Raw genomic sequence first — 63,447 nt, 5'->3', positions numbered from 1 at the left:
AATGATCTCACCGTTTTCTACTCTGTGCTGAAAGCGGATAGCAAAGATTATATAAACTGATCAGACTCGGAGTTTTAGTAAACCAAGGCTGTTGCAGCAAGCTCATTTCAACCTTTCCTGCTGCTTATAGAGTGGATGATTTCAATTACCAGCGGAGAAGGCTGAAATTGAATAAACCTCTGTATGCTGTGGCAGCAAAGGCTTGACCGGCTTGCATAGTCTTAAGGGCCAGGCTGTATGACAGGTCACTCTTCTTGAGGGGCTGTAACTATAATTTATTTATTTAGGGGGGAAAAACAGTTATGTTGCCTCTTTAAGAACCAGCCCAACCTGACTTACAAAATAAAAGCAATAAAAAACTAAAACATTAAAAGGGCATTAATTTAAAAAGCCCCAGCTCAGCATACCATCATAGACCACAGAAAGCTTAAAATACCAGTTTCCAGGCTAGAATAGTGCTTTACAAATCAACAGTGTGGTGTTAAGAGTGTCAGGCTAGTACCTGGGAGACCTGGGTTTGAATCCCCACTTGTGCCATGGAAGATTTCTGGGTGACCTTGGGCCAGACCCATTCTCTCAGCCTAACCTACCTCACAGGGTTGTTGTGAGGATAAAATGGAGGAGAACAATGTAAGCCACTTTAGGTCCCCATGAAGAGAAAGGTGGGGTACAAATGAATTAAACAAACAAACAATACTCTGAATGAACAGGAAAATTTTCCCCTAGAGCCTGAAACAAAGCCACATAGGCACCAGCTGAGCCTCAAGGAAAAGGGCATTACATATATCAGGTGTCACTACTGAAAAAGCCCTGTCTCTGTTTGCCAGGGAAAAGATCTTGGGGTTGTAGTGAATAGCTCAATGAAAATGTCACCCAGCCGGCTGCATGAGGAGGAGTGGGGAATCATACCCAGTTCTCCATGAAGATGGGCATGCGATCAAGAGAAGTCAAGGCCCTAGCAAAAGCTACTAGGAAGTTAAGCTTCATGGCCAGACCAGTACAAGAAACTGTGCTAAATAGGGGTTGGAACGTATGGAGAAATGAACAGATTTAGAGACCAGTGGCACCTTTAAGCATTCCATTGCTCAAAGGAAGCATTGGAAGCATTCCGATGTATTTGAAAAAGTGTGCATGCACACAAAAGCTCATACCTTGATTAAAACTTTGTTGGTCTTAAAAGTGCCACTGGACACTAAACTTGTTCTACTGCTTCCGAACAACATGGCTGACCACCTGGAACTATCTCTATGGGAAAATGGATTGTCATGGAGCCAAGAGAGTCTCAAGTCCAGAGAAAATAGACCCCTTTGGAAGTGCTGATTGATGAATCCCAAACCACCCAGAAACCCCAGACTGGGTTCCAAACTACCACTCCTCATCTACATGAGATGTTACCAACCTAGCCAATGAAGTATGAGCTCTGAAAAGGCCTGATCATTATCTCTCAGCTAAGAGTTAGAATACGGCTTACTGCCCAAGGGAAAAGACTACAGTCCTACCCTACCCTACCTTACCCACAGGCCTATGACACAAGGGCCTTCCATATTTTCATACTGGTCCTTTGCATTCTCACCTTTTCCCAAGTCACACTTCCTTCCTTGATAGCTTTGCCTACATGTCACAATGAGCATCAATATGAAATCAGGTATCCTGTGTCCATGTGTTGCCCTGTAAGGCGCTTATTAGTGCTATTAAGACTTGGACTGTGCCAGTAGTGTGCAGAAAGGGACTGAACTGTGTAGTGATCCAAAGATGATGCCAATTACACACACACAGAAGAAGGAAGCCTTCCTGTGAGATGATGTACATATGGTTTCAAAAGTTACCTACCCTCTTACCCGCTGTAAGATGGACCAGTTCCCTAGCCACATGAAGCACTGAAAGCCAGCCATGCCAAGGCAGAAGACCTGAACACAAAGGATTCAAACTCCATGCTGAGTTTCCCTCTCTGCATGCAGGCAACATCCCCTTCCCCCCCCATCCAGCCACACCTAGCTGAAACAGCCGCCATAAGACAATCAAGGAATGTCCATGACAATGACTCTGGCGGCATGAGTCATCATCCTTCCAGGTGCTTCTGACTTACCCAGGATTACTAGATCTGAATATTGACCACCCCCTTTAGACCCTTCCCCCTTGACCCCAGGTCCACCCAGTGTATTTTTGGGGATGGACTGATAGGAGGTGTGCCAGGGTATGTGGCTAGCCTAGCCCCCCCATGCAACCTCATAAAAGAGGGCAACCTGCCATGCTCGCTCTCTTTCTCTTTCTCTCTCCTATACCCACCCTAACTCCATGACTCTCAGTTGTGCAGCCAGAGTCTCCACATGTTGCCGCCAGTTCAGGACACGACCCCCATAACCCCATAATCTCCCTTTCCCCCCCTAAGGGTCGCTTCATCTCGCCAAGGACAGGCAAAGTATTGCCCCTCAACAATTATCCCGCTAATGCGAATTTGCTATCATTTTCTCTCTAATTTTCCTAGATCTGTATAATTGAAAGTGTGTTTGAATTATTATATGCTTGTGAAATATCTTCAGTAAATGAAAGAATTTTATAGTGAAGCCAGCCTTGAATCTATTTCTGGTGCATCTGGAAGGAGCGGGACCCCTGTATACATAGGTGATTGCTCCCTTATTTGCCCATTGCCTCTCTTAATATCATAATTCCCCTAAAATCAATACGAATTTGAGGCAATCCAGCTAACACATGCACTGCCTCTAACCGCCAGAGCAAACATGAGTTAATAGATAAAAGTCTACCTATCTTTCTTCTTAAGCATCCTTCACTAATCATTAATTGCTCCTCATTTCATAGTCTTAAACTGATAGTTTGCTTACTCCAGAGGGGTAGCTGTCTTAGTTGGTTGCAGCAAAGACAGTAGCACTTTAAAAGTGGGGACCCAGTCAGGGTTGTCTAGATGGTTTGGGATTCTTCAGTCTGTACCTCAACCCAATGGGTCTGTTTTCTCTAGACGCGTGACTTTCCTGGCTCCATCACAAGGGGTAATTGTTTTCCCCCTCCCCGTATCTTTAAAATGCTGTAAGAAATCTCTTTATTTTTTATTTGATGCACATTAATGAGTAGAAGGCTAGCACATGGAAAGAAGAGTAACAGAGGTAGAAGAAAACAATCTTGAAATAGCCCCCCCCAAAAAATATGTTGGTTTACTCTTGCATACCACATAATAAGGAAATGAATGTAGATATCACCTGGTGACATCTCCAAAGGAGCCACTAGTCAGCACTATGGAGCAAAGCCTATCTTGAAATGGGGGTAGGCACTTGGAAGCGACTTCTCTGTCCCTTCAGTTTGGAGCTGGCTAACTCTGCGTTGTTGGATCAAGAAACCGAATAATCTAAGTTCTGTGTACCTTAACTATGCAATGGACACACACACACACACACACACAGAGAGAGAGAGAGAGAGAGAGAGAGAGAGAGAGAGAGAGAGAGAGAGATGCATGTTTCTGGATACATTTATGTACAGCAGAACATCCCAGTTTACAACTCTCATGCTTTGGACATTATTCCACAGTCCTGAAAGGGTTAAGAGCCTTGCCTGTTCCTATTCCCTTAATGGTTGCATTGGCCTTTTGGGTCAATATTTAAACACAGACTCAGGCAAATATATTTTCTGCAGTCATTCGAAGGATAGAAATGTTTCCTTGGGACAAGCCATCCTGTTTCCTGATTCTTCACATCCCTCCTCCACCCACAACCCCGCATCACTTAAAAGTTACTCCTGAGACATGGGGAGGGCTCCTGTGCTCGTGTAAACTGGAGAGGCTGATGGTTGTGCACGGAGAGGGTTGGGCATGCTTCGGTATGCTGTGACGCTGGGGGGGGGGAGATTGTGGTAAAGAGGGGGGGGGGACTCCGCTTCTGCGAAGGATCTTGGCAAATGAGCTGAGCCGCACAGTCTCGGAGCCAGTTGGGAGGACGCGCGCCTGCCCTCCCTAGCCGAGCGCGTCTGCTTAGATTCCTGCAGGACACGAACGGGAAAGGGTCGCGGTGGAAAGAATCATGGCTACGTCAAACGTTTTTATTTCTTCCTGATCTCTCTCTCTCTCTCATCAATAATTCACCTTAGGGCTTCCCCCCCTCTCTTCTCCTCCTGGATGTGGAGGGGGGGTTGGACGGCAAAGGACGGGGCGCAGGGAAGTGCCGGTTTCGTCTCGGAGGTGTTTGGGAGGGTGTTTTTCAAGCGCTCTTGAAAGGACCACGGCAACCACAAGCACCAAAAAGAAGCAAGGGGGAGAGCGGACTTCCCCCCCGGAATTGCTGGAAGTGTGCAAGGGAAGCTACCGCTGCTGATGCGCTGGTAGTGGGGTGTGTGTGCGAGAGAGTGTGTGTGTATTTTCCCTCCCCTCCTCTCCCCGCTGCTGGTAGGGCTGCTCTCGCTGGCTTTGTGGTGGTTGTGCAAGTGTGGAGAAGAGGCGTCGGGGGCAACGCTCCGAGCCAGGCTTCGCTGTCCGCCCCTCGGTGCTGAACATGGGCGCTTCAAGCAGGGCGCTGTCCATGGTTCCGACCGTCCTCCTGGCTTTGGCTCTTCCCGCTTTCCCGGTCTGGGCGCAGAACGACACGGAGCCCATCGTGCTGGAAGGGAAATGTTTGGTAGTTTGCGATTCCAACCCGGCTACCGACTCCAAGGGCTCGTCGTCTTCTCCTCTGGGGATCTCCGTACGGGCTGCTAATTCCAAGGTTGCCTTTTCGGCGGTCAGGAGTACCAACCACGAACCTTCCGAGATGAGCAACAAAACCAGGATAATCTACTTCGATCAGGTAAAAAGAGAGAGAAAAAAAGGATGGCAAGAAATAAATACTCCTGGTTGTTACAAAGAGAAAAAGAAAGACACGGGGGGGTTCTTTTGTGTGGGGCCCTTTAAGAAGCAGATTAAAAAAGAGAGAGAGAGAAAATGGGTTTAGGGACCTAATTTTGTCTAAGTGAGGAGCATTTTTTTTAAAAAATGCAAGTCTCTCTTGACAATCGGACGAGATTAGCGGGGTATGTGGGTGTTCGGAGGGGACGGCATTTGCTCCTTAAACTGAGAAGAGATGGGTACAGTGAGAAGAGGTGGCGACTGGCGATCAACAGGTGGGAGTCGATCTGTGAACTCTTCACAATGCTCCATGGAAAACGAAGGGCTGAAACTTACAAAGGGATGGGGAAGACTCAGGAGCAATCGACTCCTCTCCTCCTACAGCCAATAGTCTTTCCGCCCTTGTCCAATGAAGTTATAACCATTTCACTGAACTGAGCCAGGCTGCGTTTACATATTTGGAGTCTGTTGGCTGAATTAATCATAAGGTTGTAACAGGGCTGTCTTGAACAAAAGTTTAACTACTTTTACGATTTATTGATTTTGATGTATATTCTGCTATATACCGAGGGCTCTCGGTGAATCATGTTAGCACCTACAATTGAACATTCACAATCGGAAGTACTTGTCACTTAAAAGCTCACATTCCCATGATTTTATTTAAGAATATGTCTCTGCATGGTACGGCTGATGAATGAAGACCAGACGGGTCCCTAACACAGCCAGTTTTAAGGTAATTGTAAGTTATCTGAAGGAAGGGCAGAATACAGAGGTCACACTGTTTCTGCCTGCACTCTAGAAGCCAGATCACATACAAAGAGGCTTACTTGGGAGTAAATATGCACTGGACCACAGCTGTATAGTGTGCATGACTTTGGATCTGAAGGACATGTATGGGAGAAAAATGCTTTTTTTGTAAGGTTCTGAGAGTGGCAAGGGAGGCATGATGAAAACTTCCAAAGATTCCTCAGCAGATTCCTGTTTGATTCACACCTGAGTCTCCCAGCACTGCCAACCTTTTATCACTTTGTAAGGTGTCAGAATCTCTAAGTGGAATTTAGATGCAGCTTGCAACCCACAAAATGATTTTTTTCTGAAACAATCGCAGTGGGAAGAATACAGTACTCCTCCAGACTGGAAGCAGATATTTGCAGTCAAACAGAGTCAGGTCACCCTGCAAGACATACATGGGCAGTCCTTCGTACGATTCACCACACCTTAGTTGAATCACTGAAGAATATAGCATTATTGGGAAGGCTTCTCACACACTCCTTTCCATTCCATCCCAGTCCTAGCAAAACCCCAACTTTTTTAAAAAAATTCAACTATAAGACCAGTCTATACTGAAGAGACATATTTATTCATTCTTTCTACAATGTAAAAGATTGGGATGCCAGTTTAAGTCATTTAGCACATCTGTCTTATGACCCACAGAAGTATTATACTTCAGAATACTTCAAAAATCTATTTACTTCTAACGGAGAGTTACGTATGTGCTTGTATCTCTCCCAGTGAAAACAATGCAATTTAAAAGGTCTTGATTTTGGCTCGATGATACTCAAATAAAGAGGACAGAGAGAGAGAGGAGAGTTGCAATTGTGTTATGTCAGCTGCAGCTTGAAATGCATGCCTCTTCTTGGGAATTGTCTAATATTCTCCTATCAGCTATTTCCTTGTTCAACCTCTTCTCATTATGTACACTAGCTGGTGGAGGAGCGTGCCTTTGCAAATATTAGCCCAATGGTCTAATTAAGCCCCCGAAAGTTTCTCTTCCTGGGCATATTCTCAGAGAGACAGAGAGAGTGATGGATCTTCAGCCTTTCCCATGACTACAAAGAGGTCTCAGAATATTGTAGTTTACTCAGTCACAGTGTCATTAACCTTTTCAAGGGACTTGGAGACAGGTGGATGTGAAAGAGGCTTAGGTACGGGCCAAATATCAGACAGCTGCTTGTCTCAATGGAGAGGAAGAAGACAAGCCATGGAAATTTTTTTTGGTCCAGGCTTAGGGGATAAGCCTTGAATTTTAAGTGGTTCCCCCCACAATTGTATTTCCTAAGTACCATATAATTAATTACTCATCTTCCGGCCATGTTCTTGAGTTCCTGCTTGCTTATGAGAAATGACCTATTCACCTACACTCATATTTCACTCTCAAGACTTCATGCTCATTCCAATCGAGACTAGAGAAGAAGCCAACATATGTCGCTTGTTGTATGGAAAGATAGTTATTGCTCTCCCCCCCTCCATTGCTCAGCTCCAAAACCAGACTGATTTGGAAAGAAGCTGTATTGATTTTAAGTCAAAGTTGCAAATGCTAACCAAGTGAGCTTGTATGTAATTTTGACTGAGGTCATGCAAATGCATTTGGAAGTGAGGTGTAATGGGGTGAATTTACATAGTACTGCTAATGGCAGGGCATGGAAAAGGTACATGTGATGCCTTCCAAGAATGATCAAGGTGAAATCCTATTTCCTTTTGACTTTTGTAGAAGAAGCTATATGATAAAGTTGCTTTATATTATGGGCTATTTATTAAATTGCTATATTATGGACTATTTAGTTTAATAGGGTCTATCCACACCGGCAGCAACTTTCAAGGCAAGTGCCTTTCTCAGTCCTTCTGGAAAAACCCATATGGACTAAAAGAAGCATATGTGTGCATCATTAGCATTCCTTCCATGCACTTTGTATGTAGAAGGTATCTGGCTCAGTGATAGAGCATCTGCTTGGTTTGCAGAAGGTCCCAGGTTCAGTCCCTGGCATCTTCAGTTCAAGGATTAGGTAGCAGGTGATGTGAAAGACCTCCACTTGAGACCCTGGAGAGCCACTGCCAGTCTGAGTAGACAATACTGATTTTAATGGACTGATGGTCTGATTTAGTATAAGACAGCTTCAGGTGCATGTGTTCAAATGCTTAAAATAAAAGATGGAGGAGACAGCCAAGGGAAACAAGAAGGAAATGAATGTGGAAAAGCTCATCTATGTATATTTAGGCTTCGTTTCAGTTAAGGATGAAGTTCATAGAGTAGTCCTAAAAAAAGTTACATCCTTCTAAGACCAGTGAATTCAATGGAAGGGTGTAACTGTGCTTAGAATGGCACTGTAAGCCATATGTTTCTTAGGCAAAGTGGGTTTGGGGGAAGACTTTGTTTTAAGAGACCGAGGTGGCCCTGGAAGTGAATTTCAGGAATCTTCATTACTAAACTCTGGTTTGGCCCATGAGTGGCTTAATCACCAGTGCCCAAGAATGTTCAACTTGATGACCAGGGTTATTTTCATTGCTCCCTTACTTAGTTCCCATATTAAGTGACCTACCGTGCAATCCTAAGCAGAGTTGGTGAGTGCTGTCAAGTCATAGCCGAGTGATAGTGACCCCGTAGGGGTTTCAAGGCAAGAGGTGATCAGAGGTGGTTTGTCATTGCCTGCCTCTGTGTAGTGACCCTGGACTTCCTTGGTGGTCTCCCATCCAAGTACTGACCACTGCTGACCCTGATTAGCTTCCGGGGTCTGAGGAGATTGGGTTAGCCTGGGCCATCCAAGTCAGGGCAAACAGAGTTACACCCGTCTAAGTCCATTGACTTCATTGGGTTTAGAAGAGTATAACTCCCTGTAGGATCGCACTGTCAGAGGGTGTAACTCTGCTCAGGATTGCACTGATGGTCTTGAATCCTATGCACACTTACTCAGGAGTACACATAAGTGAATATTGTGGGATTTACTTTTTTGGTTTTCATGGTCAACAGCTCTAATAACTACCTGCTCCCCTACCTGCTTCCATCCCCCTCCCCCATTTCTAATATAAATTGGGGGGCTAGAATTGGATTATGGCACCATGTGGGGGTTTCAATTTAATCTATAGATTTATATTTTAAACTGTTTATTGCATTTTATATGTTTTATAAAGCTATGTTGTGAACTGCCCGGAACCCCCCTTGTGGGAAGGGCGGTATAAAAATCTAATAAAATAAATAGTAAATATATGGAGAGTAGTGAAGCTTTCTTCAAACAAGAACACTTTAAAAGACTTGCATGCAACTGGAGATGCATCTATTACATCTTTATCACACTTTCTTCAAGGTGGTCAAGGATATATGCATGGTTTTCCTGCTTCATTTTTATCCTCCTAACAAATCTATGAGACAAATTAAGTTGAGAGAGTGGCCTGGTCTGGCCAATATTAGGCCCATGTTCTAGCCGCTACACCACCCTGATGGTCTGTGCATGTCATTCATGTCTTCATTTCAATCACATTTCTTTTCTGTTTTTTTGCAAAGTCGAGCTTTTCTTTAGAAATATGTTTTAAATTAGAGATAATGCTGAGGAGTGGGTGGTATAGAGAGATAACACAGACAGACCTATGGCTCAGTTATGAACATATGAAGTTAAAAGCTGAGGATGAGGTCTGCTCCATAGCATTATCACAAAACAGAAGGACTGAAGCAGATATTTATTTAGCAGATAACTGCCTATGGTGTAAGTGCGATATCCTGATGCCCTTGAAGCCAATGTTCAAACTTGCCTTGATTTTAATGGACCTGGGTTGTAATAACCATGACTGAAATGTTCACAGGCCTTCTAGATCTGACTCAATCCCAGTATTCGGAATGATATCATTTACGCAGATACTGTTTAGTCATGACGAGACACAATGATCTGGATTAAGAGATAGCTTTTTGAGTGGCAGTTATGTGCGAGTGAACTTTGAGAAAGACATAGGCTGCCAAATGTTAGTATAATCCATAAACAGGTTGCTTGAAGTATTTGAAGGAATATGAATACTTTGACCTAATATAACAACTGTGCTTGGAGCTGCACTGAGGACCCTAGAAGTCAACTGGGATTACCCCAATAAAACTCCCATGGCCTAAAGGCAAAACAACTTGCATGTGTAGGTTCTTGACCACTAGCTATGAAAATTGGGGGGGGGGAGAGCTAATCCTGAGGAGGGGCTATGGCTCAGTGATAGAGCTTCTGTTTGGCATGCAGACGGTTCCAGGTTCAATCCCTGGTACCTCCAGCTAAAAGGACCAGGTGGTAGGTGATGTGAAAAACCTCCACCTGAGCCGCAGGACAGCCACTGCCAGTCTGAGTAGACAATACTGACACTGATTGTCTGCTTCAGTATAAGATAGCTTCATGTGTGCTCATGTGTGCTGTGGAAACAAATAAAAGCACTTTGTACTTGGAGAATTCTCTCTGTCTGAGTAGGCAATACTGACCTTGATTTGTCTGCTTCAGTATAAGATAGCTTCATGTGTGCTCATGTGTGCTGTGGAAACAAATAAAAGCACTTTGTACTTGGAGAATTCTCTTAGCTATAGGAAAACATAATTTCAAGTCCAGTAACACCTTAAACACCAACAAAATATTCCAGGGTATGCAAGCTTTTGTAAGTCAAAGCTTACCCAAAGAGTCATTAACATGTGGAATTCACTGCCACAGGAAGTGGTGGCAGCTACAAGCACAGACACCTTCAAGAAGGTGTTGGATAAACATAGGGAGCAGAGGCCCATCCGTGGCTATTAGTCACAAGGTAGAGAGGGAACACTGTTTCTGGGGCAGTGATGCTCTGTATTCTTGTTGCTTGGAGGGGCAACAGTGGGAGGGCTTCTGTAGTTCTGGCCCCGCTGGTGGACCTCCTGATGGCAGCTGGGTTTTGGCCACTGTGTGACACAGAATGTTGGACTGGATGGGCTGTTGGCCTGATCCAACATGGCCTCTCTTCTGTTCTTCTGTTCACTTTGTCAGATACAAGTAAGAACAAAGATCCATCAGCCTTTATATTCTGGTCAGAAGGTGGGACAGGTGTTACAAACAAGGGCCAGTTGAAACCAGGATGCAGAGACAACACAAAATGGGTATAGCAGTAAAGAGTAAAGAAGGGTGAACTGGACGGGCTGGAAAGCTTGATGGCAAATCTGGGTTTGCCTCTGCAGAGTGTGCAAAATAGCCATGAATCACAGATGGTTGCTCAAGATAGATAGGCAGGCAGGCAGGCAGGCAGACAGACAGACAGACACAGACAGACAGGTCGATAAGTGTTAACTGATGTGTGATTCTTGTAGGAAGGGGGAAGGTTACAGACAGACAGACAGACAGACAGACTTAGTGTTAACTGATGTGTGATTCTTGTACTTCGTGTTAGGAAGGGGGAAGGTTTGAAATTATACTGCAAGTGGATCCAGAAAATTAGAGTATGTTCAGAAATGAGTTCCTCTTCAAACAAAAATTGAGAACCACTAGTCTCAGAGCATGCGAAGGAAAACAATGGGAGTGAACATTCCCTAATCAATGGAGAACCCAAACATGATGAGTTTCAAAGTCAGAGTAAATACTGTGAAATATCAACTCACAGGAGAAGTGATAAATGTACGAAGCTCCCAGCCACAGAACACAGTGATGGTCACTTGTTTATTTGGTTTCAAAGGGAATTAGATATATCCATGGAGGACAAACCTATCAATGTGTATTAGCCATGATGATTAAATGGAACCTCCATACTCAGAAGCGCTACAATTCTTCAAAAACAAGGGAGAGCTATTACCCTGCTTTTAAGTTTCCAAGGAGTATCTGGTTGGTTACAGTGGGAGAAACCATGCTGGGCTGACTGGACCTTTGGTATGATCCAGTATTTCAGGCCAACTTTTAAAAATGTCTTATTTAACATTGAATATGATCTTCATTAATTAAACATTATTTTTCTTTGGACTGCACCTATTTGTTACAAGTCCACCCAAATGGGTGGGTGCACTTTTGTTTTGTATTTTTTTCTATCTATGGAAAAGCCAAGAAACATGTCAGCAAGAGTCACTAGAGGACCTTACGTGTCTATCACTGGCTGTGCTCCCAGGTTTGGATCTAGCAATGCATAAGCGGAAATGTAAACAGCACACTTCGGCTTGTGCAGGATCTTGTGCAATGCCCATAACTTAGTACAAGGGGCTAGTGTGAGGGGTTTTTCCCCATGCACTCCCACTTGCGCAAGGACCCTAGTGCATGTAGAAATCTTCCAGTTAATCCAGGCCATGGTCCTCTCAGTGGCAATCATTCAACTTGATCCAGAATTCTATGTAGGCTCCAACATGTTCATGATGTACCTGCCAGATATGGGTTTCCGGCTGACTTCAGTGGGTGGGAATTTACATTGCTTAGTGCACCCTAGAGAACATCTTTGAAGTCAGGGAACTTGGAGTAAGCATCAGAATTCCTGTGCCCATGCGAAACCACTGATTCAGAAACATCATATGACAATCAGTTTCCACTGAAGTAACACATACTTATAAGGCATGTACCTCTGAGTGTGTCTGCTCCCCACCCATACAATGTCACAAATGCATTGCTTTTTATGAGTATAAATATTTGCAGACATAGTTTGGTGTAGTGGCTAAGTGTGCATTCGGTGTAATAGTTAAGTGTGCAGACTCTAATTGGGGAGAACTGGGTTTGATTCCCCATTCCTCCACATGCAGCTACTGGATGGCCTTGGGCAAGCCATAGTTCTCTCAGGGCTGTTCTTTCAAGAGCAGTTATCTGAGCATTTCTCTGAGAGCTCTCTCAGCCCCACCTACTTCACAGGGTGTCTATTGTGGGGAGAGGAAGGGAAGGAGATTGTAAGCCTCTCTGACACTTTGAGTGAAGGGCGGGGTATAAATCCAATCTCTTCTCTTTTTTTCTTCAAAGAAATGCTCATATAGGATTAAAGAAAAGATATGGAAAGACTGTGGGAATCAAGCACACTTGTGTGAGGCACAGTAGAAGAAGAAGGAGAAGAGATTGGATTTATACCCCGCCCTTCACTTGGAGTCTCAGAGTGGCTTACAAACTCCTTTCCCTTCCCCTCCCCACAACAGACACCCTGTGAGGTGGGTGGGGCTGAGAGAACTCTGACACAAACTGCTCTTTTTCAAGGACGGCTGTGCCAGAGCTTGTGACTCACCCAAGGTCACATCAGCAGGCGCAAGTGGAGGAGTGGGGAATCAAACCGGGTTCTCCCAGATTAGAGTCCGCACACTTAACCACTACACCAAACTGGCTCACAAGTGCACAAATGCTTCATAGTCGGTGTGAGCACAGCCCTGTGCCCGACTGCAGATTCAGCATTTATCATAGCATGGGGTGGGGACAGTGGATAGAGGGAGCTTTTTCTCCATCTCTCATAATATTAGAACTTGGGGACACCCAATGAAGTTGATGGACAATAAATATACGGCAGATAAAAGAAACACTTCTTTATTGAGTGTGTTATGAAACTGTGGGATTCACTACCGGTGGAGGTAGTAATGGCCCTGAGCAGAGATGGCTTTAAAAGGGAGTTAGATTCATGGAGGAAAGGTCCATCCATGGTTACTTGTCCTGGTGAGTAAAGGGAGCCTTCATATTCACAGAGAGTAAACTTTTGAAAGCCAGTGCTAGCAGACAACATCAGGGGAAGGCCTTGGCCTCTGCACCTGGGTTGTTCCTCCTCCAGGGCAACTGTTTGGCTATTGTGTGAAACACAGTGCTGGAATGGATGGGTCACTGTTCTGATGCACAGGCCTCATCTTCTGAACTGTATCTATGTTCTCCTGAGTCACTGCTGACTTCTTCAGATAGTGAGCAGTGACTCAAGCAAGCTCATATTCCTGCCACAAATTTTGTTACTCTTTAAGGTGCTATTGGACTCTTGCTCTTTTCAACTGCTACAGACAGACTAACACAGCTGGGTAGCTGTGTTCTCCAAAGATCAATCTTATGTTCTCCAAAGATCAAGATGTCTGCCCATCTGGGGATTGGTTGGCATTTGAGGTCACGGTTTTGAGGCATTGCAAGTCCCAGTCTTAAATATATGCACTGGGCACTAGCTAGTATATCTCCTCCCTGCAGTGACCAACATATTCTAACATCATACCTTTGTGCTGCCAGTGTGTTCTCAATGCAGCTGTTGGGTTTCAGGATGTTCTCACTGTATTTGAGTGGCTGCTTGGGTAGCACTTACGTCCTTGGAGACCTTGGATTGTGGTGCTGAAAATGCACATTAAACACACTGACTTCTATAGGAATCCTAGCAATCTTAAAACCAATGGAACAAGGAGGCTTGTTAGAAGTACTTACAAAGCAGTTGCAACCTGATCCTAGGCATGCATACTCAGAAATAAGTCCAGCTGACGCTTTCTCCAAAATAAATCTGCATAGAATTTCAGCATTAGAAAGCAATTTCTGGGAAGTTATATCTGGCTGAAAATAAATCCTTTCTTATGTAGGCAAATAATAATTTAATGTGCAATATATTAATATAAACAAATATTGGAATGAAATAAGGAACCAAGCTCAAATTCAGTCAAGTATAGCCATGGTAATGAATCTTGCATCTATAGTAAACTAATTACATTCTTTTCCAGCACACTGAATGCTTGCATTAATTCTTGTGTTTTTTCCCTTTTAATTTGTAGATCCTAGTAAACGTGGGGAATTTCTTTACGTTGGAGTCTGTCTTCGTAGCACCAAGAAAAGGAATTTACAGTTTTAATTTCCATGTAATTAAAGTCTATCAGAGCCAAACAATCCAGGTATGTTGATACAAAAATTCATGGGAATGCTAATATTTCCTTGCTTCCCCCCCCCCCCCCCCCCCCCCCTCCCCGACCAATCTTAATTGGATGGTGTCTGAAACAGAACTTTTGTATATAGAAACTGTTCAGGTGAAATGGTTTGGGGATCTTAGGAATCATGTTAACTATCTTAGGAAATACCTTGATAAGAAAGAACAGGACTCCATGGAGCTCAGCTTGGCCAATGCAAATGGATTTTAGTGAATGTTTGAAATAACCGTGTAACAGCATTTTATCAGCATTTCTGGAGGCAATTCAAACAAAAAGAAATCTTGCCTTCTAGGTTTATACAGCCCTCTTTTGTGACTCTCTTAGAAGTTTGCAATCAGTGCTTAGGAGCACTTTTTAAGTTCTGTTGACAATGTCTTCTTCTTCTTCTTCTTCTTCTTCTTCTTCTTCTTCTTCTTCTTCTTCTTCTTCTTCTTCTTCTTCTTCTTCTTCTTCTTCTTCTTCTTCTCTGACTTATGGCAACCCCATAGGGCTTTCAAGGCAAGAGACATTCAGACGTGGTTTGCTATTGTCTGCCTCCTCATAGTGACCCTGGACTTCCTTGGTGGTCTCCCATCCAAATAATGACTAGGGCCAATCCTGCTCAGGTTCTAAGATCCGATGAAACTGGGCTAGCCTGGGCTATCCCGGTCAGGGTGTTAACTTCCATAGGCAAGATTTCAGCACATGTTTAATGCTTCCCTTGGAGTCAGTGGGTTTAAAAATGCATAACTTTGACTATGTCTTCAGGCATGCTATTTATCAATAACGTTATTGTTATTCTTTATTTTATTTTATTTACAATATTTGTAGTCTGCCTTTCTCATTGAGACTCAAAGTGGATTGCACAGTGTAAGTCAATGCAGTCAGGAGAAAGGGGCATCCAATAAGCAATGAAACAGGACTAGGGCTGCAGGAATTATAACCGAGTGAAAATCTGGACCAATCTGAAACAAAGCATAAGTATTAAGGCATATTTTATGATACAGAAATTACATAATAGGATGACACATACAGCAGCAGATAGTACATACAGTATACAGTAGTATAGTCTACAGTCTCTTCCCCTTGATTAAGAAGGCAGTCTTCCTGAATCATTCCATTATAATTCTATGTTTGTAAAAATGCCCTCCGGAATAATTCAGTTTTGCATAGTTTGTGAAATGCCAGGACAGTATGAACCTTCCTGATCTCATCAGCGGGCCATTCCACAAGGTGGGGGGCACAACAGAGAATGCAGGTGTACAGGCAGTTCTTGATCTTGCCCCTTAGCATCTGGAGAAGGCCCTGCTCAGACGTCCCACCAGAGCATAGAGGGAGAGATGGCCCCACAGATATGCGAGTCCAAGGCCATAAAGGGCCTTGTATGTGATGGCCTATGCATTGAACTTGGTCACTGAGAATGTCAACTCAGTGTGTGACTACAATAAAAAAGGCAAATGCTGTACTGGGGATTATTAGGAAGAGGAATCAGCCAGTATCATAATGCCCCTGTATAAATCTATGGTGCAGCCTCGTTTGGAATATTATGTACAGTTCTGGTCACTAGACGGCAAAAAGATATTATAGCACTGGAAAAGGTGCAGAAAAGGGCAACTAAAAGGGGATGGAACACCTTCCCTATGAAGAAAGGCTAAAGAGGTCAGGGCTCTTTAGCTTGGAGAAATGGCAACTGGGGTGGCATGATAAGAGGTTTACAAAATTATGCCTGGGATACAGAAGGGAGAGAAAGAAGTTATTTTCTCCCTTTCTCACAATACAAGAACTTGTGGGCACTCAATGAAATTGCTGAGTGGTTGGGTTAGAAGAGATAACAGGAAGTACTTCTTCACCCAAAGATTAATTAACCTGTGGAATTCACTGCTGCAAAAAGTAGTGGTGGCTACAAGCATAGACAGCTTCAAGAGGGGACTGAATAAACATGGAATGGAACAGAGGTCAGTTGGTGGGTGTTAGCCACAAGGTATAGCTGGAACACTCTGTCTGGGACAGTGATGCTCTGTATTCTTGTTGTTTGAGGGGCAACAGTGGGAGGGCGTCTGGACCTCCTGATGGCACCTGGGTTTTGGCCAGTGTGTGACACAGAGTGTTGAATGGACCATTGGCCTGATCCAACATGACTTCTCTTATGTTCTTATGTTCTTATGTTCTTAACTGATGGATGGCCAATGGAATGACTGCAGAATGAGGCTAATATGAATGGGCTGCCTAGGTCCTGATAATAACAAAGCTGTGGCTTTCTGCCCCAAATGGAGTCTCCAAGATGACTTTGATGAGAGACCCATATGGAGTGGATTACAGTAGTTTAGTCTTGATGTTACCATGGCATGGGTGCAGGTGGTCAGATTAGCTGAGTCATCATCTTCTGGGCTAAACTAAATTTGTAGAAAGTGGGTTGGGTTTGTTTTTTTTTGCAGCTGCATTAGCTTGTTTTACTGCTGGATCCAGTATTACTGCTGGAACTAGTATAAACCTTAGGTTCTTATGCAAGTCCACATAAGGTCAGCTGAATTCTATCAAAAGTGGGGATCACAATGTTCTTCAAGATCTCTGCTTTCCCAACCAGCATTACCTCTGTCTTTCCAGAATTTAGTTTCAATTTGTTCACTCTTGGCTTTTTAACTACAGTGAGCAGGCAGCAATTCAGGACCTCTACCACATCAGCAAGAGATTTAGATAAGGAGATATAGAGCTTGATGTCATCAGCATATTGATGACAGCCAACCCCAAAACTACGAATGATTAGTCCTAAGGACTATACATAGAATGTGAAGTGAATGGAGAATAATAGTATGACCTGTGGAATCCCACATGATAGGTGTCAACTGGTTTCTGAAGGCAACCCTTCTGAGTTTGGTCTGTGAGGAATTATCTCCAGTATATTCTCCAGTATACCCCCCAGGAGAGTGTCACGCTCTTCACAGGACAACTTGCTGGTTGCCCCTGACCCTAGAGACATCCAGCTGTCCTTAACCAGTGCTAGGGCCTTCTTGGCCCTGGCCCCAACCTGGTGGTGCTCTCTGCCAAATAACATCAGGGCTTTGTGGGATCTCATGCAATTTCTCATGGCCTGTAAGGCAGAGATGTTCCAACAGGCATTTGGTTGAGGACAGTGATGGCTTACATCATGGCAGGCACCCTTTCCAGATCTCTGTCCCCTGAAGGATCTAATTTCCTCCCCCCATATACCCACGAGGCACCCACAGGCCAAAAATGGGAGGGAGCCACAAAATTTCACCACTTGATTTTAATTAGTGAACTATATGTTTTGATCATGGCTTTTATGGCTTCTATTGTTTTAAATCTGTACATCGCCTAGAGCCCCACAGTTGTGGGGATTAGGCAATTCAAAAATGCAAATAAATAAATAAATAAATACGTGAACCAGTTTAGAGCACATCCCTTCATAGTGACTTCTGTCTCCAAATGTCTCAGCAAGATGGCATGGTCCACTGTAACAAAGGCCGCAGATAAGCAACAAAGAAATGTGGCCTTTGTCGACATTCAGCTGGAGGTCACCAAAGCCTACAGAGCTGTCTCTGTCCCATAGCCTAGCCTGAAGCCAGACTGAAAAGGGTCCAGAGCAAATGATTTATCCAAGAAGACCTCAAGTTGGTCAGCTACTTCTTTCTCAGTCACTTTGCCAGGAAATGGTAGATTAAAGACTAGGGGATTATTGGCCACATCATTTTTCTGTAGGGATTTCTTTTGAAGTAGTGGACAGATTACTTCTGTGAGTAGCTGATGGAAGTTACCCTGAGCTAGTAGTGACACATTTTTGATGGACATCAAGGGCTTGTTGATGTGGTCCTTGGTTTGTTTTAGCAGCCAGGATGGGAAAAGATCCAGGGCACCAGTAGTAGCCATCTCAGATCCCAGGACCCTGTCAACACCCATTATGGTAATCAGGTCAAAATAGTCCACAAACAGACCAGATGATGCATTATACATTTCTTCTGACTGACCTATGTTACAACTAGCATCCAGATCAGTGTGTATATGAAATATTTCATTGGCAAAAAACTTGGCAAAGGTATCACGACTAATTTTTGTCCCTGAGTCAATAAAGGCTCAGATTCAGGAGTCAGCAGATGCTGAGATACCTTAAACAACAGGGATTGTTGTCAACTAGCTGATGCAATGGGAGCAGAGAAGCGGCATTCTTGTCACTGCTGTTTTGTAGGTCACCAGTGGGCTCTATAGCACATGCTGTTACATTCACTGCAAGTTTTCTGCCAGAGCCATTGTAAGTGTCTCCTACTCTCTTCAGGTCACCCAGCTCTATAATAAACCAGGGAGCCTGTTTCCACCCAAAGGACAGAAGGGGTTGACAAGGGGCAAACTTGTTGGTATTGTTCTTGTCATTTCCCTCTAGCCACAAAATTCATGACTGACTGCTTATCACAAAAGGGCAGAAGAAGGCACCTTCAGATCAGGTGGGGACTTCAGCATACCCAAGGGGACTTATAGGAGACAAATACTAGTTTTACATTTTTTAAAAAAAAATAAGAAGAATCTTCTCTTAAAAAAAATAAGAAGAATCTTCTCTTAAGCAGACTAAAGATGACTGAGCCTTTTCATTGCTCTCACTGATGACAGCAGTTGAGAGTCAGCTCTGTGTGTGTGTGTGTGTGTGTGTGTGTGTGTGTGTAAAGTGTTGTCAAGTCACAGCTGACTTATGGCAACCCCAGCAAGGGGCTTTCAAGGCAAGTGGGAAGCAGAGACAGTTTGCCACTGCCTTCCTCGGCAGAGCCTTCCTTGGTGGTCTCCCTTCCAAGTACTGACCATGCTTAGCTTCTGATATCTGATGAGATCAGCCTATACTAGGCTGCCTTCCCTCCCTGAAAGTCAGCTAAAGAGGGGAACAACCCAGAGAGAGAGAGATGCTAAAATCTACCTCCTCGACTGCATAAGAGCTGATAACATTCTGGAAGGGGAGACTGGAGTTGGAAACAGATTTTCTTTTAGTTCTTTACACCAATAAGGTCCATGCAGCTAGATGCCCTATAAGAACTAGATGACCAGCATCAACCTTTGTTTGACAACTGCCATTAGTGGCTTAGTACCACCAAGAGTGGTATCATCATCATCATCATCATCATCATCATCATCATCATCATCATCATCGTCGTCGTCGTCGTCGTCGTCGTCGTCGTCATCATCATCATCATCAGTATTAGCATCCGCCCTTCCCTGCTTGCATGAGGCTCAGGGTGGTTTACAACAATTAATTCAATACATTATAAAAGCAATTAAAATCATAAAATTCAGTATTAAAAACATTCAAAACATTTAGGCATCGAAAGACATTTTAAAACAAGATAGCACTGCAAGCATTCAGTCATGAGGTGGGGGAGGGTGCCAGGCAGATGTAAGGAACTGACGCTGGCCTCAGCCAAAGGCCTGGTGGAACCTCTCTGCCTTGCATGCCCTGCAAAACTTTAATAAGTCAGACAGGGCATGGATGTCATTTGGCAGAGAGTTCCACCAGGCTGGGGCCAGGGTGGAAAAGGCCCTGGCCCTGGTCAAAGCCAGCCAGATATCTTTGGGGCCGGGGACCACCAGAAGATTCTTGTCTGCTGATCTTAATGCCCTTCGGGGGGACATATCAGAAGGGGCAGTCCTTACTAAGCTAAGGACCTAAGAGTGGTAGTCCTCAAACAGAGAAACTTTAAGGGGAAATGACAACATGAGATTTCTGAATCTGAGTTTATCTACAAGTTCAGAACAATGAACCCCCCGGGGCTGAATAGGGATACAGGATATCTCACTACAGATGCTGATCTTCTGTCCCCAAACATTTCCCCTCTGCTCTAATCAAGTTGTTTACAATATGCACTGTACCTTTACATCCTTTACAAGCATTCTTTACAACACCCTTTCCCCCTCCTGAGTAGAATGTAAAGACTCAGATCTCCCTTCCTACTCGTACCTGAAGAAGGGAACTTTGACCCTCCAAGATTATACCCTGAAAATCTTGTTGGTCTCTAACATGCTCCTGGGGTTGAGTCAAACTGTTCTACTATATGAAGAACAAAGTTTGAGTTCAGTGGCACCTTTAAGACCAACAAAGTTTTATTCGTGTGAATGTACACTTCCTCAGATACATCGAAATGGAAGGTAACTGTTCATTGAGATATACAGAGAGGGTGAATAGTAAATTAAAAAGTAATAGTAAATTAGCATACAGCATAATGATGATGTTTTAACAGATACAAAATCTAAACAGTTATAACCAGTTGAGTCTGTTTGGATTTACTGTTCACCTTCTATATATATCAATGAACCGTTATCACACTCTATATTTATCAATGAACTGTTACCTTCCATTTCAGTGTATCCGAGGAAGTGTGCGTGCACACAAAAGCTCATACCTCGAATAAAACTTTGTTGGTCTTAAAGGTGTTACTGGATTCAAACTTTGTTCTACTGCTTCAGACCAACTCGGCTGCCCACCTGGATCTGTTCTACCACATACCAACATGGCTACCCTCAGAAACTAACATCATAAGACTGCACCTTAAGGACCCCCTTCTCTGCATACTGAACTTTGTGAGGACAGAAAGGATTCGTACAGGCACTGCACTGAGCCTTCCTCATAACTTCCCTGACCCTTAGCTGTGGATGCTGCCCCCCCGGCCAGTTGTACCACAATGCACTTGGCCAGTGCTGCTACCATGAGGCTCTCCAGTGTCTTGCATACAGTCAACCATTGACTTTTCTCCACACCCAAGAAGCGCTGAGTGTCCCAGGGGTCCGGCAAGTAAGAGGCTGCTGGATAACCACTGTTGATTGGCTATGTGAATTGCAAAGGATTGCATTAGTCAGGTGCATTGCAGTGCATTCCCAGATAGAGAGAAGCACACCTGGGTGAAGGCTGGTGAACGGGGAGGGGATGGTTCTACATGCTGCTCTTTGGAAATCAGAACTGTGTAACCGGAAATAGATTATACAGCCATTTTCTAGCATATTTGGGGCATGGTGTCTTGACAACTGTAGGTCCTTTGGGAAGTCTACTTTGGCACAAGAATTAAGAGTGAAGAATCACTGGATATTGAACCTCCCATGAAGTTAGTTTCAGGAAGGTAGCCATGTTGGTCTGCAGCAGAAAAGCTAGAATTGAGTCCACCAACACCTTGGAAAGCAACAAGATTTTGGGGGTATAAGCTTTTGAGAGTCCAAGCGGCCTTTGTCAGATACTGGACTCGAATCTGGGTATTGAACATTGTTCTCATAAGTGGATCAATGCCCTGATACCTTTTGAAGTAAACATGTCTAGAATGAACCAGGGCAACTAAATAGAAGATAGAGAGAACATTCCCTTCTCTCTCATATGGTAAGAAATTGAAGCCACCCAATTATTTTATTTTTTATTTATTTTATTTTATTGGGTTTGTATGCTGCTGTCCCTGTGTCCAGGCTCAGAGCGGGTAACATCATGCTAAACCAGTCCAAAATATAAATACAATAAATATAATAAAATACCTAATAATATATGATACAATATACTATGTTTATAACTAACAATATAATAAAAGATGGTGTAAACTCAGGGGGTGGTGGTGTGCAATCTGCCTGGTCTAAAATGGGTGGAGGAAAGGGGGGAGAGAAGAGAGAGGGGAAGGCCAATCAAAGATGAAACCCATTACTGTCCTCAACCCATCTCTGTCCTCAATGAAACTGAAGGGCAGTTCATTCAGGAAAGACAAAGGAACGTGATCCTTCACAGAAGGCATAGTTAACTGACAGAATTCATTGCCTGAAGATGTGATGGTGATCTGGCTCAGAGTGGTTTCTTTTTAAAGATTAGAAAGATTCAAGGAGGCTTAAGAGTGGTTAGCCATGGCAGCTATATACAATCTTCATGTTCAGGGACATGAATACTAGATGCTTGAGGGTGGCAAAGGAGGCTCTTTCCTTCACGTCCCTTGGTGCTTGTGTCTGGGAATCTGGACTAGATAACCGTATGAATTTTTTAAATGTTCTCAACAAGCACTGCTGCTATATAATATTTTATTTTCATGGAATGTGTGGCTGAGCTATATACAGTCAGCCTCAGTGGAACAACTGGAGGCTTCCCAAGTGCTAGACCTCCTTGTATAGCACCTGCAATGACCCACCTGAAACCCAAATAATATTGTGTGCCTTTGGACAACTAGAGGACACAGAATGACACTATTTTGGCCCATGGTTCTCAATGATGATTTCAGAATTTTCCAAGTATCCCAGGGGAGGTGAGTTAGAATTCAATACCAGCTTTGGGGCTGCTGGTATTATGGGATGTTCTGCAAAGCAAGATCAAGACCATGCTTCTACTTGAGTGTCATTACATATTATTGAGCAATGACATTTTGGTCAGAAGCAAATGTACTACCAGATCTGGGACACTGCTTCATGGTGTACTCAATCTGAAGAACTCAGCAAGTCTGGATATTATTATAATATAGGGTTGTGTTTTGATTTGGATGGGAAAATGTTTTGTATGTCATGCTTTTACAGTGAATACCATTGGCCCAGTTCAGACAGGAGCACAATAGTGTAAGTATTTCCCTGTAGTATAGCCCTAAACTGCTCTACTAAGGTCACATGATGAGACTTAATAATTCTCCTTGGCCATATTGAGCCATTACCAGAATGGCAGAGACTCAGTCTCTAAGGAATACTGCATTCCCACAAGCACAGCTTGAAAATGACCCTTAGCTGTGTCATGGAGTTCAGTGACTCTTTCCTTCTAGTGGTTAGTGGTGTGTGTTTAATGAAAAGGAGCCTGCAAGGCTGCAAACAAGATTGTATGTCAGGGAAGGGGTATTAAGAACCTCATGTTTGTCCTCTCAAAGTCACCCCCATACCAGTAACTATATTTCATTTGATTCTTACTTGTTTTACTTTAACGCCCACCTTTTTCATTGAGACACAAGGCAGATCAGAGAACAACAACAATGCAGTCATAGACCATAAGACATCCAATGAACAGTGCAATTGGGCTAGGATTACAGAATTTGAGGACAGTGCAACCAACAGACTGCCAAGGCAAGATATAGTGGAACCTTCACGTTCAGAGGCAGTAAGTCTCTGAATCTCAGAGCCAGGAAGGAGGCAATATTAGGGGAAGGCCTCAGCCTCTATGCCCTGTAGTTGGCCCTCCAGAGGAACTGGTTGGCCACTATGTGAGACGGGATGCTGGACTAGATAAACCTCATCTGTTGAGGCCCTGTTTAGCATGTAGGGATTTTGTTGTACTTTATTGGATGTATTTTAATTGGTTTAAATTGTTTGTGTATTGTGTTCGATGGAAACCGCCCTGAGCCTGCTATGCGGGGAGGGCAGGATACAAAACTAACAACATTAATAAAAATAAATAAATAGATGGATTGCTGGTCTGATCTAGCAGGGCTCTTCTTATGGTCTTAATGCAGGAAGAGCAAGATGATAGCTAGAATAATCGTTACAATGGTCTACAATCCTATCCCATTACACTGGAACCCTCCTGGCCTGTTCCATTCTATTCTGCTTTAATCCCTCTATAAAAATGCCCCATTGAACAATTGTGTTTCGTATATTCTGCTGGAAAGCACGGGACCCAGCCTAAAGTCCTCAGGCAGCTGTTCTAAAAGGAGGTCCACCTGGTGGAATGGCCTGCCTGAGGGGAACGGGAAGGCTCCCACATTTCATGCTTTCCACAGAATGTGCAAAACAGAAATGTTTCCCCCCCCACCACAAAGATATGGAGGAGGGCGGGGGGCTGTTCCTGTGGGCAGCAGAGGATCGGACTCGCAATCATGGGTTTAAATCAAGGGCAGGAAGGTACCAGCAGGATATGAGGAAAAACTTTTTTTACAGTAAGGGTTGTGCAACAATGGAATTAGCTGTCCAGGGAGGTGGTGAGTTCTCTCTCACTGGCCGTCTTTAAGCAGCGGTCAGGGATGCTCTAGGCTGATCCTACATTGAGCAGGGGGTTGGACTAGATGGCCTGTATGGCCCCTTCCAACCCTGTGATTCTATGAGTTCCATTATCTTACAAATATGAAGCTGCCTCATAACTCAACGGATCATTTGTCTATCCAGATAATTGTCTACAGACAACAGCTGTCCAAGGTCTCAGGCAGAAGCTTTTCATAGCCCCTGTTACCTTATTCTTTTAGCTAGATATGTCAGGGATTGAACCTGGAACCTTCTGCATGCCAAAATTTAAAAACAAAACAGAACAGAACACTAAGCCACAGTCCTCTTTTATTCTGTGGGGGAGAAAAGCAAATCGGACAGGGCAATTTTGATCTGAAAAATGAAGCAGGGGAAAGGGTCGAATACTCTCTCCTCATCTATCTTTCTTCTGCTCAGATTTGAAGCCTGCCCAGGATGGGGTTTTTTTTAAGTGGAGGAAAGTCACAGGGAACTCTGTGTAATATCTAGTTTGCCTCTCAATGGAAGTGCCGAGAGATGCATTAAACTTAGGATATGAGGTAAAGGTAAAGGTTCCCTTGCTCGAAAGCCAGTCGAATCCGACTCTAGGGTTGTGGTGCTCATCTCTGTTTCAAAGCCGAAGAGCCAGCGCTGTCCGAAGACGTTTCCGTGGTCATGTGGCCGGCATGACTAAACACCAAGGCACACGGAACGCTGTTACCTTCCCACTGAAGGGGTACCTATTTATCTACTTGCAATTTCTTGCTTTCGAACTGCTAGGTTGGCAGGAGCTGGAACTAGAGATGGGAGCTCACTCCATCATGCGGCACCTGGGTCTTGAACTGCTGAACTACTGACCTTCCACAGCCTGCAGTTCAGCGTCTTAACCACTTGAGCCACCACAGCTCCTTCATATCTCTATTGACAGGTTTGAGGGTCAGAACTTTAGTGTAAACCTGCAGCAGAATGAGATAGAATGAAGATAAAGTGGACTGAACTACTCTAGAGTAATATCGAATATGTCCCCCATTCAAAAAATGCCCCACAACTAGAAAATGAGCACACCAAGATGAAAGGTTTTAGTCCCTATCATTTGCTTGCTGTCCTCTTTTTATTAAGTGGGGGTTAAATCTGAGAAGGGTACCAAAATGAGATTCCTCAGCCTGTGGTCTTCTCTTCCAATTCATTCTGTTAAGTTTTCAAGTCAGGTCTGCCCCTGGATTTACTGTGAAACATCATCTATCTTTTACTATAGGCCATTACCTTCTTTCATTTTTTATTCTTCTGATCCCCCCTCCCCAAATATAGAAATGCAGGTGAACATGCGAACTTTAACATCTTTTAGTAATGTCGTTACTCATTCAACTTGATTACCATGTAACTATCCTGGAGATGTCCATCAGCAAAGCCATTCGAAGTTTTCATTTCATGTTATTCCAGGTAATAACCTTTTGTTTCAGGACTTGTGATTTCCAGTGTATAGACTTTCGATTCCATCAGATGATTTTTAGTTTACATTCTCCTGCTACCTGTGCTGATTCTTCCTCAGGAAGGCTTTCTCTGTATGCACAGTGACTGCAAGCATAAACTAAAAGCATAAAATGAAAAGGCATATTTTTTAAACTTTGTACCAGTTTACCTAGGGAAGAAGTTCCTTTTTGAAAAGTTGTTGCATTGGCAATTAAGGTGGATCATTGGCCCAATCCAGCAGGCTTGACTTATGTTCCTATACTCAATTAGACTGTAGAACTCACTGTCAGTGGATATAGGTTTTTTTTTAAATATCTTTTTATTGGTTTTGTTAAAAGGTTTACATAATACAAAAATGTATTGATTCAAGGTTTCTATGGCTGCGGTCACACAGAGGATTAGCCACGCTACAGAGACGGAAGATAGGCGGATTTTCCGGGCGCGATCACACCGCAACATTTGGGAAGCGTAGAGCTCCCGTGGTGAACCTGCTTCCCGCCGAAGATGCAGAGTTAAAAACTAGTACCTCTGAGGTACTAGTTTCCAGAAACCACGGGGAAAGGGCTGGCGTCTGATCGCGTTTCCAGTGGTGGCATCCGGCGCCTGCCCATGTCCCTTCGCAAACAGTTTTTTTTTGCCCAAGTCTCCACAAGATGCGCACAAGCACCCAACGGCGCATGCGCACAAAGAGGAAAGCAAAAGTGCCGTTTCGGCTTTTTAAAAAAATGACCCCGTTTGTCACGGCAGCGGCGCCTAGCCATTGCTGGTGTGATCGTGCCGTGCCGCTTCTTTGCTGCACTGCAGGATCATGTGATCACTACCCTCGTTTACCCGCCGGCGCGGAGGGACGGACCCGTGGTGTGCCGTCGGCGCATCTGATCGTGTAATCGCGGATCAAACTGCGCCGCGGCAATTAGCCACGCCACCCCCCCGCGATATCCGGCCCGTGTGACCGGGGCCTACATATAGCAGTTAACATATAGTGATGACCATGAGCATAGACAGCTTTAAAAGGGGGCTAGACAGGTTCATGGAGGAGAGGTCCATCAATGGCTACTAGCCATGATGACTGCAGGGAGTCTCCCTATACAGAGGCAGCAGACATCTAAATACCAGCGCTACGAAGCAGCATCCAAGTTGGCCTTGGCCTGCATGTCCTGTATATTGGTCCTCTAAGGCAACTGGTTGGTCACTTTGTGAAACAGGATGCTGGAGTAGATGACCCACTGGTCTGATCCAGCAGGGGTTTTCTTGTGTTCATACCTTTCAGTCCTAGAATGAAAAGGAGGCCACTTCTTCTGGTAAACAGTCTGCAGATCTCTTGACTTTGTGCCTCTCTGATCAGTGATATATTACCATTTAATTTTCAGATGCATTGGGAATAACCCACCTTGCTTCCTTCATGGACTCATGGCGTCTTATACAGGATGCCCAGGAGGTCTCTCAGCCAGGCACTGACAAGACTAATATTTGCTAAGCTCTGCACCCTCCAACCATTACCGTAACCCAATTGTCTCCCTCAGCAGCTTTCGGTGAAACAGCTTTTCAGATGTACTGCCCGAGAACAATGGTTCATGTTCACGTTTGCTGAATTGCATTTATTTATTTGCTTGTTCATTTATTTTATTTATACCCCACCTCCTCCCCCTGTTGGAGACCCAGAACAGCTCACATCATTTTCCTCTCCTTCATTTTATCCTCATAGCAACCTTGTGAGCGAGGTTAGGCTGAGAGTGTGCAACTGGCCTAAAGTCACTCAGTAAACTTCCATAGCATTGTGGGGATTTGAACTGGGGTCTCCCAGATCTTAGTTCAACACTCATGTGCGGGCGAGGGTGAAGTATTTTGCAAACTTTCCCTCCCATTCTTGCAGTCCTAGTGTCCCCTACCTTAAGATTTTTTTTGCACTCTTTGGCTAAAGGGGACATGTGTCACTGTTAGAAAGAAATCATTTCTATTGCTAGGGCAACCAGGTAGATGATTCCCAAATGCACGTCCCCGCATTGCAGAGGAATAACTGCTGCACATCCCTCTGCATTGTGTGTCTTTCAGCAAGTTGCACATCTGGATGAACATCCCCATGAGAGAGCCATTGATTGGCTGAGGAATGGAATGAGTCCATCTATATGCCCAAACAGTGCCCAGTCATGGGGACAATAACTGTGAATGATACAAATAAAATGTGCAAAACTAAGGGTTTTTTTTCATTAAAACTTTTTTTCTTCTCCTGAAATTGCAAATATTAAACCTTCAAAACTTCAGTACAGCTCAAGTGAGTTCATTTCCCCAACATCAGTGATCAAAAGAATACATATTTTTTCTAGTACTTTTTCACCCTGTATTTCCTCCAGTTAGCTCAGAACTCATTTATTTACTTACTCAGTAACTTACCTACTTCAAGTTTTCCTCTCACTTGGAACGCAAAGAAGCTTACATTGTTCTCCCCTCTTCTAACTTATCTTCACAACAACCCTGTGGGGTAGGTTAGGCTGAGAGACGGTGCCTGGCCCAAGGTCACTCAATAAGCTTCATGGCAAACAGAGATTTGAATCCAGAGCTCCTGAACCCTAGTGCAAAACTCTAACCACCGCCCTACACTAGTCTGCAGTTTCTCAGTATACAGCACCACGGTCCTTGCCATTTCTCTTCTCTCTACTGCACCCACCTGGCCAGTTTCCTGCTTCAGATCTATTTACTGTAGATAATCTTCAGCACAATCCTATCCAGAATTACTTCATTTTAAGGTCATTCAAATCAGTAGTCTTAGACCAGAGTCACTGGGCATATGATTACACTGTTAGTTTCACTCTCTTTTAGTTTGGTGTGGTGATTAGGAGAGTTTCGCTCTCTTTGTGCCAGTTTGGTGTAATGGTTAGGAGCACAGACTAATCTGGGAGAGTTGGGTTTGATTCCCCACTCCTGCACTTGCAGCCACTGGTGTGACCTTGGGTCAGTCATATTTCTCCCAGAGCTGTTCTCTCAGGAGCAGTCCTTGAAAGAGCTCTCTCAGCCCCACCTACCTCACAGGGTGCCTGTTGTGGGGAGGGGAAGGGAAAGGAGTTTGTAAGCCGCTCTGAGACTCCTTCAGGTAGTGAAGGGCGGGCTATAAATCCAATCTCTTCTTCTTCTTAAGCCATTTGCTTCTCTAATTCCTCTTGGCTTGCCTCACTATAGCTTTTACATTTGGCTCACCAGAGTTTTGTGCTTTTCATTTGTATCACCAGGCAAGACTTCTTCTTTTCTATGTAAGTGGTTACAGCTTTCTTTTCTGGCTAACCACACTAGTGTCTCTTTGGAACCTTTTGTGCCATTTCAAATATGCAGCATACATTTTGTTTGAACTTCTATTTTTAAAGAATAACTCCCAAGCTCCCTAAAGGGATTGTGCCCCCCCTGAATATACCTTTTAGTTTTCTTCTTTGTAATCTTTTCATTTTTGGAGGGTGGAAATCCCCTTTTGAAATGAAATGTGACTCTGTTGGACTTTCTGGGCAATTTTCCACTTGCATAATGCATCGAACTTGGTAGTAGTGCTGTGATCACTGCTTCTAAGCTGCTGAACAATGCTTGCATCTTGTTTTGGATCTTGGGAACCACATAGGATTAAGCTGAGAATCACCTCTTTTGTTACTCGCTCTATGATTCAGTGTTCTGAAAGCACAAGTATTTATTGTGTTGAGAAATCTTGGGCACTGTCCAACATACAGTTAAATGTTCCTAAGCCCAAATGTTCCTATGTCTATTCATGTGCCTCTATGTTCATTTAGCTAGCCAAGTTAAAAGTAACTGAAGTTATTAGCTTTTAGAACATTTTCTACTTTGCCTGATTTCTTTCCTGTATCTCAGGATCACAACTGGTTGGAGGTGTTAATACTATGCTTTTAGCATTATGTGAGTTTTAGCCCTGGGGCTTCTTCCCATAATGGTTCAGTAGCTAAGTTTATGGGGGTTCCATCAGTCCAAAGCAAAAGTCATACATTAAAGCCATGTCAGTACCTTTTATAAGGACCAATCAAAATGACAAAAAAAACCCAATGTGTAAGTTTCTGAGTTCTCCAGGACTCTTCATCACAATGGATGTTGACAAACCATCTATCCTGATGAAGAGTTCTGGAGAACTCAAAAACTTGCAAGCTGCCATGTGTTGCGCCACGGTGTCTAGTCATGCTGACCACATGATCATGGAAATGTTTTTGGACAGAGCTGGCACTTCAGCTTGGAAACGGAGATGAGCACTGCCCCTAGAGTCAGATTCGACTGGCTTTCGAGCAAGGGAAACCTTTACCTTAATAAAAGATTGGATTTCAGATTTTCCTTTGACATTCCTTTTGGCTGTTGTTTTGGGAAACAGCTTACCTTAAGGTTTTTAAGGCATTGAACTCTATCTTCATTCCCTTCGTGACTCAGAGACAAATATTTCCTTTAAATGTATTCTGGTTGGCTTTCATTGGTCCACTAACTTTCTAATTCACCCATAATCTTCTTTAGTACCAGGCACTCATTCAGCAAACTTGATTTTTGGATATTTAACTTTTGTATGTAAAAACCTATCAATATATCCAGTTTTCAATGTGGCTATATATGTGGATACTTAAATCAGGAGACTGGAGCCATGAACAGGGAAGACAGATATTTCTACAAACCTTACAAAGTCCAGGTTTGCAGAAAATTCTGAAATCTAAATAAATAAATAAATTGGAGGGGTAACCTATCCCCCCAAATAATAAAACCAGCACCTGCAGCTTTAAGAAATGAATGTCCTCAGAAACCGTTGTTAGGCAACTACTACAGTATTGCCAGTTGAAGCCTTGGTTTCTGTCAGGAAAGGGCAAGGGGAAGGAGAAGGGCCCTTTCCAGGACTGTTTCAGCGTTTGAAGGAGGATTAATTGGGGCCAGGTCTGGCAGCAAACACTGGGTGACTGGCTACAACCTGACCTGCATGAGTCACCCAAAATCAGTGTGATGTAGTGGATAGCATTTCACATTGATATCTGGGAGACCCAAGCTCGAAACCCTGCTCTGCTACAGAAGCTCACTTGGTGATCTTGGGCCAGTCGCTGTTCCTCTCAGCTTAATCAACTTCACAGTTGATGAGGGGATAAAATGGAGGAGAGAAGAATGATGTAAGTTCCTGTGGGTCCCTGAGGGATCGGACAAGAGATGGTTAGCCTAGGCCAAGCAGTCAGGGTAACTACACCGCAGGCTTGATGAAAACAAGGAAGAAACAGATTTATGGCTCCGGTCACACGGGCCGGAAAATGCGGGGGGAAAGCGTGGCTGTTTGCCTCGGAGCAAAATAACGCACAGCTGCATGATCAGACATCCCGTCGAGGTCCCGATCACATGGGTTAAACCCCTTCCAGGGCTGCAGAGGAATGCAAACTGTGTCCTCCGTCCGGTCCCCTCCAGGAGGAGCTTCAGCCGGGCCGCCCTCCTGCCAGGCCCCCCCTGCACCTCCCCCTCTGCTGCCCGGTGCAGAGAGTTCCTTTCGAGCAGGCCAAGCCAGGGGTGGGGGGTACGGAAAAGAGGAGGGGGCTCTGCGCGTGCACATGCATGTCCGGGGAGGGGGGGAGGGGGAACAGGGAAGCCTCCAGATAAGCAACAGCCGGGAGAAGCGGTGCAGCAGCCAGAACCCCCCCCCCAGGTCTCCTTAGAAGTAAGCCATGCACCACGGGAGGGAGGGAAGGAGCGTCATCGTGCCAAGCTGTGGCCGTCCTAGGGTGGCCGGGGCCACGCCATTTGAGGGGAAAACAAATGGTGTGGCCCCGCCCCCAGCGTGCGACGTCAATTCCGGGTGACGCGCACGCGGACGAATTAGACACCGGCCAGAGGCCAAAATGCATTTGGCAACCCTACTTGCGAGCAAAAATCTGGTGAGCTCCTGGCATTAAAGTGGTGAGTGAGCCATTTGGCCGCTGCATCAATCAGTTTGCTCTGGAGCCACATCCCTTCCTGAGCGGAGACAAAAAACGAGTGAACCGGAAACGCGATCAGACACCCGCCCTTGCCCTGAGGTTTCCGGAAACTAGTACCTCAGAGATACTAGTTTTTTAAGCTGCATCTTCGGCGGGAAGCCTCAGGTTCACCACGGGAACTCTACGCTTCCCAGATGTTGTGGTGTGATTGCGCCCGGAAAATCCGCCTATCTTCCGTCTCTGTAGCATGGCTAATGCTCTGTGTGACCACAGCCTATTTAAGCAGTATGCATGACTTAGTTGTTTTGTTGTTTTCCTTTTCTCCAGACCTCTCAGTATTATAGTAACAAAGCAATTGGTGATCTGGGGCCTAAGGAAGTGTAACCAATAAAAATCAGGTTTCTTAGTTGACTAAAAGCACATTAACAGAAAGGCTTGTATCTGTTTTTGACAGGAACAGGACCCAAACCTTATAACACTGAGCAGATAGTCCTCCCAACTTTGAATTCTTTTTGACAGTAACACCCAAACCCCACCTATCATCAAAAGTCCCTGATAGACTCCCTGCCTACCCAGTGTTGGCAGAGTAATTAACACAGCAACGATGCACAACCTGATTAAAGAGTAGATAAAAGTTTGTTTAGGAATTAATATATTTGATAGGAAAGAGGAGAGACAGAGATTGGTTCCTAACTACATCTCTAGCTGAGAGAGACGGTAAGACTTCTTCCGAGAAGAAGGGGGAAATTGCCCTGAGAGTAGCAATCTGGAGACAGACAAGGAATGACACTTTAAAAGAGAGGTGCTGACCAGTGTTCCCTCTAAGCTGAGTTAGTGTGAGCTAGCTCACAGTTTTTTACCCTCCAGCACACATGTTTTTGTCTTAGCTCAGGAAGGGGGGCTCCAGAGCAAACTAATTTATGCAGCAGCCAAATCGCTCGCTCACAACTTTAATGCCAGTAGCTCACAAAGTAGAATTTTTGCTCACAGGACTCCACAGGTTAGAGGGAACATTGGTGTTGACCTCACTATCCTATCTAATTGTCTTCTTGCTGCCCCCTGCAGGGTCTTCTTCTCTTCTTTGTACATCAGACATTGTCTTTTCTAACACCCAGCAGATCTCCTCACCCTTCTTGCATCAAATCCCAACACCCCTCAGCTCTGTCAGTTGACCAGTAGTTAAACTGCCAAACTCCTCCTTTTTTCTCTCTTCAACATTCCAATCTACCATTTGAAAGTGATCAGCTGGGGCTCCCTGTCACAGAGAGGGGAAATGAGATGCCCCCTTCCGAGTCCTCTTGGGTCTCCAGCTGGTCAAAATATCTAATTCTCAGCCTGACCCCACCTGTGGATTCTTAAATCTGGACATTTGGGTCATAGAAAGACAAGGCAGATCTTTCTGTAGACATGAGAGAAGCATAAGAGTTGCAGAAAAGTCTGAATTCAAAAAAGGGAGGTTAACCCCCCTCCCCCAAACACCTGTCACTTTACAAAACAGATTCCTTCAGTGGCTATTGTTTGACAAACACAATGATATGGCCAGCCTTCGAGCCTTGATTTCTGCCTGTTAAAGGCAGGAGGAGAGGACAAGGCCCCTTTGAGGGGTGTTCTGGCCTTACAATGAGAACTCATAAGGGTCAGGTACTGACCACTGACTGGCCTGACTGCTTGCTACTGCTCAAAAGCAGCCACCCCATGAAAGCCAGTGTGGAGGGGTGGTTAGTGTCTCAGAGTAGGATCAGGGAAACCCAAGTTTGAACCACTAGTCTGCTGTGGAAACTTAGTAGGTGACCTTGGCCCAGTTACACATGCTAAGTTTAATTTACCTCACAAGGTCATTGTGAGGATAAAAATGGAGAAGAGGAGAATGATGTAAACTGCTCTGGGCCCCCATTGGCGAGAAAGGCAGGTTATAAACAAATAATAAATACAACTGAAGATGGGGAGCAGTTAAAAGGTAGGTTGGTGGGCAGACTAGAGAGAAGGAGGAAGGGAAAGGTGAGAATATAGGGGTTTTCCAGAGGAAGAAAAGAGGAAATAGTGGGGGAGGGGTACAAGAAAAAGTGTTGTGACCCCGCAAGTCCTTGTGGGTTTCCTACTGGCGCAACTGGTCCTGGCCTGGCACCACATAACTGGCCATAGTTTTCCCAGATCAAGAGGGAGAGAAGGGAAAGCTGAAGCACATAAAGTTAAAGTTGGGTGGTGGGTGGGAAGGAGAAAAGGAAGCTGGAAAATGGCAGAAGTTATGGGGGCTTTCAGATAAGGCTATCGCCACCCTCAAGTCCTTTACAGGTCCCCCATTTATCAATATATCTAATTCTCAATATGGCCCCAGTTGAGGAATACTTAAGATGGGAGCCATGGATAGACAAGAGATCTTTATACAAATGTGAGAGAAGCAAAGCCCCAGGTTTGCAGAAAAAAAATGAATTCTAAAAAAAAAGAGAGAGAGAGAGAGGGTCAACCCGTTGAAATAATAGAAGCAGTGCCTGTACGTTTAAGAAATAGGATTTCAGTAACCATTGTCAGGATTGCTAGGCAATAGCAATTTTGATAGCCTTCAGATCTTGGTTTTTGTCAGTAAATATCAGGGAAGGGCCCTTTTTCAGGGCTATTTTGGCCTGGCCATACATCTATCTTCCCATCATTCCTCCTCTGGAGGAAGAACTCAATAAGGCCAGGTACAGGGGGCAACCTTGGGACAACTTGCTCCTATAAAATTTGTGCATCTTGCCCAGGTGTAGCAGTGGCTACTGGATGACTTGATGCCCCACAAGTTTCCTAAAGCCTAGAGACAGTTTACGCTCTATTTGCACACATTGTCCAGGCCCCACAGTGGCCACCACACAACTCATGCAAGTGACTTGCTACTGCACAGTGTTTCCATCTTGGCCAGACTTTTCCCAGGGACAGGTTGCCAGGGGGAGGACAGGCGGGAAAGCTGAGCACCAGTATTGTGTAGTGGTTATAGTGTCAGACTAGGATGGAGATCCAGGTTCAAATCCCCACTCTGCCATGGAAACTTGCTGACTCCAGTAACTCTTTCTTACTGGGGAGATTCAATAAAATGGAGATCCAGGTTCAAATCCCCACTCTGCCATGGAAACTTGCTGACTCCAGTAACTCTTTCTTACTTGGGGACAGGGCTCTAGTCGGGGGGGAGCTCTCAGGTACGGAGCTCCGGAAGAGAACCTCTAGGGGGCGGGGCTGTCACGTGGTGAAGCCCCGCCCCTTCTTTACCCCGCCCTCTGCTTCGATCCTCATTCCGTTTGGGAATGAGGATGAAGCAGGAGGGTAAGTAGCCGGGCCTTCTGACACACTTCCGGTGATGTCAGGGGGTGTGGCCTTCTGTCACTTCCGGTGATGTCAGGGGGCGTGGCATATGCAAATAAGTTATGCTAATGAGTTATGCTAATGAGCTCCGGCAGCTCTTTTTCTACAACAAGACCCCTGCTTGGGGAGATTCAATAAAATGCCATTTGAAGATTGTATTTGCCCCTGCTGTAATGAAGGAGTAGAAACTTTAATTCATGTCGTATATGATTGCAAGGCATATAATGACTATTGTGATATCTTCCCGTTTTCCACAACTATTCCTCTCACTTCCAGTCAAAAAATGCAACTCCTGAAGAACTTTCTGGATAATAGGCACCCTGAGGCTATATTTAATTTAGCCAAATTTCATTGGCTGGCCTCAAGAACCAGAAAGTAGCTCAGTCAGGTAAATGTTAGGCATTTAGTCACTTTTGTATGTATACTACAATGGCTATGTCCGTCATAATTGCCATGTTCTCATCTGTATGTTACATTTTATTCTTTTGTATTATAATAAGTGTGTTATTGGTTTTCCTGTTCTAACCTAATTTGGTTTTATCCCGGGCTTTTTTTGTAGAAAAAGCCCAGGAGGAACTCATTAGCATAATAGGCCACACCCAATAGCAGAATTCATTAGCATATTAGGCCACACCCTGACACCACAGCTCATTAGCATATTAGGCCGCAGCCCCGTGTTGCCAGAAGTGTGGTCATCCAGCCACACCCACCTTTTGCTTCTTATTCTGTTTACCTTGTTTGTTGTTGGCCCTTGGACAGGCCAGGGAAGGCATGGGGAGGCATTTAAATGCCTCCCTGACCCTTCCAGGGCCCCCTGTGACCTGCCCGCCTCAGAGTTGCCGGGTGGGGGGTCGCTCTCCAGGCCTTCCCTCTGTAGCAACGCACGCAGAGGTTTTGGCTGTAGTGGGCGTGGCCAACTCTGGAGCCATCCAGAACTCCGTTCCTGTGCGTTCCTGCCCCAAAATAGCCCTGGTTTTATCTGTTTTAATATGCTAGCTCTTGCCTTGAATAAAATCAATCAATCAGTACCTCATAGGTTTGTTGTGAGGATAAAATGGAGGAGAGGAGAATAATGTGAGCTGCTTTTGTTCCCGATTGAGGAGAAAGGTGGGGTATAAATGAAGTAAATAAATAAGAAAACAAGCTGAAGACTGTGGGAGCAGATAAAGGAAAGGCTGGTAGGTGAGTAGGGAAAAGAGAAGGAAGCAGGGAAAAGGGAGAGAATATGGGGGCTGCCAAGAGAAGAGAAAGAAGAAATTATGCGTGGAAGAGAATACATGGAAATGAAATGACCCTCACAAGTCCTTGCAGGTTCCCCTCCTGTATGTTACGTTATATTTCTTTTTGACTGACTTTTTTAAAAGTGTGAAGCATTTTTTTTTCCTGTGGCATTTTCCTGGGTTTTTGACTGGCTCTCAGAGGTTTGCCTGCACTTGCCCTGTGCTTAGATCTCTGTGTGTGCAACAGAACGCTTGCAGCAGTGAGCCGTCGCCAGGCAGATGTAGTTAGTCATGCTGAAGCAAAAGGAGACGGGAGAGGATGGGTGTTTTGAGAATTTTTTTCGCAGCTGCAAATGAGCCTCGCCTTGTCATCCTTTTAAGGCAACGCTTTGTAAACTGTTATGAAACTCTTCAAAAGGAAGTGGGCAATGTGGGAAGGAGAGAAAATTGTACGAGCTGCCAAGGCGAATGGGCCAAAGCTCCCTTGCTTTGCGTGCATCCAAATGGGAAGGGCGGGCTGGCCTGGCGGCCTCAGCAACAGGGGCAAATTCTCTTTCCCATCTCATAAACAGCTATGGTGGCCAGGTCCTACCAAGCTTCTGGTCTATATAAATCAATGGTGCGACCTCATTTGGAATACTGTGTGCAGTTCTGGTCACCACACCTTAAAAAGGATATTATAGTTTTGGAAAAAGTGCAGAAAAGGGCAACTCGAATGATAAAAGGGTTGGAACACTTTCCCTATGAGGAAAGGTTAAAGCGCTTAGGGCTCTTTAGCTTGGAGAAACGACGACTGAGGGGTGACATGATCGAGGTTTATAAGATTATGCATGGGAAAGAGCAGGTAGAGAAAGAGGTACTTTTCTCCCTTTCTCACAATACAAGAACTCGTGGGCACTCCATGAAATTGCTGAGAGGTCGGGTTAGAACGGATAAAAGGAAGTACTTCTTCACCCAAAGAGTGATTCACACATGGAATTCACTGCCACAGGAAGTGGTGGCGGCTACAAGCATGGACGGCTTCAAAAGGGAATTAGATAAGCATATGGAGCAGAGGTCCATCAGTGGCTATTAGCCACAAGGTATAGCTAGGGGCTCTGGGGCAAGTGATGCTCTGTCTTCTTGGTGCTTGGGGGGGGGGGTCAACAGTGGGAGGGCTTCTAATGCCCTGGCCCCACTGGTGGACCTCCTGGTGGCACCTGGTATTTCTGGCCACTGTGTGACACAGAGTGTTGGACTGGATGGGCCTTTGGCCTGATCCAACATTGGCGTCTCTTATGTTCTTATGGCCTGCATGCTTTGTGTGCATGCCACAATGACGTCACCTGAAAGTGATGCCATTGAGTTGCCGACAGTGGAGGGGGGATGATGCTCTGTGTTCTACAGAAAAGGGAATGGGGGCCAAACCCCTAACAGAGTTGGGCAAAACTCTGTGGTCTTTTGCCCTCAGAACCATAGAGTTTGCTCAAAAACTAGAGTGTCACCCCCCCGACAGCAGCAATGTGATGATGTCACTTCTAGGTGATGTCATTGTGACAGGGATGTCGCATGGTGATGTCCCAGTTCAGGGGTGAGGCTTCCCCCACTGGCCAGCGAGCCGGTGGCAGATTGGAGCCCCGAAGACCGGGGGATCCCCTGGCTGGACTGGGGGTCTGGCAACCCTATAAACAGCAGCAGATCAGGGCAAGGTATTAGAGTGGTTAGTGTTAGATCAGGGGAGCATAGAGTTGGCATTGGACTAGGATCTGGGAGATTCAGGTTCTAATCCCTGCACTGCCACAGAAGCTCACTGGGTAATCTTGGGCCAATCACTCTCTCTCAACCTAACCTATGCCACAGAATTAGGCTTGCCAAGCAGTGCCTGGCAACCAGTGGGAAGGTTGCAGGGGCCACAGCATCTCAGGAGAACTGTCTTTTTAAAATGCACCCTCATGTACTTAATGGAAGTTCTTACTGGACGTAACAAGGAGTAGCTCTAGGAATCATTGAAATCTCTAGGGGAAAACCATGATTTTTTTTCTCTCCTGCTGCTGATGGGCAACAGGGCCTGGGGTGGGGGGTGGGGGGTGGGGCATCCCTAGAGGGGACTTGGCAGCCCTACACAGAATGGTGGTTGTTGCAAGGATAAAACAGAGGTGAGAATAATGTTGGAAGCAGCTTTGGGTCCCCACTAGGGAGCTAATCAGGGTAAATGAATGGATTTGGGGTGATGGATGTACATACACCCCCCCCCCCAAATGGTAATTTTTGTAGCAAAAATCAAGTGTTACAAAACTTTGACACAGCATTCACATTGAGGCAGCTTCACACAGGTGTGCTCAATGATGAATGCAGAAACAGGCATGACCTGCAATTTTTTGAATGAGCCATTGCTCATGACAGACCACCACAAGACAGCATGCTGCCTGGCACTGCCTTCCCAGAGACTGCTTTTCAACTGAGTCAGTTCACATATTCACCTGGGAGCCCTCCAGTTTCATGGCCAGTGATACCTGAACTATGAGAAATGAGACGATACACTTATACAGAGGGGAGGGGAGGTCAGTTGTAACAACAAATCCAACTCTGGCAAGATGAGTCACTTTGGGGAGCTTAAGGAACTCCATGAATCATTATCCAAATGCTTTAGGAGTACTTTTGATTTTCAACCACAAACCATGTATTGTGGGCTTGTTAGGGGTTTGGCCCCCATTCCCTTTTCTGTAGAAAACAGGACGGCAGAAGAAAACTGCTGCTAGCGGACTGGCAGTAATATTTTCGGTGGTTTGTATCCTACTCTCTCGTCTGATGATGGAAGGACACTTCTGTTGGCAGATAAAGGGTCCATATCTGTCTGTTGCTCCTTTCATAGCAAGACCTTCACTTTGCCCCCTCTGCTGTTCAGGAGATAAATAAGTGGGGGGAGGGATTCAGTGGGCAGCAGTTGGTGGCAAAGACAGGCCCTCTCGTAGAGATCTGTTCCAATCAGCGATCTCATAGCTTAAAAGCTACCTGAACTGTTTTTGGTGGGTCACAAGCAGTGAAGGTTTAAGGATGCTTATAAAATTCCCTGTACTTGAATTTCACTGAATTTCCCGGGTTCCAAATCATCTTGTGGCTCAGGCTAGCCTAATCTCATCAGGTCTTAGAAGCTAAGCACAGGCTCTGGTTAGTATTCGGATGGGAGACCACCAAGAGACATTCGGATGGGAGATCACCAAGGAAGTCTAGGGTTGCTCTGCAGAGACAAGCAATGGCAAACCACCTCTGAAAGTCTCATGCCTTGAAAACTCCAAGGGGTTGCCACAAGTCAGCTGCAACATGACAGCACTTTACATGCACACTAATACATTAGCAATTCACCATTCTTTTTTCATTATGATTTCACTGAGACAACTGTGCATGCTTTTGTCCTTACAGGATTTTAACATGCACAGATGCATATGCCACCTCATGCAGGTTCAGGACAGATGGCACACACATTCTACAAACAAACAAACAAACAGCTTCAAGAACCAGGTGAAAAAGGAATCTTGATGCAATGTAGGCCCCGGTCACACTGGGGGGAAAGGCACGGCTAAAGTGCGGCTTTTTTGAGCCGCATCAAAAGAGAAGCGTGGCGGTGGAATCAGATACATCCCCCCAACCGCCACGCAGGTCCTCCCCGGCATGATCAGATGCTGGGAGGAAGCCACAGACCGGAGAGCGAGTCAAGCCTGCTGCGCATGCACAGGCACAGTTCGGTAGGACCTTGCATGCTGTGCGAGTGACGGGCGCGCCGGTGATCAGACGGCCATCCCTGCAGCGGATTTTCCGGTAAGTACTAGTGTTTTCTAGGGGTTTTTTTGATCCGCATCTTCGGCTGGAAGAGACAGATCGGGGACGGGTGCACGCCGCTTGATGCAACCCCGATGCGTCCCTCTTGCGGCTCAAAGCCTCCCATGTGACCGGGGTCGTAGTCAGACTTTGATTTGAGCACATGAAGCTGCCTTACACTGTCAGACTATTGGTCTATCAAGGTCAGGATTATCTACTCTGGCTGGCAGAAGCTCTCCAGGGTCTCATGCGGAGGCCTTTCATACCACCTACTGCCTGATCCTTTCAACTGGAAAAGCCTGGGATTATGTGTGCAAAGGAGATTCTCTGCCACTGAGCCACAGCCTCTCCCTTTTGCACTGTAATTTAACTATAGTGTGTGGGCACTCATGTGTATGAGCAATGGTTTTTAAAAGACACAAAGCAGAAAACAGACAGTCTTCTAAAATTAACGCTGAAAGTGATCGAAGTTAAATTGGAAGACAGGTGGGGCAGGATCTGGGGCAGAGACAATCCATGGACAATGAGAACAGCAGAACAGAAGACATCCTCTTATCACTAGTACAAGCCCAATGTAGCCCTGTCATCACTAATACATTTTGTATTCTCTCTTCCTACCACATGCAAACTAGGTAATTGTTCATTACTGCTAATTGTGAAATCCTGTTGAAACATTGGTTTATAGTCCCCAAGCTACATGTGGCTTTTAATGGTCCTTTGCATAGAATTCATTAAAGTCAGATGGGTCACTGGTAACTTGAGTTTCTTCAGTGCTTTCCTTCTTGTAGGTGAACTTGATGCTAAATGGGAAACCGGTCATTTCTGCATTTGCCGGGGACAAAGATGTCACTCGTGAAGCTGCAACAAATGGAGTTCTACTCTATCTAGACAAGGAAGATAAGGTTTACCTGAAACTGGAGAAAGGTAATCTGGTTGGTGGATGGCAGTATTCAACATTTTCTGGCTTCCTGGTCTTCCCCCTGTAAGGTCAATTTCCCTGTGACATTCATCCAGGTGTGGATCGGTCCATTGCTTCTGTTCTTTGAAGATCATCTCCTCATCCTTTGGATTGATGTTTTCTTTCTCGGTTTCTCATGGGTAAATATGGATTCTCTTTGTGGCGATTGGCCGACCTGAACTACTCTGAGATTTCACCGAAAATTCAATGTGTTTGAATACAGTACATTTGGATTAAGACTTAAAGCAGACAATAAATATCTATGCTTCATGTTACAAAATACAACAGCCTGCAAGATTTACTTCTGCATTCCTTTACTGGACATGTTGGATTTGTGGGAGAAGTGGATAATTATGGTGTTCTTTCCCTGCCCCCCCAATTCTATTTTTTAAAAACACTGGCAGCCAGGTCTATGATTTCAGAATCCTTTGAGTTCAGTCTTCAATCAAGATTAATACATAACTGCCAAAGAACTGTTTGTTGATATATTGGTTATATCATGCCTTTGTTCCTCTTGCGCTCTAAAAAAATGTAACATAAATCCATTCCGTTCAGTTGGGAAAAGAATAGATAATGTTTATTGATGAGCAATTGACTTCACTGCTTCTCTTTGTACAGTGTTCTGGATGGTCCACTTAGATGTTTTCCTTCAAATAATTAATCTCAAAGAAGACCACCCTACTGAAAGTGAATAAGGCATGGGTCGGATGTTATTTGCACATGGAGGGGATTTATATTCTACTGAAAGTATTTTCTAATAATGAGAAGAGATTATCCTGCTTAAAAAAATGCTTACCCAGGTTAAATGGGATCATTTTGGCAAACCTCTGCAAAACAGTCTTGCTCCGTAGGACATTTTACACTGGCTCTTCACCTTTAATTAACATGATTGATAATAACCACTTTATTAAAAACCGAAGGGAATCATTCCTTAGGCACAGCAAATTCATTAGTTGGAGACAGGAGCTCTCCCCTCTCTTTTTTTTAAAAAAAAATTATGTGAGTTTCTCAAGCCTTCTGTTGTGTTTGAGGTGTCATCTGGTTTTGCCTTAATTGCACAAATGTATATAATGATGATAGATATCGTGGGCACAATGCAGCCCAAGTTAAACATTTTGGTCTCTATTGAGGTCAGCAGGAGGGATTTCCCAAGTTCTGTTAAATTCTTCCATTGAAATCAGAGACTTTAAAAGGCGCTTCACTTAGGCTGCGTTGTACCTGATCCATTTAGCAAATATTCAGTCCAAATAGCCGGTACCTGAATTTGGTGCAATATCTTTCCTGTCTTTTTGTAAAGGCCATATGAATTCATAAATTTATTTATTATGTTGCTGTTACATAATAAAAGTTAATATATGTTAGTGTAACCTTTTTTGGGGTAACCTTTGGGCATCTGGAAAAAAACATTTTACGATTTTCATTTGATGTCAGTTAGAATTGTGTTATGCAAGGTTATATAACAACTGTAGGAGGCTGGCTAGGTTTGCTGTAGTCCTATGTGGTATGCACCAGAAAGCAACCAGCATGCTACCAAGATGATTGTGTGTGTGTGTGTGTGTGTGTGTGTGAAATGTTGTCAAGTTGCTTCTGATTCATGTCCCCTCTCTTTTTTTTCTGATCCTATGTGGTATCCAATGGCACCTTTAAGACCAATAAAGTTTAATTCTGGGGATAAGTTTTCATGTGCAGGCACACACCTTCAGATACGTTTGGAACAGACTTTGCCAACTATGTTTCATGTGCAGGCACACACCTTCAGATACATTTGAAACAGACTTTGCCAACTATTACATATAGATGTGTCTGGGTGGGGGTTAGTTGCCAGGAATGGCTAATTGGAGTCAAGATATATAAGTAACTTAGTGGTAAGTATAGCTAAGATTGGATCAAAGCAATCGGTAAAACCTGTGAATAGCAGCAAATTAGCATATAGATAGTAAAAGAGTTAGCACATGCATGAAGGTGTATACCCAGAATTAAATTTTCTTGGTATTAAAGGTGCCACTGGACTCAAACTTTGTTCTGTTGCTTCAGACCAACACGGCTACCCATCTGAACCTATGAATTAATGACCTCTAAAATGTCCTATCATTAACAGCCTCGCTCAGGTCTTGCAAACTGAGGGCCGTGGCTTCCTTGATTAAGTCCATCCATCTCATGTTCAGTCTTCTTCTTTCCCTGTTGCCTTCAACTTTTCCGAGCATTATCGTCTTTTCCAGTGACTCTTTGTCTTCTCATAATGTGACCAAAGTACGATAGCCTCAGTTTAGTTATTTTATCTTCTAGGGAGAGTTAAAAGCTTGATTTGGTCTAGAAACCACTGGTTTGTCTTTTTGACAATCCACAGTATCTCCTCCAGCACCACATTTCAAATGAAATCAACAAGATTACTAATAATTTACATTTTTTAAAGAAAGTTTGCAGACTGCTTTCTAGCTTTGTTATGATATATTTTCCATGTTGTGACTCCATTGTTCCCATTTCACATATTAGAAAACTGAGGTAGAAAGATAGTGACTTGGCCTAGCCTACAGAAGAAGGCCAAACAAGAAGTAACCAATGGGCAGTACCTAATGAGAGCCAGTTTGGTGTAGTGGTTAAGAGTGCGGACTCTAATCTGGGACAACTGGATTTGATTCCCTACTCTTCCACATGCAGCTGCTGGTGTGTCCCTGAGTCAGTCATAAGTTCTTTCAGAGCTATTCTCTAAAGGGCAATTCTCAAGAGAGATCTCTCAGCCCCACCTCAGTCTCAGAGTGGCTTACAATCTCCTTTCCTTTCCCTTCCCCACAACAGAGTGTCTGTTGTGGGGAAGGGAAAGGAAAGGAGATTGTAAGCCACTCTGAGACTTCTTTGGGTAGTGAAGACTGGGGTATTAATCCAATCTCTTCTCTCTCTAATTGGAGTCACATCCATCTAAGTCCATTGCATGGGCTATAAAGGGTGTAATGTTCTTTAGAAGTGCACTGTTGAACTCATATATGGTAAACCATGGACAGCCAACATGGCATGGCATGGACTTCTGGGCTTTGTGGCATTTGTGGACATGAGCAGAAGAGCTTGGGGGTTTAGTGATGGCACAGAGTGAGTCCTACAGTCCTTCCTGTGAGATGTTTCTGCATTCTGCTCAGCCAGAGGATAGGCAGCAGTGCAGTCTGTAGAATGCAAAATATAGACAAAGGACTACAGTATCCATATGTATGTCCAATACTTTGATGGCACACTTGACCACCATTGCTGATTATCAAAGTCCAGAATCCTGATCCTGCTAGGGGCATGTGCATTTGGGAGCAGATATCCGCAAGAGTATGGCTACCAAAACAAGAGTGTAATGGTGCAAAGTAGTATGTCAGTTACACAAACTGGTTTATATCAAAGCTTGGTCCATAAAGATCAGTATTGTCTACTCAGATTAGCAGCAGCTCTCCAGGGTCTCAGGTGGAGGTCTTTCACATCACCCACTTTCTGATATTTTTAACTGGAGATGCTGGGGCTTGAACCTTGGGCCTTCTGCATGTCCACCAGATGCTCAGCCACTGAGCCACAGCCCCAGTCTTGGATTAGGGATTCCTGAATGAGGTTTTGTGTGGGTAGCCTGGATGCATCTTTGATTGGTGGAGTAGCTGCTGCTTGCACATATAGCTGTTTCCACCTCCAGGCTGAATCTACTAACTAGGCATTCATCTAGGCATTATGAATGACATTTCTCAGTGCCTTATCTGAAAGCCATTGGTTCTTTCTGTGTATAGTTACTTGGAGGGCTGGGCGTAGGGTTTTACAGTGCCTTTGAATTGTTACTCCTCCCCAGAGAAACTGACAAAGACTATAGATGATAACAGTGTGCAGGGATACAGGACAGCTGCATATTCCCAGGATTAAATTGAAACAATTAGGATGCAGGCAAAGAGTGATGAACTGAATTTGGAAGTGGTCACACCAAATTATATTAATCTCAGGTGCATGTTTTCTTCTCTCCTACTGAGTGATTAATTCTAGGGTGAAAGCTGGCAGCGTGCAGTGCTGACTTGCTAGTTCCCATGTCATCACCCACCCCTTTAACCTTCTTTGTGCTTTCTTTACACAGTGATAGGCACAGGGATAAACAAATATTCTTACATCTTCCATTTAAACAAAATCCTAAACTGGATAGCAGAAAGGGAAGATTAATGGATGAACTCACATTCAGGTCACTAGTCTCAATGGGCTAGACCTTAAGGCACCCTTGTAAGAGGCACTTTCACATATGAAAGAGGGTGTGCAATTTTCAGACATTTCCTACTTCAGATGCAGCCCCTTGTTTTGCATCCAGCCCTTTCCCCAAAGGTCTCCAGCCCTCAGGAGCAGACTTCAGGATGGCATGAGAAAAACAGTAGACTATAAAACAGGAGTCCAGTGTCATCTTCAAGACTAACACAATTTATTCCAGTTTTTGGGAGTAGAGTTGCTGGTTTTGGATTGGGACATTCCTAGAAATTTGGTGGTAGTCCCTGGGGAGGGTGAGTTTTGGGAAGGAGAGGGACCTCAGCATGGTATAATGCCATAAGGTCCACCCTCCAAAGCAGCCATTTTCTCTAGGAGAACCAGTCTCTGTTGTCTGAAGACCAGTTGTAATCCCTGGAGATCTCCAGGCCCCATCTGGAGGTTCACAACCCTATTTGGCAGTCGGAGTCCACTTCACTAGACACTAAGGGATGACATGAGCTTTGTGTTATGCCAGAATAGATTTTGTTAGTCTTGAAGATGCCACTGGACTCCTGTCCAATTTTCCTGCTGGGGTTTATAAAGCTTTCCATCTGTAGACTATCACAGTAGACTTCGTGAAGCAGGGAATATCCCTTCCTTGAGTGTAGAGATGCTTGTGCCTCTTAGGACCCAGTGTATCATCAGTATGTCACCTTAGATCCTGAGATGCTCAGGAAGGAAGTGGGTATATAAATATTCTTGAAAGAAAATACTGTCAATTTTGAGTCTGGGAGGAGATCAAGCTCACACCCGTAGAACCCAACAGAAGCTCTGCACCATGTTTCATCTATTTTCAGAGTCTTAAATCTACACACTTCAACTGGACTGAATATTCTCCATACTAATTACCACTAGTTTTTGAAATGCCCAGCCTGACCAATGCACAGACTAATCCATATTCACTTGGCTGTATCGTTGTATATCATCTGAACAAGAGTATATTCAGATTTATTTGCAGAGCTGGGGAGTAAGAAGTTCACCATTTGTTTCCGGCAAAATTCTTCAGCTAGATGGGTAAGACATGGCATTGGTTTTTAAATGATTTACGTCTTGCAAAAAAAGAGAGAGAGATATATACTGACACATTTGTAATTACATCTCATCAGATTTTATCACTGAGCTCTAAAAGGATATATGTTAATTAAAATAGGATGGCAATACATAATTGAATGAGAGATGGTAATTTTTGATGGCTGCAAGAACAGCTTTATGGAACATCGCAACCCAAAAGATAATTTAAAAAGAGAAGAGGACAAAAGGTTGTAAGGCAGATGAAAAGAATTTTGGGGAGAGAGAATCTAAAGAAGCTCCTCAAAACTGCATAGAAAAATCCAGATTTATATTTCCCTAAATGCCCATGTACCTCTGAAGGTAGGATGCCCCCTCTTACAGGGCACTGATGAATTCTGGGAATCATTGGTAGTATTAATTCCAAATGTGGGTACAGTCAAATTCTTCAAGTTCAGCTTCATGGGGATAATGTGATAAGTTTGGATATTACTCAGAATCTATTACCTGATTTTCATGATGTTTTCTTTAGGGCCACAACCAATAGCTTCCATTTTTGATTTTCAGGATGTTAATAGTATTTTCAGTGGAACAGAAATGTGTCTCCAAAGTTCTGTGATGGATCCAATAACCACCTTTTGAATTGCTTTTAGCTGTGCCACTGTCCCCCCTCCCCCCCCAAGGTGCGGCTCCTTCAATACCATTTCCCCCCCAGCTTGGCTGCTTCTTTTTTGTGCTTCCTGGCTCAGTCATATGGGTGATCGTAACCAATCAGTGAGCACACGGTGGATGGGTCAACATTGTGACATTCCTCAGATATATCTGTATTATGATTTCATTGAAAACAAGAGCACTTTTGAGTGACAATACTTCCTGGGCTCATCACAGGGGACATCCAGCCAATCAGGGATCACACAGTGAACTTGCTGACTCCACAATAATTCTGCATAACCATTCGAGAGTGGTTGAAGGTATGTGAAGTCAACTGAGAGTGATGGCAAATCAGGGCTATGAAAATGTATGCAAAACCATTTAGTGTCAAAAATCACTATGAAAAGAAGTCACTTTCCCCAGCATTATTTGTGTGTGTGTGTCGGGGGGGGGATTCTGTATCATCTCTTCAGAGGAGATTTTTTACAGGATGATTCACAAACAACTTTACTTTTCATGCAAGTTTGACTCACAAATTCTCTTAAAGAATGAAAGTCCTCACGATGGCTATGATCACACATGTTTTGTTTTTATCTCCACAATTTATTATGGCTCCCTGCCTTGTAGCAGTGATTCTTTCTAACTTTCAAACGTTTGGTTTGAAGAGAACTTTGAAACAGAAGGCGCAGTGCAAGTAAATACGATTCCCAGTAGAGATGAAACAGAATTTGTGCTTCGACTGATGCCACAATATCATCTTCCTACAATGTTGTCCAGGCACTGAAAGTTCTTCTGAGGAAACATATTGTCTCAGACACTCGACTAAGATGTTATTTGTCTATTATCCCTTAAGCACTATGAGAAAAAGAGATACGAAGCACAATGATAAAATCAGAGGCTGTTATAGAAGTTAGGAGAGAATAAAGGGACAACCATCCCAAACAGCCTGTTTAACAATAGCTGTGATCTATGGCATTTGATGAAAGCTCTCTCTCCCTTCACAATTTGGGGGACAGAAAAAGCCGGGTCGTATTGTTTTCCTTTGCATTGCATTTGTTTCCCTATGCAGGTCGGATGAGCTGTAAAAGAAAATAAAAAAGTGGACTCATAAATCAAAGTAAATCTCCAGAAAATGTTCTATTCCGAAAGTGTGTGAAGTGCTTGTTCATTTCATTTGATCGGGAAGCAGAGCTTTTTTTGTGTGCTGGCCCATACCTAGAATTGCCGGTGATCAGGTGGGGGCTGGAGATCTCCCGGGATTACAAGTGACCTCCAGCTGACAGAGATCAGCTCCCCTGGAGAAAATGGCTGCTTTTGGGGATGGACTCTATGGCTTTATACCCTGATGAAGGCCTTCCTCTCTCCAAACCCCTCCCCAAGCTCCACCCCCAAGTCCTCAGGTATTTATCAAGTGGGAGTTGACAACCCTATACACACTGGTATGGTGTACTGACACCTTTTTGGTTGGTGGAGGTTGGAGTGGCTGGGTCCACCGTCCAGAGGCTGGCAATGGAGGGAGGTGGGCCAGAGCAGTCAATATAGTTTCTCCATTGCACCCACGGACATCTTTAGTGGGTGCAATGCGAGGATGATGGGCACAGAGCAGGAGGAGATGCAAACACTACCACGTCGCACCTAGGGTTGCCAAGTCAGAAACTTACTAGACGGGGGACTCCCGGCCGTCATCTGGAGCGCGCGCGCCGCATCCACGTCACCCAGAACTGACGCGGGCAGGGCTATTTTTGGGCAGGAACGCACAGGAACGGAGTTCCGGCTGGCTCCAGAGTTGTCCACACCCAGCAGGAACTCGTTAGCATAATAGGCCACACCCAACAGCAGAAACTCATTAGGATTGGCTACATTAGGGGTGTGTGGCCTAACATGTACAAAAAAAGCCCTGGGTTTTGACAACAAACAAGGCAAACAGAATAAGAAGCAAAAGGTGGGTGTGGCTGAATGACCACACTTCTGGTAACGTGGGGTGTGTGGCCTAATAGGCTAATGAGCTGCTCTGTCAGGGGTGTGGCCTGATATGCTAATGTGTTTCTGCTGTTCGGTGTGGCCTATTATGCTAATGAGTTCCTGCTGGGCTTTCTCTACAAAAAAAGCCGGGGACGCGAGTATGCCGGGCACTCTGGGGGCGGGGCCAGGACCATCCGAGGGAAAACCATAGAGTTTTCCCTCGGATGACCGTGGCCCCACCCCCAGCATGCCCAGCGTACCCACGTCACTTCTGGGTGACGTGCACGTGGGAGTGGAGTCCACCCTGGGGCCTGATCCGCCGCCGGCGGGGAACTGGCCTCTGGGGCGGGAATTTCCCCGCCCCCCGGGGGGACTTGGCAAGCCTAGTTGCGCCAGGAGATGCAAACACTACTGCTGACACTACCAGGTTGCCAGATCCAGGTTGGGAAATTCCTGCAGAGGTTGGTGCCCATGGAGAGCACCAACCTCTGCAGGAGGGACCTCAGTGGGATAAAATGCCATAGAGTCCACCCTACAAAGCATCCATTTGCTCCAGGGGAACTGAGCTCTGTAGTCTGGAGATCAGTTGTAATTCCTGTGTTGCTCCAGGCCCCACCTGGAGGTTGGCAACCCTAGACACTCTCCTTGCCTGGTGATGGTGCATCGACCTCATGAGCATCAACTCGCATCCCATTGCCCTAACCTCCCCCTCCCCTCCCCTGGGGAAGTGGAAGAGGTCTGCAGGGTCCCCTGGAGGACCACAGAGCACCTCTCGCCTGGTGTCATCTCGAGAGGCTTCCCTGGAGGCCTTGGAGCGGGCACCCCTGCCCCTGAGCCTGAAGATGCCCAGGAGCCCTGGAGGGCCTCTTCTCCAGGGAGATGCTTTAGGCTCTTTACACTCTGTTGCCATATCCAGTTGGAGCCAGTTTGGTGTTGTGGTTAAAAGTGCAGACTCTCATTTGGGAGAACCGGGTTTGATTCCCTGCTCTTCCACATGCAGCTGCTGGTGTGACCTTGGTTCAGTCATAAGTTCTTTCAGAGCTGTTCTCTCAAGGGCAATTGTCAAGAGAGCTCTCTTAGCCCTGCCTATCTCACAGGGTGTCTGTTGTGGGGAGGGGGAGGGGAAGGAGACTCTGAGACTCCTTTGGGTAGTGGAGGGCAGGGTATAAATCCAGTCTCTTCTTCTCCTCTTCTCTTCTCAGTGGCAGGGAGAACTGCAGGATCCCTGTGCGTTGCATGAAGGAGCAGAGAGAAGAATCCCCAGGAGCCAAAAGGCTTGGGGTGGTGGTGGGGAGAAGATCCCCAGTCCAGACCTTCCCCACTCAAGGGCTGGGCACACTGCTGAGAGTCACCAGCAGCAAGGCTTGCCAAGCTCCAGGTGGCATCTGGAGATCTCCCACTATTACAATTGATTCCCAGACAACTGAGATCAGTTTCTCTGGAGAAAATGGCTGTTCTATGGCACTGTACTCTACTGAGGTCCCTCCTCTCCCCAAACCTCACCCTCCCCAGGCTACACCCCCCAAATCTCCAGATATTTCCCAACCCAGAGCTGTCAACCCTAGCAGCTGTTTCTGTGTCCCTTTCAGCAGACTTCTGAATTCCAGCGCTGGGAGGTGGCAGCAGAGGGGAAAGGAAGACCTCGGTCTTGATGCCCTGCTGGTTTGGCCCTCCAGGGCAACTGGTTGACCTCTGTGTGCAGGAGGATGCTGGCTAGATGGACCCTCGTTGTTCTGATCCAGCAAGCCTCTTCTCGTGTCCTTGTTTTCCTAAATGACTAATTTCTCTCCCCTAGGAGGTAAACTGAGAGTTGAAAGGGATTTGTGATTTTCTGCAAGTAAACAGACAGCTGCAGATGTTTATGTAGGTATCACTTTCATCGCCAGCATGCAGACTGAAGGCTTCCTTCCTGAGGTAATTAAAAGAGGACCCAATCTGGCATGCTTGCACATTCTCTCTCTCTCTCTCTCTCTCTCTCTCTCTCTCTCTCTCTCTCCTCTCTCTCTCTCTCTCTCTCTCTCTCTCTCTCTCTCTCTCTCTCTCTCTCTCTCAGCGCAGTGGTAGAGCAACTGCTTGGCATGCAGAAGATTCCAGCACTGACCACAAGCTAATTACTCTCTTTCAATCAATCCTACCTCACAAGATTCTTGTGAAGAAAAAAAGGGGACGGGAGGACTGAAAACCATGTCCACTGTCTGGGAGGAAGATAGGTAGTAAGAGCATTGACTGGAATGTCATCTGTGCACGGTTTTTGCTAGGAACTCACCATTTGTGTCGCTGCTTTGAGCAGTGGGCTGTTTACTTAGTGTACTCGGGGTAAGGTGAACACTCTCAGAATGCTTCAAAGACTCTCAAGAACATTCTTACCAGCCCTGACCTGGATAGCCCAGGAAAGCCCGATCTTGTCAGATCTCAGAAGCTAAGCAGGGAGGGTCGACTCTGGAAAGTACTTGGATGGGAGACCTCCTTGGAATAACAGCAGTTGGGAGGTGGGGGCAGGCTTTATTCAGCCACCTCTCTGAATATCCTCCAGGCCCCCAGTAGGGGTCAGTCACCAGAGGTTGTCATGACTTCCTGGTGCATACACGTTCACACACACAAACACATGTACGTATAAAAATACAGAAAAAAAGAACACACTACCTACATGGATGTCACGTAGGGAGGTGGTGATTTCCCCCTCACTGGCAGTCTTTAAGCAGCGGCCAGACCAGGGATGGCCAGACTTGCTTAATGTAAGAGCCACACAGAAGTAACACCAGATGTCTGAGAGCCGCAAGACATGAACAAATATTGCACATGTTTTTATTGGAAAATATGCAAATTTGCTTTTTATTAGCATTCAATAAGACGACCAGAAATAAAAACAAAATGGGTAAAACCAGATACTGACAATGATATTTAAAGAGACAAATGTTTCTCCAAGCCAGCCAGGGGGGTGGGGGCTTTGAGAACACATTTAAAGTTGCTTTTTTCCTCTGCTCCCCCTCCCCACCTCAAGCCTTCCCAGGGAGGGGAACACTGGCTGGGGAAGGGAAGACTGCCTCCCCTTCACTTCCCCAGCCACCCTGCCGGGAGATGCACAACATGTATGAAAGAGCCGCATGTGGCTTTCGAGCTGCAGTTTGGCCAGCCCTGGGCTAGACAGACACTTGTCAGGGGTGCTCTAGACTAATCCTGCATTGGGCAGAGGGTTGGACTAAATGGCCTGGACGCCCCCTTCCAACTCTGTGATTCTGTGATTCTATGGAAATCTCCTGCACTGAATCTAACTGTGCAGTCCCTCTGATGGAACAACGTTTTCATTCACAGAAGAGGGATAACTATTTGTACTGATTTCCTGCTTCCACTGCATACCCCCCACTCGTTATTTCTTATTTATTTATTAATTAAAATACTTATACCATTTTGGTGTAGTGGTTAAGTGCACGGACTCTAATCTGGGAGAACCGGGTTTGATTCCCCACTCCTCCACTTGCACCTGGCTGGATGACCTTGGGCAAGCCATTGTTCTGGCACAGCTGTTCTTGAAAAAGAGCAGTTTCTGCCAGAGCTCTCTCAGCCCCACCTACCTCACAGGGTGTCTGTTGTGGGGAGGGGAAGGGAAAGGAGTTTGTAAGCCGCTCTGAGACACCTTTGGGTAGTGAAGGGCGGGGTATAAATCCAATGTCTTCTCTTCTTCTTCTTCTTTCCTCTTGGCTCAGGGTGACTTACCATAATCATTAAAACATTGCAAGTTCCTAGGGGCAGCCTGCAAACATTTTAGGGGTGGAGATCAGAGGGCTACAGCAAGAGGGAGAAGGGAAGCAGTCTTTCTCCGCAAAGTCTGCAAATGAGTGGATCCCTGCCATGGCCTTTAGCACCAGGCTACATGGGCTGCAAGGCAGATTCATGTGTAGATCCAGAGATTTCATGTTATATATGAACTCTAAGTGTCTAACAGACTCAGAGTTTGAATGCCGGATTGCCAACTTCAGATTCTGAAATTCCTGGATATTTGGGAGCAAAGCCTGGAGAAAGTGATGAGAACCAGGGAGGATTGTGAGGCACTCCAAAGGGATCTGTCGAGGATGGGTGAGTGGGCACCAATGTGGCAAATGGGCCAAAAATTCTAACTATAAATACATGTTGATGGGGTCTGAACTGGCAGAGACTGACCAAAAATGTCAAGACAGTGTGCGACTGCAATAAAAAAGGCCAACGCTATGCTGGGGTTTATTAGGAAGGGTATTGAAAACAAATCAGCCAGTATCATAACGCCCCTGTATAAATCAATGGTGTGACCTCATTTGAAGTACTATGTACAGTTCTGGTCACCACACCTCAAAAAGGATATTATAGCATTGGAAAAAGTGCAGAAAAGGGCAACTAGAATGATAAAAGGGTTGGAACATTTTCTCTATAAAGAAAGGTTAAAGCGCTTAGGGCACTTTAGCTTGGAGAAACGACGACTGAGGGGAGACATGATTGAGGTTTATAAGATTATGCATGGGATAGAGCAGGTCAAGAAAGAGGTACTTTTCTCCCTTTCACACAAAAGAACTCGTGGGCACTCAATTAAATTGCTGAGCAGTCAGGTTAGAACAGATAAAAGGAAGTACTTCATCACCCAAAGAGTGATTAAGACATGAAATTCACCACCACAGGAGATGGTGGTGGCTACAAGCATGGAAGGCTTCAAGAGGGAATTAGATAAGCATACGGAGCAGAGGTCCGTCAGTGGCTATTAGCCATGAGATGTAGATAGGAACTCTCCTGGGGCAAGTGATGAGCTGTATTCTTGGTGCTTGGGGGGGGGCAACAGTGAGAGGGCTTCTAGTGCCTTGGCCCCACTGGTGGACCCTCTGAGGGCACCTGGTATTTTTGGCCACTGTGTGACAGAGTGTTGACTAGATGAGCCATTGGCCTGATCCAACATTGGCTTCTGTGTGTCTGTGTTCAGGGAAGTATACCTCTGCATGTTAGTTGCTGTGAGAGAACCAATGGGGCCATCTTTGGCATCTGTGTCCCTGTCTGCAGGCTCTCTGTGGTATCAATCTGGCCACTCTGGGAAGTCTCATTAGATGGCCCATTGGTCCGATCCAGCAGGGCTTTTCCTATGTTCTTACCATGTACTATTTGAAAAGTGCTTATTATATTTACAATTACATTTATTATTTTACAGCCTTTGTAGTCTGCCCTGCTCAAGAAGACTCAGAGTGGGTTCTGTAATATTTATATCTCTAGCTGACTTACTGCTACAGGCATGAGACAGAAAGAATGAAGTGCTTGTGTGTTGCAAGGAGCTCTTGAAGTGTATCACTAAGATTTTGGCATTCAGAGACACCTTCCACCCTTTGCGCAGATGAAATTGCCTTATCCCGCATCAGAACACTGTTCTACCAAAGTCAGTATCCTCTGCTCTGACCTGCAGCATTTCTCCAGGATCCCAGGCAGAGGTCTTTCACTTTGCCATGTCTTGATTCTTTTTTATATGAGATGCCAGTGATTGAACCTGGGGCCTGTGAGTTGACTAGGAAGTGAAAATGGCCAAGGAACAAGTCCAGCTGATCAGTTCCTCCTGTGCTACAAGCCAGCGCTGCAGGCACACTCTGTTCAGTGGGGCTGACAATGGGCATTCGATCACCCACTGCATCATCCCCCAGACTGGAAGCAGTGCTGGAGGAGACACTGGTGAGCTGCCACCAGCTGCCACAGCTGAAGAAGGGATGAGCCAAGCAGCATCTGAGAGGTTCGAGCACAGTTTCGGGAGCTTGGCTCTGCTTGCTCCCGGCCACCAGTAGCCCTCTAGGACAGTGGCCCTCCAGGAAATTTCCCTGTAAGATAAGCAGTCAGTCTGCCCCTTGCTGGGGCCTTCTGTAGTCATGCAAAGCAGATGCTCTATCACTGAATCATGGCTCCAACCCCATGAATGGGGGGGAGGTACTACTGGATGGTAACCCAGGCTGCGGTCTGACAAGCTGTTTGGTCTGATGTCATCCCTTCTCCCCACCGGATTTAATGTGCGCATCCAGACAGCAACATCTGTCTTCCATTCCATTCCCCAGTTGTCAGCCGCCCATCCTCACCCCGGACTTCCTTGACACCAGAGAAAGTCTGGTATTTACAGCTCAAATTGTTCCAGTGCACATTTCTGGCCATCTAATCACCCTGTTGAGTGCTCAAGACATTTGGAGGTCTGCAGCTTCTGCTCCCTGGCTGTCATTTCCCCCCCTCAGTTAGCGATATGCACATAACCACATATTCAACCATGGTGAATAAGCAGCTCTGTGCATGTGCAAAGTAGAGGGTTTTTTTAAAAAAGAAGGATGGCGTGTCTGGTTGCTCCCTCTTCAGAATAGCCCCAGAGAGATTAGAGGCATGGCCAGACCACACCAAGCCTGTTGTCTGATTTCAGCCCCAGTGTCAGACTTGTCTGTTTATTGCCCCCAGCCATTCATTTACATTGAAGAATGTAAAAGAGGCATTCAGGGGAATCTTGGGATTTTTTTGCGGGGGTGGCTACACCTGCATCCCGTCCTTATGGAACCCAGTCATTCAGAGTCAAGCCTGTTTTTATCTGCATTCATTTGCACATCCCCATCTTTGGTTAGGTTTCTTGATCATACGAAAATGGGGAGTTGGCTGAGAGTGAGTGCGATTGGGCCTATTTCTGAGTTTGTTTGCTTAAAAGAAATTACTCTACAAACACTGCTTAGATTCCATGCATTTATATGTTAATACTCCAGCTTTATGCTTGAAATAATGTTTATAGCTTTGCTTGGGACACTTCTTTATCTGCCTTTTTAATGGCCATCTATTTATAATAAACCTGTAAGAAACTGCAGCCAAGGTGTAACGTGTATTATATATATCTATACCTATTGATGCACGAAGTAAGCAATTGTCCTTAAAATAAATTTTTGGACAACAGTGTTTTCTGTAAACAGCAAAGCAAAATTTCTTTCATCGCAAGAACGTGCAATTAAACAGCACGAGGGCTCCAAAAGGTGGAAAAATGCACCTGCACTTTTCTGTGTAGTTAAACACAAGGCAGTTAAATAGATTCTGGCATCTTTCCCACTTTGTTCTGAATGTCAGTGCGGAACAGTCAACCACTCATTACAGACTACTTTTCCCTCTGCGCCTATTCTTCAAGCGTGATCCTCCATCTGCCCTTGCAGAATCTGCTGCTAAGTCAAATTATGTTGATTTCAAAGGAGAAGGATTAGTAACCACAGTTTAGAAGATTGTTGTGATCTGAAGGACAGATCCATTATTTGCTATGAGATGACTAAATAGTTTTTTTTAACGATCTGTTTCTAGCTTGAGGACTGTCTAACTAATAATTGTGTACCATCAAGTTGCAACTGGAAAAAGAAGAAGACAGCAAGAAAATAAAACAAACATAAGAGAAGCCATGTTGGATCAGGCCACTGGCCCATCCAGTCCAACACTCTGTGTCACACAGTGGCCAAAAACCAGGTGTCATCAGGAGGTCCACCAATGGGGCCAGAACTCCAGAATCCCTCCCACCGTGGCCCCCAAGCACCAAGGATACAGAGCATCACTGCCCCAGACATAGTGCTCCCTCTGTACCTTGCAGCTAATAGCCACTGATGGACCTCTGCTCCATATGTTTATCCAATACTCTCTTGAAGCTATGTTTGTAGCTGCCACCACTTCCTGCAGCAGTGAATTCCACATGATAATTACTCTTTGGAGAAGACGTACTTCGTTTTATCTCTTCTAAACCAACTGCTCATCAATTTCATTGAGTGCCCACAAGTTCTTGTATTGTGAGAAAGGGAAAAAAAGTATTTCTTTCTCTGCCTTCTCTATCCCATGCATAATTTTATAAACCTCTATCATGTCACCCCTCAGTCGTCATTTCTCCAAGCTCAAGAACCTTACCTTCTTTAACCTTTCTTCATAGGAAAAGTGTTCCAGCTCTTTAATCATTTTAGTTGTTCCCTTTTTTTGTACCTTTCCCAATGCTATAATATCTTTTTTGAGGTGCAGTGAATCACACTGTACACAGTATTCCAGGTGAGGCTGCATCATAGACTAATACAGGGACATTATGATACTGGCTGATTTCTTTACAATTTCCTTCCTAAATATCCCCTTCCCCCAAGCATAGCATTTGCCGTTTTTATTGCAGTTTCTCACTGAGTCGACATTTTCAGTGATTTATCTACCATGACTCCAAGATCTCTCTCCTGGTCAGTTACCACCAGTTCTGGCCCCATCTACATGTATTTATAGTTGGGATTTTGGCTCCAATGTGTATTACTTTGCACTTGCCCATGTTGAACCTTATTTGCCATGTTAACACCTACTCGTCCAGCCTCGACAGATCCCTCAGGAGCACCTCACAGTTCTCCCTGGTATTCACTACCCTGAACAACTTTGTGTCATCTGCAAACTTAACCACTTCACTGCTTACTCCCAACTCCAAATCATTAATTAAAAAGTTAAAAAGCACCAGACCTAGTACCGAATTCTGTGGTACTCCACTGCTTACCACCTTTTACTGTGAAAACTGCCCATTCATACTCACTCTCTGTTTCCTGTTAATTAACCAGTTTTTAATCCACAAGAGGACTTGTCCGCTTATCCCACAACTGCTGAGTTTACTTAGGAGCCTTTGATGAGGAACTTTATCAAATAATTTCTGGAAGTCTAGGTAAACAACATATACTGGGTCACCCTTGTCCACATGCTTGTTCACTCTCTCAAAGAACTCTAAAAGATTAGTGAGACAAGATCTTTCCTTACAGAATCCATGCTGATTCATCTTCAATAGCTTTTGTTAATTAATGTGCTTACTAATTCTATCTTTAATAATAGATTCCACCAACTTACCTGGTATTGATGTTAGTCTAACTGGCCTGTAATTTCCTGGATCTCCTCTGGAACCATTTTAAAAGATGGTGGTTAAATTAGCTACCTTCCAGCTATCAGGAATGGAGGCAGATTTTAGTGATACATTGCATATTTTTGACAGGAGATCCACAAGTTCACATTTGAGTTCTTTCAGAACTCTTGGATGTATGCCATCTGTGCCTGGTGATTTGTCAGTTTTTAATTTGCCCATCAGTTGTAGGACCTCCTGTCTCATCACCTCAATCCGACTCATGTCTTTCAATACCCCTCCTGAAATAGGTGGTTCTGAGGTGGGCAACCACCTTCCATCTTCAACAGTGTAGAGGCAAAAGAAGCATTCAGCTTCTGCCATTTCCCTATCATCCTTTAGTAATCGTTTTACCCCTTGGTCATCCAAGGGCCCCACTGCCTCCCCGGTTGGTTTCCTGCTTCTAATGTATTTGAAGAAGTTTGTAATATTAGTCTTTATGTTTTTTCCAATATGTTCCTCATACTCTCTTTTTGCTTGTCTGATCACAGGCTTGCATTTTATTTGCAACAGCCAGTGCTCCCTTTTATTTACCTCACTCGGACTAGCATTCCACCCCTTAAAGGAATCCTTCTTACCTTTTATTGCTTCCATCACTTTGTTTGTTAACTATGCAGGTCTTTTTTATACCTATTTGTACCTTTGTACTTTTCTTAACCTGTGGTATACATGTTATCTCAGTTTCTAAGATTTAAATAATTTCCAAGCTTCTGAGTATGGGAAAGATTGAAGGTCAAAGAAGACAGGGACGGCAAAGGATCAGATGGTTAGACAGTGTCATAGATGCAACGAACATGAAATTGAGCAAACTTCAGAGGATGGCGGAAGACAGGAAGGCCTGGCGTGATCTGGTCAATGGGGTTGCGAAGAGTTGGACTCGACTGTGCGACTGAACAACAACAAGCTTCCTGAAGGGATTTGTCCATCCTTACCTTTCCTTTCAGGGATCAGGTAAGGCAATTTGCAGATACAGGTGATCAAAGACAGAGCCAGAGATGAGAAGAATGAAGAAGGATGGAGCAGGAAGTCATGACAATGATGAGGGAAGGCAGGCAGTAGATAGCTAGGAAGGAAGACTCGATCAATGCACCACTCATTACCTGTTTGGTGTAGTGGTTAAGTGTGCGGACTCTAATCTGGGAAAACCTGGTCTGATTCCCCACTCCTGCACTTGCAACTGCTGGATGACCTTGGGCAAGCCATAGTTCTGGTCAGAGCTGTTCTCTCAAGGACAGTTCTGAAAAAAGCTTTCTCAGCCCCACCTATCTCACAGGGTATCTGTTGAGGGAAAGGGAAAGGAGTTTGTAAGCCACTCTGAGACTCCGACTGAAGGGTGGGGTATAAATCCAATCTCTTCTTCTTCTTCTCCAGTGGCCATGGGAAAAGCTGCTTGCACAATGGTGAACATGGTGTATGTACAATTTACCTCCTCCACAATACCACTTTTCAGGTACTTACCTCCAGTCTTTGCTACATCCTCGCTTCCTTTTTCTGGGGCTTTAATGCGGAGCTTTCAAAATGGTAATGTCACTTTAGATGAACTGAGATTCTCATCTCCATTTCTGTGGCATCATTAGGAAGGGGCAAAGCAAGGTTCAAAACCTGTATTATTGGATACATTCTGTACTTCATACTACCCAGGGATATTAGCGGTTGGTGAAATTTCAGAGATGTGATCTAAACTGGACAAGGTCAGCAGTGCCAGCAGGAAGCCAGTGGGTGTACAGCCATTTTGGAGCACAGTTTTGTCCCAGTTATTTTTTAAAATGGGACTTTAAGTTGTGAATAGGCAGTTCACAGTGAAAGAACCGGAATTTATTTTTAGAAGATCATTTCTGAAGAAATAAGAAAACTCTTCTTTAGTGACTATGCCTTTGGAGCAGAGCAAAACACTTCAAGGGAGTAAAGGGACAGAATTTATAATTTAGCGACACTCCCTTAAATTTCACAGGGTTGTTTAGAGACTTGCCCTAAGACCACATGATCTTAGCTCTAGAACAGGGCTTAGATTTCAATATATAAATATACATTTTAAAATATTTATATGTTGAAATGAAAAAAAAGCTTGGAACTTGCTGTATGGGATGTTTCAGTTGCTCTCTATACTAACATTATTTAAGCAACTGCTAATTCTCATAGACACCGGGTTGGATCCAGTGGTAAATTTCCACTTAGTGAAGTGTGTGAGTGTGTGTGTGGGGGGGATTTTTATTGAATCCAAACTTCCTTTGCAGATTTACTCCTCATACTGTTCTTGGAAGTCCCCTGTTCCCCAGGAGCAGCATTTTGGGGAACCCCTGGGTTGTAGCGAGATGGGGAAGGTAAGAAAGTCCCATTCTGCATCCAACCCAGGGCTGAAATATCAGACTGGGAGGTGATCCTGAATTCAAAATATTGATTCCGTGGGAGATGGGGAACAGCCCAGCATACAGATCTGGTGTAAGATTCAGGGCCTGCCTTTCAACCAAGGTAGGGCACAGTGGCTTGACTTTGGGTTTCTGTGTTTCTCAGCACTGTTGCGTGATCAGTTACCTGCACATGGAATCCAAAGCACACCCCTTTCCCATCTATGGGTCCATAGGCCACAGCATGAAGAGAGGCTACACAGGAAAACAGAACAGTCTGTCCTTCCTCACCTAGCTTAAGGTCGTTCTCTCAAGGACAGTTTTGGAAAGAGCTCTCTCAGCCCCATCTACCTCACAGGCTGTATGTTGTGGGGAGGGGAAGGGAAAAGTGTCTGTAAGCTGCTCTGAGACTCCGAGTGAAGGGCGGGGTATAAATCCAATCACTTCTTCTCTTCTTCTTATCTCTGGACCCCAAAATATCACAAGGGAAGAGGGATGAACAACCTTACCTTTTGGGAGTTGGATCTTCTGTTACCAACATCTGGCTGTTCTGTTTTTCTTTCTTCTGCAAAATGGCTGGGAAGACACTACACATACTTGGCAAATATTACAGCCCTCCCTGGTGGTGGAAAGTACCGGCAACAGTTTCTCTGGAGGGCCAACAACAGGGCATAGAGGCTGAGGCTTTCTCCTGATGTTGCCTCCTGGCTCTGGGATTCAGAGGTTTAGTGTCTCTGAATGTGGAGGTTCCCCTCAGTCACCATGGCTTGTATCCACTGATAGACCTATCCTCCAGAAAGCTATCTAATCCCCTTTTAAAACTCTCTATTCCTGTGGCCATAACGACAACCTTGGACAGTGAATTAATCACTATTTATACTTCCAAGACCTGACAAGATCAGGCTACCCAGGGCTGTCTAGGTCAGGACACAACTCTCCCTACCTACTGAGTTAAGCTGCCCATCAGCTTCATTGGATACCCTCTAGTATTTTGGGAGAGGGAGACAAATTTCTCTTTGTCAACTCTCTCTACCCCCCCCATGCATAATTTTATTCACCTCTATCATGTGCTCCCTTAGTTGTCTCTTTTCTAAACTGAAAAGTCCCAGACTCTTCAGCCTTTCCCCACAGGGGAAGGTGCTCCAACCAATCCCCTAATCATCTTGGTCACCCTCCTCTGTTCTTTTTTCCCAACTATTAAGTCCTCATACTGTAAATCCATTACTTTCATTCAGCTAAAGTTGAGCCTGGCCTGGTAGCTCCTTAGAGACCAACAAGATTTTGGGGCTATAAGCTTTTGAAAGTCAAACCTTCCTTTGTCAGATACCTGTTGGTCTCTGAGGTGCTAGTGGACCTCCCTGTTCTACTGAAGACCCACATGTTGTTGTTGTTGTTGTTCAGTCGCACAGTCGAGTCCGACTCTTCGCGACCCCAAGGACCAGATCACGCCAGGCCTTCCTGTCTTCTGCCATCCTCTGAAGTTTGCTCAATTTCATGTTCGTTGCATCTATGACACTGTCTAACCATCTCATCCTTTGCCGTCCCCGTCTTCTTTGACCTTCAATCTTTCCCAGCATCAGGGTCTTCTCCAGTGAGTGCTCCCTTCTCATTGGGTGGCCAAAGTATTTGAGCTTCAGTTTCATTATCTGGCCTTCCAGGGAACAGTCAGGGTTGATTTCTTTGAGGATTGACTGATTTGATCTTCTTGCAGTCCAAGGGACTCTCAAGAGTCTTCTCCAGCACCATAGTTCAAAAGAATCTATTCTTCGGCGCTCATGGCTACCTGAAAAACTACCTTCAATCAGAGTCCTGAAAAATATTGTGGCCATTTAATTTTGTCTGGCTGACAGTCGGCTGCAAGGGCTGAAATATCAGACTGGGAGGTGATCTTGAATTCAAAATATTGATTCCTCGGGAGATGGGGAACAACCCGGCATACAGATCTGTTGTAAGATTCAGGGCCTGCCTTTCAGCCAAGGCAGGGCACAGTGGCTTGACTTTTGGTTTCTGTGTTTCTCAGCACTGTTGCGTTATCAGTGACCTGCACAGGGAATCCAAAGCACACCCCTTTCCCATCTATGGGTCCATAGGCCACAGCATGAAGAGAGGCTACACTGGAAAACAGAACAGTCTGTCCTTCCCCACCTGTGGGTCCTCAGTGCCTAGATAGAGCTGCTCTTAGCTTAAGGTTGATTGTTCCCAGAATATTATCAGCAAGGCAAGGAGTCCCCATTCTTCATTCTGAGATTCTTTATTTTTTTGGTGCGAGTGTTTTTATTTCATATTTAAATATTGATAAACGGAGTTAATTGTATTTTTTTTAAAAAAATGAATTATTAAAAATATTATTTTGCCCAGCTCCAGTGGTTACAAAAGTTTTTGCTAAAATTATGCTGCATGGGTTTGGCCCCCTTTTAGCAGTATCAGGCACACTGCAAACGGTGGGAAGGAAATGTTGCCCGGGAAATGGGGATGCACATGTTAGTCCCTTCACAAGTGTATCCCCAATAGGGTTGCCTGCTGCAGGTTGGGAAACATCTGGAGGTTTTGGGGGTGGAGCCTGGGGAGGGTGGGGTTTGGGGAGTGGAGGGGCTTCATAGAATCAGAGAGTTGGAAGGGGCCATACAGGCCATCTAGTCCGACCCCCTGCTCAATGCAGGGTCAACCTAGAGCAGAGGGGGTGCCAAACTTGCTTAACGAACGGGCCACATAGAGTAAACGTCAGATGTTTGTGAGCCAAAAGACATGAATAGATATCACACACACGTTTTTACTGAAAAAATATGCAAATTTGCTTTTTATGAACATTACATGAGACTGCCAAAAATAAAAACAAAAGGGGTAAAAAAAATATTGATAATGATATTAACATTAAAAGAGACTGCCAAAAATAAAAACAAAAGGGGTAAAAACAAATATTGATAATGATATTTATTTATCCAATGATATTTGTAGGCTGGGGGCAGTGGCTTTGAGAATTTATTATTTTATTTATCTATTTTTCACATTTATATCCCGCCCTCCCCAATGGGCTCAGGGTGGCTAACACGGGCAAGGTAATTAACCATGCCATAGTAAAAACATATAATACATAGTAAGCTTAAGACATAAAATACATAATAAAACATCCGACACTTAAAAACAATGGTGCTCAATCAATACTAATGTCATGAGTCCAAGATGGAATCCACACAGTTCCAGGTGATACTTCCCATGATGTTTGTGCCCAATGGCGATGGCTTATAAGATCTTCTTTGCAATTGTCAGGTTCTTCCTCAGGGCCTCATCAATGTGTCCTTCAGGAGCCCATGACGGGATGGCGGCTCCTACTCAAAAGCCTGGCAGAAGAGCTC

General features: G+C 44.8%; 1 protein-coding gene across 1 annotated transcript; it reads left to right on the top strand.

The window, feature by feature from the left end:
* The first annotated feature begins 4,493 nt into the window (after positions 1–4,493).
* On the top strand, positions 4,494–41,018 carry LOC107113820 (cerebellin-4). Its single transcript, XM_015415202.1, has 3 exons — positions 4,494–4,784; positions 14,253–14,369; positions 40,821–41,018. The coding sequence occupies exons 1-3, from the start codon at positions 4,494–4,496 to the stop codon at positions 41,016–41,018; spliced, it is 606 nt and encodes a 201-aa protein (XP_015270688.1).
* The last annotated feature ends 22,429 nt before the right edge of the window (positions 41,019–63,447 follow it).

Source organism: Gekko japonicus, unplaced genomic scaffold (genome assembly GCF_001447785.1).
Source record: "Gekko japonicus isolate JY-2015 unplaced genomic scaffold, Gekko_japonicus_V1.1 scaffold1861, whole genome shotgun sequence".
Lineage (NCBI taxonomy): Eukaryota > Metazoa > Chordata > Lepidosauria > Squamata > Gekkonidae > Gekko > Gekko japonicus.
This window is presented reverse-complemented; position numbering and strand designations above follow the sequence as displayed.

Bases quoted from the DNA above. Each gene is read 5' to 3' on its own strand.
- LOC107113820 (XM_015415202.1), top strand. From the start codon at position 4,494: ATGGGCGCTTCAAGCAGGGCGCTGTCCATGGTTCCGACCGTCCTCCTG. The intron at 4,785-14,252 runs GTAAAAAGAGAG...TTTAATTTGTAG, and splicing joins GGATAATCTACTTCGATCAG to ATCCTAGTAAACGTGGGGAA. The intron at 14,370-40,820 runs GTATGTTGATAC...TCCTTCTTGTAG, and splicing joins ATCAGAGCCAAACAATCCAG to GTGAACTTGATGCTAAATGG.